The following is a 72,089-nucleotide window of genomic DNA, read 5'->3' on the forward strand; positions in this document are numbered from 1 at the left end:
CTTAAGATGTCAAAGGAAATACTCATTGCTGATACTCATATAATCAAACTGAAAACACAAGAAACAAGAGACAAGAGACACCAGATTTAATGTGGAAACCCAATATGGGAAAAACCACCAATGTAACTAGTTACTGTTTTTCACTCTTCTGAAGTGAGCCTTGTTAGGAGCCAACCTTGTTAAAGGTTACAAAACACACTGTTAGGTGCGACCTTGTTAGAGGATTTAATCACCCTGCTAGGAGTGGCCTTGCTAGAGGTCTTTAGATCAATTCAACTGAATTGCCACCTTGTTAGAGGATTTTACAAAAGGTTGTTAAACCCACTCTGTTAAGAGATTTGAAAACACTGTTACAATTGTTAGAAAGTAACAATGAGTGATCTGAAATAAACACAACTTATCTTTGCTGATACAGATCTCTGTTCTGTTCCTCTAGATCCTCTCTGATCAAATGCAACTCTGCATCTCTGATCCTTCAAAAATTTGCTCTGACCTTCCTTATAATTCGCATATTAGATATTCAATCATATCTGCTAGCTTTTTCACATTCATACTTCCATACTTGAATTCGCAACTTGATCCTTCATATATACCTTTCAGATTATCAAGTCGGCTCAAATACAAGTTACAATTATAAATAATTGTGCTATAAGTCGGCTTCATACATTACATAAAGTAATTAACTTTAATTACTTAACCTTCGAGAAATCCTTCGCTGGCCGACTTAACTCGGTAAATACTGCACAGAAAATAATTCTTGTGGTAACCGACTGAGCTCGGTTAATACAGAGAATTTCGTGAAATCCTTCAGTCGCCGAGTGAACTCGATAAACACCGATTTCTCCGACTTTCCTTTGATGACCGAGTGAGCTCGGTTAACACTGTCTGCTACTTTTCTTCGATGACCGAGTGAGCTCGGTTAACACTGTCTGCTACTTTTCTTCGATGACCGAGTGAGCTCGGTTAACACTGTCTGCTACTTTTCTTCGATGACCGAGTGAGCTCGGTTAACACTGTTTGCTACTTTTCTTCGATGACCGAGTGAGCTCGGTTAACACTGTCTGCTACTTTTCTTCGATGACCGAGTGAGCTCGGTTAACACTGTCTGATGACTGATATGACATTTGTGTAACATCAAAGACAATCATGCAATTATCAATTGTATCCAACAATCTCCCTCTTTGGCATTGATGGCAACACAACATGTCATAGCAGAATGAAATTTGAAAAAAAGTCCTTATCAGCACAATGTGTCATCAAAACAATTCTCCCTCTAAGATGATAGACTCTCCCTCTTTCAGTAATCTCCCTCTGTGAAGGAATTACATAAGAACTTTCTTTTTCACACAAATTTCAGAAAGATATGACAGTAAAGTAAATCTCTCCCTCTTTGACAACAAATGCCAAAGACAATAGAACTTAAATGAATTGTAATGTACCTTTAGTACTGATTCATATGCAAAGCTTCCAGATTTGACTGCATCAACAGATAGATTTTTATTTTGGTATGCGTTGATGCATCACTAAAACTTATTTTTAGTGAATTTCGGATAGGGGTGTAACCCCTAACTTACCTCTGAGATACAAGAATGCATCCTTAGGTAGTGGCTTTGTGAATATGTCAGCAATTTGTTCCTTTGAATTGACATATTCCAATCTGATCTCCTTGTCTTGTACCAATTCTCTAACAAAATGATATTTGATTGCAATATGCTTGGTCTTAGAATGCATCATTGGATTCTTTGATATATTGATTGCACTAGTATTGTCACAGAACATAACAACTGGTTCTTTGATTTCCATCCTCATTCCTTGCAATAACTGCTTAAACCAAACAATATTTGAACAATTTACTGCTGCAGCAACATACTCTGCCTCTGCTGTAGATTGGGATGTACAATTCTGCTTTTTGCTTGTCCAAGAAACCAATCTCTTTCCAAGAAAGAATGCTCCTCCACTTGTGCTTTTCCTGTCATCAAGGTTTCCTGCCCAATCAGCATCAGTAAATACTTTCAAATCCAAATTACCTCCAAATTTATACCATAGCCCATAATCTTCAGTTCCTTTCAAATATCTCATTATTCTTTTGATTGCCATTATATGAGTTTCTCTTGGTTTTGCTGAAAATCTTGCTACAATACCAACTGCAAGGGCAATATCTGGCCTAGTATGTACTACATATTGCAACTTTCCAATCATAGATCTATACAGTGTTTGATCCACTTCTTTGGATTCATCTTCCTTGGTAAGTTTCAATCCAGTACACATAGGGGTTCCAACTGGTTTACAATCCTCCATACCAAATTTTTTTAATATCTCCTTGATGTATTTTGACTGTGTGATGAAGATGCCATTCTTACTTTGTTGGATTTGAAGACCTACAAAGAATTTAATCTCACCAAACATAGACATCTCAAACTCCTTGTTCATTTGTTCTGAAAATTCTTTGCATAGATCATCATTGCCTGTGAAAACAGTGTCATCTACAAATATTTCTGCCAAAACAATCTTATTATCTGGACCTTCTTTTATATACAAGCTACTGTTATCATTAGTCCTTTGAAAACCAATCTGAATAAGATAGTTATGCAATCTTTCATACCATGCTCTAAGAGCTTGTTTTAGACCATACAGCGCCTTGTGTAATTTGCAGACCATGTTCTTCTTATCTGGATCAACAAAACCTTCAGGTTGTTCAATGTAAACTTCTTCATTCAGTATTCCATTGAGAAATGCTGACTTGACATCCATTTGATAAACTTTGAATCCTTTGTGAGCAGCATATGCAAGTAAGGTTCTTACACCTTCCAATCTTGCAACAGGAGCAAAGGTTTCTCCATAGTCTATACCTTCTTCTTGAGCATATCCTTTGCATACTAGTCTAGCTTTGTTTCTTGATACCTTGCCATCTTCATTTAGTTTATTTCTGAATACCCATTTTGTTCCAATCACATTCTTATCTTTGGGTCTAGATACAAGAGTCCATGTTTTGTTTTTCTCTATCTGTTCTATTTCTTCATTCATAGCCTCAATCCAACTATCATTTGCCAATGCATCTTTGATATTTCTGGGTTCAAAATCAGCAAGTAAACAAGTGCCTTTTAACTTACTTCTTGTCAGAGTTCCTTCAGATTTGTCTCCAATGATCTGATCTGGAGCATGATGCCTTCTGACATATTTAGCTAACACAGGTTCTTTACTTCTTGAATGAGTTTCATTGTTGTCCCTTTGTACTTCAGATTCTTGCTGTTCTGGCTCGGTAGATTCAGACTCGGTAGATACTTGCTTGGTAGAGTCTAAAAGTGACTCGGATTCTTTTAGCTCGGTAAAACTTCCTGTGTCTCGGTTTGAATTTCCTGCAACTCGGTCATTGATGACTCAGGAGTTGAGGATTCCTGATTAACTGGAGTACTTGGTATAGTATCAGGTTCAATGTAAATAAATCTTCTGTAGTCTTCAGGAACCTTCTTGCTTTCTTCTTCTGATTTCTCTGCAAACTCATCAACTTTCACATGTGCACTTTCTATGACCTTGTGAGTAGATAGATTTAAACATCTATATGCTTTGCTTTTACAAGAGTAACCTAGAAATATTCCTTCATCTCCTTTTACATCAAATTTACCTTTTCTAGATTCTTTCAGAATATAACATTTGCTTCCAAATACTTTCAGATAACTTACATTGGGTTTGTAGCCATACCATAATTCATAGGGAGTTTTGAATGAGTCCTTTTTCAGTTGTACTCGGTTCAAGATATGAACTGCAGTGCTGATAGCTTCCTTCTAGTATTTGATAGCAATGTTCTTTTCAATCATTAGGGTCCTTGCACAATCCATAATGGATCTATTTCTTCTTTCAGCTATCCCATTTTGTTCTGGAGTTCATGGTGCTGAAACTTGTCTTTTAATTCCTCTTTCAATGCAGAAGTTATTGAACTCATGTGAAATGAATTCACCACCTCTGTCTGACCTTAAGCATTTCAATCTTTTCCCTGTTTCTTTTTCTACTCTTGCCAAGTACCATTTGAATTTCTCAAAAGCTTCTGATTTATTCCTTAGATACATAACAGTCATCATTCTTGAGTAATCATCAACAAAAAGAATGAAGAACTTTTCTCCAGTATAACTTTCAATTCCAATGGGTCCACATAAATCAGTATGCACAATTTCTAATATATCTTCAGACTGATAGCTTTTACTTTTAAAACTAGTTTTTCCCATTTTTCCAATCTGACAATTCTTGCATAAACTGACCTCAGGTTTCTTTATATTAGGAATGCCTCTTACCTTTTTGAATTTTCTTATCTTCACCAGATTATCAAAATTGACATGACACAACCTCTTATGCCATAACCAAATTTCTTCAATTTGAGCAATAAAACATGAGCATTCACCAAGTTCTAGGTAGAACAAGTTACCTTTAGTTTGTGTGCCAGATCCTATCAGATTTTTTTGCTCATTCAACAGTCTTGCCTTTCCATGCATGAATTCCACCTTAAATCCAGTATTGAGTAACTGTGCCACACTTAGCAAGTTATGTTTAAGACCTTCAACCCAATAGGCATTGTTGCATATAAGTTCTTTGGTTAGAGAGATTCTTCCTCTTCCTTTTATGAAATGAGGTTCATTATTACCAAACCTTACACTGCCACCATCATAATCTTCAAACTGATCAAACTTAGTTTTATCACCAGTCATATGATGAGAGCAACCACTGTCTATAATCCATGTATCATTCATACTTATATGAGAGATAAGAGCCATTTTATCTTCATCATCACTATCAGAATCATCTTTCACAGCAATATAAACAATTTCATCTTCACTATTATCAGAATCCTTAGAATTTTCAGCCATGAAACATGATTTCTTACCTTTGTTCTTGAATGATTTGTAATCTTTCTTTCTATTCCATTTATGACCCTTCTTTTCATCATTGTTCTACTTGTTTGGGCACCTAGTTGCAATATGACCAATTTCTTCACATGAAAAACAGATTAGAGGAACTTTACCTTTATATTTTCCTCTGCCTCTGGAGTATTTCTTTGCCAGTAGAGCTTCAATTACTTCAAGATCACTGTCTGAACTTTGGTCTGATTCATCATCACTTTCTGACTCTGATTTCTTTTTGCCTTTATCTTTGAGTGAAAGTTTGGCCTCAAATGCTGATTCAGTGTTTTTGGAAGCTGGAACATAGTTGTCAAAATTGTCTAGTTCAAATGCGGTTAGTCTTCCAACTATAGCCTCCAAATTGATATTATGATTTGCTTCACACCTTCTTTCTTGAATTGCATAAACTCTGATTGCATAGATGGGAAGCAAGGTTCTGAGAACTTTGCTTATAACCGTCTCTTCTTTGATATCACCTCCAGATGCCCTGATTGCACTGACACATGCTTTGATTCTATCAACATATTTTGCAATGTTTTCATCCTCTCTCATTCTCATTTGGTCAAATTGTCCTCTTAGACTTTCTGCTTTTGCTCTTTTCACATTGTCATCTCCTCCATAGATTTCTTTCAGCTTGTTCCACATGTCAAAAGCGGTTTGGCAATCCTTGATATCATCAAATTCTTCATAGCTTAGTGCAGATGCAATGTCTATCATCATATTGTTATGAGTCTTCTTTTCAGCAATATCATTGACAGATAATGTGCCAGAAGGTTCTTTGTATTTTTCATCAAGATATTTCAGTCCTGTATCACCAATAGTAGCCAAATGAAGTTTCATCAATCCTTGCCATGTAGAGAAGTTATTTTTGTTGAGTCTTGAAATTTCTCTCTTGTAAGACATCTTGATCTTTGGCTTAGATCCTTGAAATCTTTTCCTGCAAGCACCAATAAGCTCTGATACCAATTGTTGGAAATGAGAATGGAGTAACTGAGAGGGGAGGGGTGAATCAGTTACTACAAAAACTTTTCCCACAAGTCCCTTAAGATGTCAAAGGAAATACTCATTGCTTATACTCATATAATCAAACTGAAAACACAAGAAACAAGAGACAAGAGACACCAGATTTAACGTGGAAACCCAATATGGGAAAAACCACCAATGTAACTAGTTACTGTTTTTCACTCTTCTGAAGTGAGCCCTGTTAGGAGCCAACCTTGTTAAAGGTTACAAAACACACTGTTAGGTGCGACCTTGTTAGAGGATTTAATCACCCTGCTAGGAGTGGCCTTGCTAGAGGTCTTTAGATCAATTCAACTGAATTGCCACCTTGTTAGAGGATTTTACAAAAGGCTATTAAACCCACTCTGTTAAGAGATTTGAAAACACTGTTACAATTGTTAGAAAGTAACAATGAGTGATCTGAAATAAACACAACTTATCTTTTCTGATACAGATCTCTGTTCTGTTCCTCTAGATCCTCTCTGATCAAATGCAACTCTGCATCTCTGATCCTTCAAAAATTTGCTCTGACCTTCCTTATAATTCGCATATTAGATATTCAATCATATCTGCTAGCTTTTTCACATTCATACTTCCATACTTGAATTCGCAACTTGATCCTTCATATATACCTTTCAGATTATCAAGTCGGCTCAAATACAAGTTACAATTATAAATAATTGTGCTATAAGTCGGCTTCATACATTACATAAAGTAATTAACTTTAATTACTTAACCTTCGAGAAATCCTTCGCTGGCCAACTTAACTCGGTAAATACTGCACAGAAAATAATTCTTGTGGTAACCGACTGAGCTCGGTTAATACAGAGAATTTCGTGAAATCCTTCAGTCGCCGAGTGAACTCGGTAAACACCGATTTCTCCGACTTTCCTTTGATGACCGAGTGAGCTCGGTTAACACTGTCTGCTACTTTTCTTCAATGACCGAGTGAGCTCGGTTAACACTGTCTGCTACTTTTCTTCGATGACCGAGTGAGCTCGGTTAACACTGTCTGCTACTTTTCTTCGATGACCGAGTGAGCTCGGTTAACACTGTCTGCTACTTTTCTTCGATGACCGAGTGAGCTCGGTTAACACTATCTGATGACTGATATGACATTTGTGTAACATCAAAGACAATCATGCAATTATCAATTGTATCCAACATAATGCATATTATATACTTCATCTTTTATTTCAAATGGATGAAGAGGGTAACATTAATGGGCATTTATTGTCATTTGATACCATTTGAGTATATGGTGTTACACACATGATGAACAAAATGTCATGAATCCAACTTTAGCATTCCACCATCGATAGAAGGCTATGATCCATGCCAAGGAGATTAGAAATCAGAGTATGAAAAGAAAAATTGAATAAAGGAGAAGCTATCCAAAGTAAAAGGAGAAACCAAGAGTCTAAGCCAAAGCAATTTAGAGGAAATGTACCAAGAAATTTGCTTGGTGTTAGATTGATTGTATTGGACATGGGAGCCACGTACAAAGGTGGGTTTGAAGTGCGACTCAAAATATTTCTTGAAGTAGATGGAGAAGTCGCCAGTGCCACAAACTAGCAGCTTCCACACCATCTAATAAACTTACTTTTATCTTCTATCATGTGATGTGAGCATCCACTGTCTATGATCCACTTGTCATTCTTGTTCACATAGGTTACCAGTGTTGTTGGTTCATCTTCATCTAATTCATCCTTCATGGCTACATAGACTACTTCATCACTATTCTCATCAAAATCCTCTTCAACAATGTAGCATCTTTTGCCTTTGTCCTTGTAATCTTTACTATCATCTTCTCTTTTGTTCTTCTACTTGTTTCCTTCTTTATAGTTCTTCTTCTGTGTACGCTTTGTAGCAATATGACCTAATTCATTACAATTAAAACAAATGATAGGAAGCCTACCTTTGAATTTTACCTTTGTGTCTGTGAAATCTTCTAGCCAATAGTGCTTCCAATTGTTCTACATCTTCCTCATCCGTGCTGCAGTCACTGGGTGCATGTTTTCCTTTTCTATTCTTCTTCTTTGATTTCAACTTCTTGAGTGTCTTTCAATGATATATTAGCCTTCAAAGTAGATTCAAGGTTCTCAAGTCTGTAGTTATCAAATTTGGACAATTCAAATTCACGAAGTCTTCCCACTATACCTTCAAAAGTTAGTTAATTTCATGGGACACACCTTAGCTCTTGGATGGCTAAAACTCTAATAACATAGATAGGGAGTAGGGTTCTTAAGTATTTTCCATTTACACTATCATCTTCTAATTGACCGCCTAGACTTCTTATTGCACTTACCAGTTCTTTCATTCTAGAGGCATATTGAGTAGCATTCTCACCTTCATCCATCTTCATGTCATCAAAATTTCCTCTGAGGCTTTCTCTTTTTTCTCTTTCAAAATTTTGATCTCCTCCATAAATATCTGACAAGGCTTTCCAAATCTTGAATACAGAATCACATTGTTTGATGTCATCAAATTTAGCATAGTTGAGGGCAAAGGCAATCTCTAGCATTGCCTAATTGTGCTCCTTCCTTTTGTTCAAATCATCTACAATAAGGGGTCCAACTAGGTCTACATGTTCTACTCCAATTGAAGTTTTTATATAATCACCTATTGATCCAAGGTGCAGTTTCATTAGGCTTTTCCATGCAGTGAAGTTATCTCTATTAAGCTTGGGAACTTCTCTCTTGGACATCTTGATCTTCCTACTTCTAGTACTCTTAAACTAAATCAGTAGATGGCTCTAATACCAATTGTTAAAAATTCTATAGAATAATTGAGAGGGGGGCTGAATCAATTATTCAAGGTCCAAATGTCCTATTAAAACTTTTTCTTGAAGTAAAGTGATCCCATCAAATTGTTCATTCATACAAGCTTAAACTTTCTCTACTTAGCAAGTTACTGTAAATCAACATGCAAGCATTACACATGAAGAATCAACACATAACACAGTGATTGATGTGAAAATATAATTTGGAAAAAACCACCAGTAACATGCTACTCAATTCTCACTCTTCTAAAGTGATGCCCTATTAAAGGCTATAACACATTGTTAAATGTGATCTAGTTAAAGGATTTAACCACCCTATTAGAAGTGTGTCTGGTTAGAGGACTTTAGAACATTCACTTGGAATGCCACCCTATTAAAGGATTTACAAATGGTTTTTAAACCAAACTAAGTCTATAGGATTTTACCCTAACTAATACAATTGCTAGAGAGTAACAATAAGGGGTTTTGACGTGATTTCAATTCAAAACTTACCTTGCATATTTTAGATCTATGTTCAGATCTTCACAATTTTTCTTGCTTTAAGTCTCTGTAGCTCTAACAACTTGTCCTCCTTTCAAGCTTTGTCTCCTTGATTCTTCATGCTCAATATACCAGTGCAATCTTCTTTATATGACCACTTATCAAAGTAGAGTCTCTATTCTCTATTCTTCCTCCTTCTTGATGTCTTCTCCATGACACCCTTCAACCATTTCACAATTTGGCACACCAACAACTCTAGCTTCTTGGCCTGTGACTCCTTAAATAGAAGTCTAAAATTTCTTTTTCCATTCGATTCTTCCCTTCTTTAATTTTAGTTCAAATGGATTAGGTAGGATTCATTGAATCTAACCCACATCTTGTTCCTTCTAGAAATATCTTGAAGAATCCTCTTGAATTAACTAAAAAATAATTTATCTAAAATGTTGTGCCTCTAGCTCATCATCCTTATCCTTCAACTGGTTCACAAAATTCAAGGTAACAAATTTGTTAGCTCAAATATGGTGAATCTTTGACTTTTCCAATAATGCAGCAGCTCAACACTATTCAAATTTTGGTGCTCAACACATACTGTGTTACTCGACGTCAACTACATTTTACTGATGCTTGGCACTTACTATGGATTCACTCAGCATCCACTAAGTTTTTCTGATGCTCGACACCTGTTACTTTGCTTGGCACCTGAACACACTCAGCTCCTTCTGTATCACTTGGTATGCACTAGATTTTGTTTTTGCTCAACACTAACTAAAAATCTACTTGGCACTCACTAATAAACTTAGTTAAGCTTTGCAGTCAACCTTGTTACAACTTATCCTTCCAATGTTTCTAAGTGTGGCCAACATCTATATCTTCAAGTATACTATCAATACATTATTTTATCATTGTCTTAACTGATCCTTGTGCTTCATTACAAAACCATAACTCAACCTTTCCCTTAGGTGCTTTTTTTATATCTTGTTGATTAAATCCTCTTCATCAATTAACTAAGTGATAGTACTTGGATCTTATAAGAAATTGTCATTCCAGTAGATAGCAAGTTTGACATCAATGACAAAACAATGATTGAAAACAATCTTTATCAATAATCTTCCTTTTTGCAACAATCTTCTTCATTCTTCAACAATGATCTTTTCAATCAGATTTCCAACAGTATGGACTATACTTGACATTTGTAGCAACACTAGCATAGTTAAAAATAATGTAAGAAAATGGTGAGATTCTCAAGAGAGCAATAGATCGAAACTAATGGAACCAGTTTTCTTCTCCTACTAGCCTAATCAATGTAGATTTCTGAGGCCACCTTTCAAGCCATTTTTGTGTTAGAAAAGAGATATTGACCATTATAAGATATCTTACAAATTCAATCAACTGAATTTTATCAACATGGAACCACAAGATGATGGGCAAAAAATTACATGTATTTGGTTGTGAAAGGTAGACCCAATGAAGTAAGGCAAGGACATGCCAATACTGGTTCCTACCATTATTATTAGGAATTCAATGTTGTATCCAAATGTCATTCTAGCTAACCACATTGAAGGTGTAGAAAGTAGCAGACAAATAGGAAACAAACCCATTGACCCAATAAGCACAAATACAAGTGCTTTCACACTAAAAGTTGTTGCTTCCCAATCCAAGATTGGTATAATCACCTACCACAAGGAACAACATAAGTCTTTTATGAGAAGAATTTTTCTTTTTTAGAGCAAAGAAAGGCAACATCCATGTAATTTGTCTTCCAATACTAATGCAAGGAAAAAAAATTCCAATCTGGCTAGTCACAAACAAATGATAATAAACTCTAGCAAAGATGTGGAGCATTCTAAACTATAGATATCTTGCTCCTCCATCTACTTCTCCAACACTTTCAAATATCTATAGACCACCTAGAAAATGATAGTGACTCACAATCATTTTTAGCCAAATAAGCATAAACAACTACAAGCATACATGAATGTGCATTCACATTAACACACACAGAGAAATTTCAATGCTTCCCTCCCTCTAGCTTATTCTCATATTATTTTCCATATAAAACTAAATTATGTCAAGAAAAATCATCAATTTCAGTGGATAAGTCAAAAAACTATCATAACACGTACTAAAAAAAAATGCCATATCAATTAAGCTGGATGGTATACCAAATTTATCAATGATGAAAAGAAAATGAAAAGTTAATTTTATAGATCTCCAAAGAAAAGCACAAGGAGTTAAAACATTTCAAAACTTGGTCAACTAGAATTGGCATTCTCTAGATGATGAAAGCAGCTACAAGTGCCAACAAAGAAAAGCATAATAAAACCACCTTAATCCACCAACATATGCAATACTTGTCTGCTTTTTTCAGAACTTGCAACCTCCCAAATTCCTGGGGCTCTGGTTCATCTAAAAAACCTAATCTAACATAATCAATTTTTTCCTGACATGTCACCTGCCTAACATTCTGAATGACTTCCCTCATTGATTCAATGAAAGAAATGGACAACTTCTTATTCTTGCCTTTATTATGAACAAGCCAATCTAGTTACGTGTATCTATACACATAGATCACAAAAGGAAAGATTAATGAGAATGATTTATATGACCATTATTATATGTAAAAAAACTCATTTTAACTTATTTCAATAGATTAAAACATTATAAAAATAGCACATCGTGATCCTACAAGAGAATTTATAATAATTACAGTTAAAGTGAATGCTTGCTAATGTATAGATTGCTTTTTCTAGTTACCATTGTATATCACTAGTCTAACACCCTCCAAGAAGTTCATGTGTGAAATGATGGGGTCTTGATCTGGATATTTTGACCGAAAAAACCAAAATATTCAAGTTAATACAATTCAAAGATCTTTGCCACCTTATCATAGCTTACAATTAACAACTTGCTAAAAGAAAAGTCAAGCCAGATGGAATGTTCATATCAAGAAGAACCATAGAAGTCTAAAAGACGTTGTGAATTTTTTAATCAAGTAATGTTTCTTACTTGTAAGAAAATCTCATAAACACAAAAGTCAATAATCTGAAAAGTTCTCCACAATTGCACATTAAATAAATAGCAATAGGTATGCAAAATAATAAAAAGGAAACTCGACACCAACTTGTATCGAGAATAATTGGTAACAAGTTTAACAACTCCTTTTAGTTGTTGAAACTTGGCATACATTATTGTCTGCTTTATAGATCTTATCTCAATGTGTTTTAATAATCCAAAAAGCCATCTTCTATTTAAACTAAGCTGAAATTTCAAATAATAGTAAATATCATGTGGCTCTCTTAGAAATGATACTACTGAGAGGCCTTAGAGAACACAAAAAGTGTTTCTGCACCATGATAATAACTTCAAGATTGGATACACAAAACACAACATAGCTATTTGTCTAAAAAAATACATTTCAAATGCCTTAGGAAATTTTAAAGGTGTCTTTGCAACATGAAATTTGAAAATAATTTACTTAGGTTGGATACCTTAGATAAAATCTCTACAAATTCCTTCATATGATTTTAAATTGGCTTTGGTGCCATCATGTGAAGTTAGGAATTTAACCTGAATCTGTCTTCAATAAACATGAAAGATATAAATCTTGGTACATAGCAATTCCTCAACTAAGTTGTATAAATAGAAATTGAAATCTTGTGAGCTGTGATTAATCTCAAGAACATCAAACCTAGAGTCGCTCTTGTGGATGCACATTCATCATCAAATAAGTGTATCAAAGACTTATAAATTAGATAGTGATCTTAAGATATCCATTACACTAATGAGAGTCTAATGCTCTCTAAGACCGAGAAAACTTATCTTTTCTAGTTATCTTTGAAACTAAAACAACACCAAATTCAAAAAAAGAAAAAAAGTAGTGCTTGATAAACAAGGTGATTATTGAGCTTATAGTAATCTTTTATTCCTTTCAAAAGATTGAACAAAACATCTCTCACTTCTACTATCAACCATTTCTACAAGATTCTTGCATGAGAAAATCTGAAAGAGTCAAAACAAGCAGATAAGAAACTACTTAACTAGTAAAACACACAACTTTGAAGTTGATGAATTCTGAAAAAAATCAAAACTCCATTATTAGCAATTTAGAGAAAAGCAATTACCAGTCTCTTCTTAGTACAACAACTTGCACCTGAGCAACAACCCTTTTGCATCTATCATTTTTGTTGTATTAAAAAATGAGCACAATTTGAGAACAATTAAACATTTCCATGACAAAACCCAAGGTCAAGTTTGTTGTTTTTTTGCATTTAATGCACACTAAATACTTTAGTTCAACTTACCTAATAGAGAAAAATCCATCAAAACTACACAAAAGAAATGACAAACTTGGGATCTCAACAAAAAGGAAAGAAGGTTCAAACACTGAATTTTTTAGGAGTTGCAAACACATTGCCCAATTTCCTTGCCAATTCATTTCCCAAAAAAAAAATGTTGTGAAAAACTAAACCATCAACTATGTGAGTGATGCAGATGCAACCAAAGTTTTTGGGGTCAAAGCCAACAATTAATATAAGGTTTCAAATATCCACGAGGTCCACGAGGAATAACACACACACACACACACACACACACACACACACACACACACACACACACACACACACACACACACACACACACACACACACACAACTATAATTTCAATGCCATAATGGAATAGAATGAATCTAACAAGGTTGTGACTGCAATGGACCCTAGTTTGAATAATTATATGTGACTATCTTTGACTTAGCAATTATGGAATATGCACGTACCTTGCGAATTGTCTTTGATAGGTATAGCAATGCATCTATTTGCTGCAAAAAAAAAGGTATCCTAATAGAACCAAAACATTTACAACACCTTAGAGTCACAAGGAAAAACAAATGCCAATATGAGAATCAATAACAATGATCAATGCATTTAGCATTGAGATTAAATATATTTAAAATCAACAAAATGAATTTCAACTTACTTGAATAAATTTTTGAACTGCCTCATGCTAGTTGTTTGCTACACTCTCCTCAATCAAGTCAAATTTTTTCTATAGAATAATAATATGCTAAAGATGCATTATTTCTATAGCAACAAGGTGCTATGAATTTTCGGGCTAAGGACAACTCTCATTACTTGCAATCAAAAGAAATGCACCATCCATAATAGCAGCACCATTTAGCATGGTAGCCATAAGAATATCACGATCCTACTATAATGTAATTCAAAAGATGTAAATCAATTCATTATTGAAAAACCATCATTTATTATCTAAGTTGAAAAACTATAATCAACTAAAAATAATGACATATCGTAAAAGCTTCATGCGCGCATTTTCAAATCTAGGGACATCATACAAAGGACTAACTTCCTTTCCACTACCATATGCCTTGCAATGTGAATTGAATGACATTAGTTACTTACCATGCTCCAAAACAAAGAGAAAAGCATCATTCCACTTTTGTAAACCTTTTAATCATCCATTATAAATAAGAAATAGTACTTATCCAAACCATCCTTGTTCGCAATGTCCTCTATACATATGCATGAGAGCCTAAAGATTTAGCAAATTTTAGATAGAACCCAAGAAAGAAACAATAACTTATTGGAACAAAAAGATGTGTCAATTTTAGCATACAGTTGACTTACATCAAACAAGCTTCACCCTTAGAGCCAATTGAAGATGAAGATGATAATTTTTATTTCATACAAAATTAAGAAAACTTGTATACTCACAATGTTGCATTACATAGAAATTAAAGTTGTATACTACATGGAAAAAAGCTTCACTATAGCAGAGGGAGCAACATATTACTACATGGAAAAAAGCTTCAATATAGCAGAGGGAGCAACATATTTACATAAAAAGTTTAGAATGAAGAGTATAGATACAAAGATAATGCACCAGAGAAATGACACAAGAAATTCAGTCTCATGTAGCATAATGGGAGAAAATGGGAGATTTTGAACAGATTTCAAACATCCGTTCAAAGATGACAAATTTTGTTACATTTTTTTATGTACATCTACCTTATGAGACTTATATGCAAGATGTCAAACAAAGGAGCAAGCACGATGGGGAAGGAAAAAATTAGTTCAAAGGAAATGTATTGCATGGGACGAGGGAAAAATTAGAGAAAGAGCATATTAGAGTAGAAAGTAATTAAAATGGAATTAAAAAAAAATCTAAAATAATTGAAAAATAGTTATTTAGAAATAAATTTTCAGGCATTTGGTTAACAAATTTTTGACCAAAATTTGTAAAATTGGAAAGCAAAGCTCCCACATAAGCTATATATAGGCGTATCTAACTAACAACCAATTTTTTCTATAGAGCGACGAGATTGAAGATCAATGCAGGGAACATTTTCTTTGTTTCAACCCAGCAATGCCTTGTTCTCATATCAATGAACTCTCCATGATCCCAAAAACACATACAATGAATCTCTGCTCAGAAAGATTTTATCAAATGTTGGTTTAAAGAATAATTTTGACAGCTGAGTGTCAATACACTTAACCATTTTCACTATACATGCCGAGCAAAGAGTAGGTGCCGAGTAACATGAGGTGCCGAGTAATAACAAGTGCCGAGTAACATGAGGTGTCGAGTAATAACAAGTGCCGAGTAATATAAGGTGCTGAGTAATAACAAGTGCCGAGTAACATAAGGTGTCAAGTAATGACAAGTGTCGAGCAACATAAGGTGTCAAGTGTTAATAAGTGCCGAGTAGCATAAAGTGTCGAGTGATACAGTTTTGTTAAGGTGCCGAGCTATCCAGGAAACAACATGTGCTGAGTATCAGTAATGCTTCAGGAGCTGAGTAACTCAGGATATCAGCATAAGAGTTTGTGATTGCGCAAACTATGATGTAAACCATTTTTGTCGCTAACATAAGATAAATATCAAAAGATATAGAGATAAGAACGAATCTTTTACATTTTCTATGCAATCTGCATGCAGCCAATTGGAAAATTGGAAAGGCATGCAATCAATCAGCAAAAGGCAAGTATTGAGCTAGAAATTAAGAATCAATGTGGATCATAGATTCATATCAAACCTAAGTCTTCGAAGTCTTTTTAAGGAAGATGAAAGTTTCATTGAAAGAGAGATGAGAGAAGGAGAATAGTGTTAAGGGAAAAACATAATGGAATTCAGTGAAAGAAGACATAGAGAGTAAGAGTAGCAATTCAATATTCAGTTGATCAGAACAAAGCAAAGGAGATGAACAGATATCAAATCTCAGAGGATCAAAATCAGAGAAAGAGCCAAAACAAGTACCTGCATTTAGAAGACAAGGATTGCAAACAATCAGGTTTATAATACCTAATACTTTCTTACCATTGTATTAGAAAGGAAATTCTATGTAAATAGGCTGTCTTAACAGCTATCTGTAGATCCTTATCAAAAGGTGAATAAATCCTTTAACAGGGTGAGACTTCATGTTGAGTGTTTGAAATCCTTTAACCAGGTCACTATTGACACAGTGTAAAGCCTTTAACAGGGCAGGCCTTTAACAAGGCAGACCATTAGAAGTGGTTGAACAATATTGCTGCAGTAATTTTTGTGGGTATCATCCCCACCCCAGTTTTACCTTCTTATTCTTGGAGGGTTTCTGGGTTACCAAATCCCAGTGTTATGTGTTGTGTATGCATGTTTTAGTTTCATATTTTCTTGATGTATTTATATGCATGCAATTTAATTTTAGTTAAAAGGTTTTATTGGTTAAAGTACAATACTTCTGATTCACCCCCCCCTCTCATAAGTATTCTTTCCATATTTGAATATTCCAACATCAAATTATTCAATTTCATCAAAATACTAGCCCCCGTTTGGTAATACAGAGTGGCAGATAAAAGTGTTCATGTTTCAAGTCACCACTACATTATGAAGGAAATCATTCTAAACTTTAAAGAACCAATGAAAATCGACCCTGTAAGCTCTTTTTTATGTTTCATTTGATTGAGTTGACAAAAAGGAGAAATGGGCCACTTCAATACTGCACAAGAAAAACTGATAACCAACATTTTATTAACTGAAAAATGTATGAAAAATAAAAAACATTGAAATTTCTTCATGTTTACATAATATCGTCCTTTTAAAGAAAATGTTTATCTTTGTACTAAGAGTTGACTCCCAAAATTTTTATAATATGTGGGTATAAAAGGATTAGACAGAACTTAAAAAATGTTCAATCATCGAGTAAACTGATAATATGTGGATATAACATGATTGATCAGTTTAGACTACTTCTAAAGGAAAATCAAATGCTGAGTTAATCATTCACCCAACTGAAATCAACTACAATGTGTACATACTTTCTTAAATGATTAACAAGGTAATTTCTAAGTCAAATCTATATATGGATTCCATGGAAGTTTTTCTTTTGGTAATTTCTAAGTCAGCTCAAATCTTGTGTTGACTCTACTAAGATATTCCAATCATAAGAACCATTTCTTTCTATTTGAAAGTCCATCTCCTTCATAGAATTAGTAGAACAATCTTCAATATTATTCTCAATGTAAGATGTTTCTTTTTCTCTAATCTATAAAGAAATTGATGAATTATTGGATGTATGATTGTTCTGATCAATGCCCATTTGAATTTGTTTCTTCTTCACACAAGAATTCCAAATCATTTTTCCAATCGTACTGTTTGTTTTGCTAGGAAGTAGCTTGGATTTCATGGACCACCTATTTAGTTAATATATAAAATGTATTATATTTCACATGAACTTGAATACATGTATGGAATTGAGATTTCAAAAACACTTAAAAAACCTACCTATTTTTAACTGTTGAGGGTGCTTTAAAGATCATGTGGTTTTGCTAAGGAAGGGAGGAGGCACCTCATTTCAGAAATGGTTTTAGGTAGTTCCTACATTTTTCTTCACATTTCTAAAGCTCTGAATAAGAAGCAAACTCTTAAGTTCACACAAGGTTTTCAAAATTTTTTTTTTATGTCTGTTAACTAATCAAGGTCAATAAGACTAGAATAGAACAGTTGAGAGAAACCTCTCCAATTATAAAAGGAAAAAACATTGGTAGTATGAAATTCTATAATATTATTATGCTAATATTTCTAGATTCTAATTTTGTAATATTTATAGATATCAATATTTTGTTAGCTTTTTTCCAATTTGATTTTATTCTTATAATACAGTAGGAAACTTCATCTGAGGTATTGATTATTGAGATAATAAATGTTTTATAATGTCTCTCACAAAACTGATTAACATAAAACTTTAGAATTTTATTATAAATTTGTCAAGAAGAATTATGTTTAGGATCAATTATTTTCTTTAGCTCAATCTCAATTAGATGATACATTATAAAATTTGATTCTTTACTCAAAATCAAACTCATGTGATAACAGATTATGAAGTATGAGTTGATATTTTGCAAATTTAAGAGTCTTAACATTATAAGAACTAAAAATTAAGTAAAATTTTTGAGACCATTGTGTTTTCTAACTCAATATCATTCTGATGATAGATTATGGAATTTGAACCTCTTCTCTGATAAATGTTAATAAATGTTAAATCCAAGAATCTTAACATACAAAGAGCTAGAAACTAAGTGAAATATTTACCACATAAGTGAAATAGCATAACAGAAGAAATATGAAAACCATAACTATTAATAACCTTATATAGAGACCATACAAAATGGGTGAAATTTATGTCTAACAAAAGATAGTTTTACTTACAAACCAAGTTAAGATGAGGGATTTCTCTCCAACATACATAGCGACAGCACCAAAGATCCTTCCTATGGTAGAAACTTGACCTAAAACCCATTACAAGGTCCTAAGCACAACTATTCTAATGCTTTCAGAGAAACTATGCTTTAACAACCCATTCAAACTTATTTAAAGTGAAACAAATGATATTCTTACTTATATAGCCAGAAGAAGATATGAAGTGGGCATCAAAGCATTGTTGGACCAAAGATAAAAACTTGTGTTAAAAAAGCTGGATGTTTATGGTGGGGTCTTTCTCCTCACATTTAACATGAGTCATAGTAGACATGCATGCAAAATTAATAATATCAGATTTCCACAATCCATTTGTAATGCAAGTTTGTTTTGGATTTGAAAGAAAACTTCAAAGATAAGCAGTTTACAAAACTAAGAAAACTTGTATATGTTAGAGTAAATAATTAATTTACTAATTATTTATTCTATTTACTTAAGCTTCCTTAGGTAAATGCATTTTATTAATTAGTTGTAGCTTAGGTGTTCGTTATAAGTTGTTGAAAATACGAGAGTTTGTTCTCTCCTAAGTCATACTTATCCTCTCACATTGTTCAAGGACTTTCCACCTAATGTGGATGTATGCTTAGTTGTCACACTTATCTCCTAGCATCTTCTAGCTTGTTCTAGAAGATTCTTGGAGCTCTTTCTATTCGGGCTCCCTCTTTGTATTTTCATATCAAGGCATATTGTAAATACATATTCATCTTGTGTTTGCATATTTTCTCTCTCATGTCCATTTAGGGTTTTTCCCTTGCTCCATGCTCTTCCTTCCTTGGCTTCTCTTTGATAGGTTTTCGCATGCAGGTGATCTTGGGCATCTTCAGAGTTGGATTTCATCAACTCCAACTGTATACTCTGATTGCATTACATAGTATTGCTGATGGGAATACTAGAGAATTAATTCATGCCATTTCAATGATTCTCAGGGAAAGAAAATCAAAATAGTACCTAAGGGGCATATTCTAATAGAGATCACTTTGGATGATTTTTAGAATAATATGTTGAATTTTTAATTTTCTAAAATCACAAAATAGTAATTACATGTATACATAATCTATATAAGTTTCATTGACATTACTATAGGATTTGATTATGAAGACAAACCTGTAGATTAGAAGCCAAAAAGCCAAAATAGTTATGATTTGACAGTTTTGTGATTTGAGAGACAAAGAAGCCAAATATTCAGAAAATGACAAGAAAAAATGGAAAAATCTCTACAATTTTAAGACTAGAAGATCTTCACAAATGGGGAGAAATTTTTTTGTCATTTAGGGTGTGGTAAATGTAGGGAAAAATTAGACTCGTACCATGCTAGGATTCAAATTAAAAAAATTGAAATAAAATGTGAAGGGGCTTACCTCAAAAGTCTTCAGAGATTGTATGCATTAGGGAAAAAGGTAGAGCTCATGGGTGTCAAAGGAATTTTTTTGACATGTATCACTTCAAAAAGAATAGATGGCACTTGTTTGTAGATCTCATTCACCACCATGAGTGCAACTATAGATGTAGGAAAACCCATGTCGTTTGAACTCCTTCACAGAGTTAGGGATTGCGCCTCTAATTCAAAATGTATTATAGTGAGATTACACATCTGTAAAACAAAAATAATAAACCTTCAATTTAAAACTTCTAATAAACACATGAACCCACGTATTGACTTTGCATGTATGGATGAAAACTCACAATTTTTTTTATAACAAGTTGTTTAGATCATGCATGTAAAGTTGTTCAGATTGGATAAGTCTGCACTTACCTAGACAGTAGAAAATACATCTGCAGCAACAATCTCCATTCTCTCAATGCCCACTATGATCAAAACCAATAAAACACAAATGAACCCGCACGCATGGAAATGTTTTTTTTTTTTACACCTAAGCCCCGTGTTGGTCAACATTTTGACCAGCCCAAGCCTTAGATGTAAAAAGAAGAAATTTTTTCCTTATACATTTCGACCAACCTAAATTTTTTTAGTTGATGGTCCAAAATTTTGGTAGAAAAATGAGGTCAAATGTAGTAGTGCATTGGAAATCCTTCTTTTGCTTCCAGCAATGAGTGTAGTATTTAGCTAGTTGTAATTCATCTTTTGCATGCTTCGTCTTGGCATTCATTGTGTCAAAATGTGTAGCAACATAATTTATAATATCCTACTTGAAATCTGACAATAGGTTAGATATCTCAAGCTTTGAAAAACCTTGACCGATTCCTTTAGTGACTGTGGAACAAGGTCCATGGCCTTTCTTCATAGTTGACCTTGAATAGTTTTGACAAATCTTCTTGAGGTCATCCCAAGAAGCTTGATATACATCACCACTAGCCATCAGGTCCAATGCTTCTAAACAGTTATCATTCACACCTCTCAGAAAGACTAGCTTTTGTGAATCCTCAGACAACACATGCTGAGGGTTCTTCTGTAGTGTATACAAGAAATGTGAAACATAGTCTTCCAATGTTTCTTCCTCCTTTTGTGATATCCTAAAGACATCATCTCCTCTTTAACCAAATGCTTTGCAATACTCCTTATATTTATCCAAAAATAGAGTTTGCATTTCATCCCAAGTTCCTACTACATTAGCTCCTAAGCCCATGAACCATCGTAAAGATGACTCTTTTAATTTTTCTAGAAATAATTTGAACTTATGGTCATTGGTTTTGTAGTCAAAACTATGACAAAGTATGTCAAAATCAAACAAGAATGTATCAGGGTCTTTAGTTTGAAGGCCATAGAACTTTGGGAGAGCAGTTGAAGGTATGTTTTTGAGATTAGCATTGGTTACAAGACTTGGAAGAGGGAATGGAAAAGTAGATTGTGTCATTACTTGAGGTACTATATTTTGAGGTTGCTTCTGAAAAGGAACATTTGGTATTGGTTTATTAACAATTGGTGGATTTAGAGGAGTGTTATCAAGGAAACAGGCCCAAATTTTAGCAAAAGTTTGAAGACCACTTATATTTATAGGTTCTTCTCTTAAGGATGATTATGTAGGGAAAATGAGGCTTGTATCTTCAAAAGGCTACTCAACTTCTTCTTCTTCAATTTCTTCATTCAAATTAATAGACTCCTGTGGAAGAAATATTTCATATTCATCGCATTGTCTTCCTCTTCGATGCATGCACTTGAATTCTTCAAACTGGTGAAGAAAGTTTGAGGACTACAAAATTCTAAAAAAAATTTAACTAAGAACTATGCCTCAAAAATTATCCTAGCTTGACACCATCCCCGACAGCAGTGCCAAAAATGGTCCACCTCACAATAGGTGTATAATAATCATTCTCAAGGCCATGCTTAGGAATAATGTATTCAATCTAAGGGTTATTTTTCCCCACCATGAGGTGCATTTAATCTGGTCAACCCAAAGATGTATACTTGAAATGGTTGGCACAATATGTGCACTAGGTCTCTTAATGAGTCATTATGCTTATGTTGCAAGAAAGTAAAATGCAAGGAAAGAGCCTACACTAGTGCTATAGGAAACTAACACACTTAACTCTTTACTGAAAAAAATACTAGAAATGTACTAAAATTTTAACATCTATTCCAACTCAGTTCATCTACTATAATTGTTCTTACAGATGTTGTATGAACATTCACAAAGTATGATGCTATAGGAAGGAACTTACAACTTCTACTTTGCAAAACTAAGGATGCTAGAGAAAAAAAATCTACACTATTCTAATCTAATCCACCTCCCAAGTGGCTCCCCTTGGTTGGTTTCTACTAATCTACTAGCACATAATATAAACCAAAAACTATTCCATTACGTTTTAAAAATTCAATACATGGAACAATACATAGAACTATAAAAACAACTCACTACAAAAGTCAACAATTTCTTAACATAAAATTTATCCTTCTAACTAATCTGACACACTTGGTTTGATCCCTATAAATAGAAGATCAACATTTATTCCAAAATAGAAAAGAAAAAAACCTAGCTATAAATTTGTAGGAGAGGAAGCAGGAAAGATAACAACTCAAGGTAGGAATAATAAAGTCTAGATAACTGCTTTGACATAGCAATAAACATAGAGAATATAGCAAGTCTTCATAGCTCCTTCATACTCACAGTCATGTCCTTTGGTATCATTATGACTTTTCCACTGTGGCTAAACCTCAATGTCTTTCTCCTTGAATGCTATTGACTGTCTTCAACATTCATCTCAAATTCTTCCAATCATCTTCAACTTCATTACTAATAGGTTAGTTATAATGTAGAGATATTTGCAAATAATCACTATCAAATTAAATTCAAATATTTGGACACACATTCTGATGATTATATGAAATACTACATTATATATATGATATTGGAAAAAGATGACATACTATCTACTCATAGGTTAATCATTGCTTTAGGTAACCATAAGTTCACAAATGTCTTTGATGAAAATAAAATAGAGTGTTAACAAAGTGTTTAAAACTATCATAAAATAGAGGCAATAACTAGCCTCATCAAGGTCCACCTTGTGAAAGGATTTACAACATACAATGAAGTATGCACTCAATTAGGATATTTAAAAGGGACTATTAAGTCCACCTTTTTAAAGTATTTGATTGATGCACTTGTTAGGATGAATCAATGGTTGATCTTTGATCTACAACTCAATTTGCTAAATGAGATTCCTTTGAAATACAATGATCACCTTGTTATGATAGATAAGACTCTACTTTTCCTTATACTACTTGTAGCCTTCTTCTAATTCACACTCATACTTCTTCTTGCTTGTTATATTTTGATATCTTGGATATGATAAGATGTATTTCATAGATACCAATCCAATAAATTACCTTCTAGAGTTGGTTACAATACCAAATTCAATAATCTTCCCTAAATCAGCTCATTGTTGGAACTCAGGTTCCAACGACACTTGGGTGATCTTCTAACACTCAGAAACACTATCAATTCAAAAAACTTTGGGATTCATTAGGAACTAGTAATTGGTCCAAATTGATCACTCTAGAGTAGTTCAAACTTAGTTTAGCACTTGGTGACTCAGTGAATAATGAAGAACTTGGTAGACACTAAAAGCCTCAATTGAAACTATAGCTTGGCCAACACTACCTTCATTATGCTTCATTAACACTGCCAGTTTGGTAGACACTAATAATCTCAGTTAACCCTACAAAGCTTGGTTAACACTACTTTCTCCATGGTTTGCACTGATGAGCTCGATAGACTTTGTGAAGGTCGGTAGATTCTATGAAGCTCGACAGACTCTACAAAGCTCAACAAACACTACTAGCTATATGAGAAGCTCATTAGCAACTGTAAAGCTCAGTAGAAATGCAACCAATAAAATTGATTAACTGTTTAGTCACTAATTGATAAATTATTTGACCACTAGGTCAAAAATTTCCCCCTTTGGCATTAGTGACAAAAACACTTATGATAACAAAATTTTGAATACTAAAAAATATAAGTCAAAACTCCCCCTATCAACATGTTTGGGTTTGTAACTTAGTTTTGACTATTGTCTTCTGCTTAGTAAACTCTGACTCTATTTTTTTCATTTTTCAAAAAAAAATTGTATACACATTTTCTTCTTTGTATATACATCTTTCTTTCTATACATCTATTTCCTCCTTGTGTGTGTGTGTGTGTGTCTCTATATATATATCTTTTGTATAACATAACCTCTCCTTTTATATATATCTTTTGTATGATATAACAAGTACTTTCCCCCTTTTTTGACACAAATGCCAAAAATGCATAATGACAAGGTAATTCCAAAATGTGAAAGAAAATCACTATGTACCCTCAAAATTATGGACATGGATTTGTCCCAATTCTCTTGTAAAACTTTTGAAGTGTGCAATATTATCTACACTTCAACTGATAGTTCCATTATGTGATCAAAAATTAAGAAATTGTTGTCATGGATTAATGTTCTGGTATGCATAATATATTTTTGCATTAAATCCATGTTGGAAACTAACATACTCTGAATATCTACAAGTGTAGCCCTTATCCTAGATTCTTCCCTCAATAATTCTAATTGCAAATTTGTCAGATATTTGATCTTTATTGAATGTGTAGAGCTAGTGCTGGGGTCAATTGACAAGTGGTGTACACTTACCTTCAAATCAGTATCTATCTATGACAAGTTATCCTTTATCTCCTTGGTGAAGTTAGATGCATCACTCAACTCAAAAAATAGAGAAACACCATTATTTACAAAATTCTCAAATTTAGGAAGAATAGTGGACAATTCCACTTGATCAATAGCAATTTTCTGAGCCACCTTCTCCAAAAATTTGTCTTCAAATTTCTTCTCTTCTCTCTATAGTAGTTTGTCATGTCCACTTAATTCCTCATTAAACTTGTGAACAATTTTAAAAAGTTGATCCAAAATTGATTTCTTTTCATCAACCTCTATACTCAATGCATCAACAAATATTCCCTTAATGTCTTCAAGCACTTGATTTTTCTTTTTCTTTTCTTCTTTGAGCTTTTTTTGTCTTTCCCTTTTCTTCCATAGCTCACCAAGGGTATCCATTTGATCAGGAGTTAGATTAGACAAATCCCAATTTGGTATGACAAGGTCTTCCTCTAGATCAACACATTAGAGGCTTCTACCTCTTTACCCATTTCTTTATGTACAAAAGAAGGAATAATTTCCTTTCCTTTTCTCAAGCCTTAAGTGCTCAATTAAGGCTCAAACTCAATTGTCATTGCACTTGCAATTGTAAAAACAATAGTAGAAATAGTGCAAATTACAGGACAAACAACACTAATAGTAGAACATTTGAAATAGCCTATGGTTGAAACAACTGGAGCTTGTTGCTCAGTAGATGAAGTGATGGAAACAACACTCATCATTGCACTTGGTATAATTTCTCCAACAATCAATTTGATGTTTGGTAAGATAGTGTTCACCTCAACTGACTCAGTAGTAGTCTTCTCTGAGCTAGGTGCCACTAAGGTTTTGCTTGGAGAGAGTGGGAGAGAGGCCATTACCTCTGCTACTATCTTCTCAATATTTATGTCTTGAATACTTTGAATCTCAGCAAGATCTTCATTTGTTTCTTGATCCTCTTCATCATCTCCTTCTACACTATCTATCTCCTCATCTTCTTTCTCAACATCTTCTTTTTCCTCATCATCCTTATCATCTATTTGAACAAGCTCTTTAGTAGGTTTTTGTAATTCATAGATTTTCTTTCATGTAATTGTGTTTGACTTCAAAACTAATTCAATATCTTTTGGTAGAATCGGGAATGAATTGAACTTGTGGGTTAGCTTTTGTTCATCATTCTTCAATGATTCCTTCACTTCCTTGCTAGAAAAATTTGGTATAAGTTGTGTGAAGGTTTGTTCTCTAATGTCGCTAAAAAAATTTAATGCATTATCTCAATGATGTGTAACAACCTTCAATAGGATATCAAGAAATTTCTTTGGTAGTTCCTCAAGAGAGTATTTCCACTTAGCCATCTTAGCCACTAAGGCTTCTTCAACTTGTTTTTGCTCTTCCTTAGTTCTTGTTTCATACTTTAAAAACTTGAAATTAACATAACTCCACCATCTTGTAGTCTTTTCATTCTTTTTTCAAAGGTGAGGGTTGACCTTTTGAATGTCACTTGCCAATCTTCTTCTTCATCTTCATCATCATCATCATCATGCAAATTGAGCTTCTTCCTAGATTGTGTAGCTCTTCTTGTGAATACTACAGGGGAGGACTTTATAGCCCTTTTGATTATAACCTTCCCCTTTTTCTTAGTAGGCTCTTCATCTTTGGGTTCTTCTTCTTTTGTAGGTTCCTATTCTCCTTCCTCTTCTTCAACATAATCTTCCTTGCCTTTTTTTAGTAGAAGAGGGTAACTAGATTTCTTTCTCTCCTTCAGAATCTTCTCCACCTTTTTTCTTTCTCTCTTCATGGCTTAAGGAAGCTTGAGTTACAAAGACATCCTAGCCTTAGCTTCTTCATACCTATACCAAAGTATGGTGCCTTGGGGTCTACTAGATTATTGACATGAGCCTTAATTATGTCTCTTGTATCATTAATTTTCACCTCATATCCAAGAGGTTTTACCCATGCCACCCTTGGCCTTACTCCCTGCAGATGCACATTGTCACAATCCACAAGAAAATATATATCTTGCTCATAGTCATCCACTAGTTGTTTGGGAATTCTGAAGCTGCTCTGCATTCTCTCCTTGAGTGTCTCGAAGTATGCATCCATGATGCTTTCATAATGGTCTCTCATATAAGCTATAAACTCATTTATTTGATATACAGTAAGTACATCCTTCTTCCATGCCACAATGCCTTTGGAAGGGAAAACATTATGAACATAAAAGAATTGATAGGCTAAGAGTAATCCAAACTTACATGGATTTTTCTTTGATGATTGGATGCTCTCCATGTTTTTACTAAGTTGATTGAGATGCAATTTGGCAAGGTTGAAAGACAAGTTACTCTTGATCACTTTGTATGCTAGGTCAACAACTTTGCAAGGGACATAGTGTAATCTATTAGAGTGGGGTTGTCATTGCACCAAAATATTAATTTTTCAATGCCCAATACAACCACTCAACTTATAGTACATAAGAGGTAGTTAAGCCCTTATCATGAATCTAGAGGGGAGAAAGAATAAATTTTTAACAATCTCCCCCTTAGCATTACCTCAGGGTTTGAGGATTCTATGAATCATCTTCTTCATGATCTGAATGGGTTGATCAAGCCATAGGTGCATGTCATGGAATCAACTAAGAATAACCCTAAACCATTTTCCTTGAAAGTCCCTCGGCATGTGCAGGATATGGGTCAAACCCTTTGCTTCCAAATGTTTGTGCTCTAGTTTTAAAATTTCCTCCACACACAGCTCTTCATATGCTTAGTTTAACTCTAGGGTTCCTAATTCTTGGATTGAACAATGATAAAATGATTGAATATCATGAATTAGGAGTGATTTGAGATTAAGCTTCAACTGGGTCAAATTATTCTATAGCTGCGCTACTGGAAGATGCCATTACATTTGGTGATACTTCAAAGTAGAAATAAACTTTGAAAAATCTTCTCTGAATCGCTCGAGGGCTCAAAAATAATCTTCACTCTTTTCTCTAAAAATTCACGATGAAACAATAGCCTTTGATTTCTTCCTTTCAACCAAATTCTATCTTTAAGTTGCCATCAATGTGTCATACAATAGTTATCTCAGTCATAGGTTGTTCAACTCAGCTAAGTCTTCAACACTCAGAAGATACCTTCGATCAATAAAGTCTTCAACTCGATTGAGTCTCCAACTCGCCATCTACATCAAAAATTAGTTAGGTCTTGCAACTTGACCATGCTCAGTAAGGTCTTAAGACATAACTTCAACTATCATCTTAACTTGGTGATCCTAGTGCATCTGAAATGTTGATATGGATCTTCTTTCTTGCTAGTTGGGTTGATATGAGATATCTCCTTAGAATCATTGCTCCAATAATCTCCATTTCTAACTGGTTTGAAATTTTTGAGTTACCCAACTCATTGACTTGGGTTTCAATATTTTCAAGACTTTGATTTGAATTCTCTAGAGAATTATTTATCCATTGCTACCTCATTTGACTTTTGATTTTTTCAGCCTTTTCTTTCTTTTCATCTTCAACTTTACCTTAGTTCATATAGTTTTTAGCTAGATGTCCAATTTCTTTACATATAAAACATCTCTTTGTAGGGTCTCTATTCCTCGTGATATTTTATGCACTTTTCTCCAATGTGTACATACTCACCACAATAGTGACATCTACACCATGTGTTATAATCCCAACCAAAAATAACTTTCACAATTTGTTCTACTGGGTTCCATTTCTTGGACTTGCATTCTAAAGATTTTTTTCCTTGTTTGTTGCAATTAAAACACTTTCCTTCAAACGTAGGTTTGTCTTTTAGAATGAATCAGTGGTTGATCTCTGATCTACATTAAGTTAGTTTGTTGAATGAGATTCCTTTGAAATACAATGATCACCTTGCTATAATAGATAAGACTTGGTTTTCCTTATATTGCTTGTATCCTTCTTCTAATCCACACTCATGCTACTTCTTTCTTGTTATATTTCAATATCTTGGATATGATAAGATGTATTACATATATACCAATTTAATAAATTACTTTCTAGAGTTGGCTACAATACCAAATTCAATAATCTTCACTAAGTCGACTCACTACTAGAACTTGAGTTCTAAAGACCACTCGAGTGATATTCTAACACTTGACAAAACTATCAACTTGAAAAACTTTGGCATTGATTTGACACTCTAGTGCTTGGTCCACATTGATGACTCTAGAGTAGTTTGAACTTAGTTTAGCACTTGATAACTTAGTGAATACTAAAGAACTTAGTAGACACTAAAAGGCTCAGTTGACACTAGCTCGGTCAACACTACCTTCATTTTTCTTTGTTAACACTATGAGCTTAGTAGACACTGATAAGATTGGTTAACACTATAGAGATTTGTTAATAACACTTTCTCCATGGTTTTCACTAATGAGCTCGGTAGACTCTGCGAAGCTCAATAGACTCTATGAAGCTTGGCAGACTATGTGAACCTCGATAGACACTACTAGCTGTATGAGAAGCTCATTAGCAACTATAGAGCTTGGTAGCAATGTAACCAATCATACTGATTAAGTTTTTAGTCACTAACTAATGAATGATTTGACCATCAGGTCAACAAAGATTTATTATGAAGGAAAGATAGTCAAGAATATGGATAGTATGTAAATTATATGGAAAGTCAAAAGTAATAAATGAATAAAAATAAAGCCACTAAGGCATTGGAGAAAGATATTAGGACAAATTTCAAACTAGTAGTCAAATAATGGACCTCCTACAATATAGTATGAATGATAATGGTAGCAACTTAAAAATGTGGATCCAATTTAGTAACTGATAATTCAAAATACTTATTAGGAAAAATTTCAAAATGGTAGTCAAATAATGTTTATTATGAAATAGTATGAATGATAATGGTAACTACATTAAAATGTGGATCCAATGTGGAATACATTTATTGTGAAGCATTATGAATGATAATGCATTGGAGAAAGGTATCCTGACAAGATTTACTATGAAGGATAACAATGTGAATAGTTTCAATATGCAGGATAAGATTTATTGTGAAGGAAAGATAGTCAAGAATGTGAATTACAATAAGAACCACCACTAAACCACTCAATGGAACTAGGAAAATATTTACTATGAAGGATAGTTACAATGTAGGATTTAATATGAAGGATAATTACAATAGAGTTTTAATGTTTAGGATACTATTTATTGAATAGGACAAGATTTTATATGAAGGATAATTACAATGCAGTTTTAATGTGTAGGATAAGATTTATTTCAAAGAAAGATAGTCAAGAATTTGAATTACACTAAGAGCCACCCACCACCACCACTCAATGGTAGTAGGACAAGATCTACTATGAAAGATAGTTATGATGTATTTTCAATGTGTACAATAATTACAATGTAGTTTTAATGTGTAAGATAATATTTATTGTGAAGGAAAGATAGTCAACAATTTGAATTACAATAAGAGCCACCACTAGCACTCAATGGTAGTAGAAAAATATTTACTATGAAATATATTTGCAATGTAATTTCAATGTGTAGGATAAGTTTTATTGTGAAGGAAAGGTAGTCAAGAACTTGAATACAATATGAGAATCACATTGATATCCGAAAGACTAGTCAATGGTACTAGGACAAGATTTACTATGAAAGATAGTTACAATGTAGTTTAAATGTGTAGGATAAGATTTATTGTAAAGGAAAGAGGGTCAAGAATTTGAATTGCAATCAACACTATTATAAAGAGCTATTTGAATTACAATCAATGCTATTGTAATGAACTATTTGATTATAAAGAACTATGAATTATGATGGAAGATACAAAAGAATTTTAAATTGTGTGAGATTAAGGAGGAGAAAATTCACTATAAAAGATTGAAAATGATGATTAATATAATTAATGATAACATTCTTTAGGCAAGAGCCTACAACACAATGGTAAATTGTGAGCCTCTTATCTAAGAGGTCTTGGGTTTGAATCTACCCGTGCTTAATTAATAATAATACATAATAATTAATCTTGGCTTTTGCCTCTTACCAATCAAAATAATAATAATTAATGATAACATGAATTCCACTCAAGATTGCAATGTAGTTTCAATGTGTAAGATAAGATTTGTAAAGGAATGATGGCCATAAATTATGTGAGAAGTAGGAGGACATTTACTATAAAAGATTGTAGATGATAATTAATTATAACATGAATTCCACTCAAGATTACAATGTAGTTTCAATGTATAGGATTTAAGTTTAAGTGTAAATGAAAGATGGTCAAGAATTTGAATTACAAAAACACTATTGTAAAGAATTGTGAATTATGTTGGAAGGTGAAATACAATAAGATAGAATAAGAGTCATTACAATATTGGGACAACATTTACATACAATGAGAGTTGCAACAATTAAGGGATACTCAAGAATGTGAAATTCAAATACAATAAGAATCATGAAAATTAAGGTATACTTAAGAATATTAGATACAAATGAGAGTCACTATAATATTGGAATAACAAAATTTACATACAATACAAGCCATGGACAAGATTTACTTAAAAAATTAATGAATGATAATGCATTGTAACCTAAAGCATTTTCAAGAATCCTTTTAAATAATTTTACAACATTTTTATTTGAATAATTAAGAATGACGATAGAAATCAACATTTTTATTTAACATTTAAAATGATGATAGAAATTTCTCCAAATTATAAAAAATATAGAAATTGAAAATTATAGAATTAGTAAGAACCATGAAGTATACTGCAAAATGGAAAAATGGAATTTCCACTCAACAATATGGATAATTACAATGTGGAGAAGCATTGGCTGCCGGCTGGGCTAGGGTTTTTTCCCTAGCCTGTTCTTGGTGTTTGATCTTTACTATTTTTTTTTTGTTCTGTTTGGATTGCTAGCTACTGGACATAATTTGTGTTGATGTTTTTGGAAATCTTCTGCAGTCAATTTTGGATTGGGGTTTTATTGTTTGCATGGCAGGGCCTGGGATTTCTTCTCTGTTGGTGAGAACATATGGTTCTTCTCCAACTATGCATGCAATGCGATCTGAATCATTTTATTCAAGGGAGAGCTCTAAGCTGAAAAAATTTAATGGTTGTTTTCTGTGTAGCCATGATCGCCCTATTCTAGTTATTCCTCCAATGGCTGTAATGGAGGACATTGATTATTGGACCAAGCATGCTTTGATATGCAAATTTCTTGGAATCCAGATTTCCCTATCCGCTCTTGAGGCATGGATCCGCCGCTCATGGCAGTGGAAGGTGATATGGAGATTATGTTGGCGGGGAATAGTTATTTTTTTGTTGTATTCTCTTGCATGTCTGATCAGGATCATTTTTTTGAAGGAGGCCCTTATTTCTACAACCATGTGGGGTTATTTGTCAAACCTTGGCATTCAGGTTTTAATTCTGCTGAGGATCTCCCTTCAATAGTGCCAGTTTGGGTTCGCTTGCCTCATCTTCCCTTGGAATTTTGGCGTGAAGACATCCTTCAAAAAATTGCTGCTTTGTTGGGGAAGCTGGCTGCGATCGCACATCAATCCCTCGATAAAAAGGTTATTTCTTATGCTAGAATTTGTGTTGAAATTAATTTGAATAACCCATTACCAGATTCTTTGGAAATTTGTATGGGGGATTTTTCTTGGGTGCAGCAGTTAGATTATGAATCTCTCCCTTTCCGTTGTCAGATTTGTCATGAGTATGGTCATTTACTGCGTCAGTGCCTCGTAACTCAAGTTTCAAAAGAGTGGATGGTTCTACAGCTGGCAATACTACTGGTTTGGCAGATACTACAAGGAAAGGACAATCTCAAATGGCTAATACTACCAAAGGGATGAATCCGCAAGATGCTACAGGTAAGGGTAAGGCTCAAATGCAGGATAAGAATGGATTTACCCCTGTTCGCCCTCGTGCTAAGGGATGTGGTCAAAAGAGGCCTTTGAAAGAAAGATTATCTGATTCAGGTTTTAACCGCTTTGAGGTGCTAGATAGTATGGTTCTAGAGGAGGGTATTCCTCCTCCTATCTCTTCTGATCTAGTTTGCCCAGATGAGAGATCTGTTCCTAATGATGCTTGTGGGGCATCCCAAGTTGTAGTATATCAGAACTGTGAGGTCCCTGTAGCTCCTGTGACAGAGGCTCTAGTGACTCCTGCAGTGTTGGAGGATAATGATGTTGTTTTAGCTGACTTGGTTAAGGAGGTGCTACCATCAGGTAAGGGAAAGGGTTCTCCTCTCCCCTTGGGGTTGATGTCTCGACCCTTTAAGCGGGCTTCTTCTACTCCTCCTCTAAGGAGTGGGCGCAAAACAAACCAAGAGAAGATTAAACTCACAGGAGATATATTGATTGAGTTTGGTTCAGTGAAACCTTTGGATTCTCATTTTCCCAATTCTACCCAATGATGATTATTCTCTCATGGAATGTAAGGGGGTTGAATAGCATCCCTAGACAAAAGGCTATTCATAACTTGGTGGTTGATCATAGCCCTGATGTTTTTTGTATCCAAGAGACTAAACTCTCTGTGGAGTCTATGGTCTAACATGCCTCTAGTATTTGGTCTCGTGGCCAATGCCAGTGTGTTGGGGCAACAGGCAGTGCGGGTGGTTTAGCTATATTTTGGGATCCTCAAAATTTTTTTCCTCTTGGCGGGATGTCTTCTCGCTCAGCTCTCTCTATGGTAGCTTATGCTCTAGACTCAGGAGAGGTAATCATGGTTACTAATGTGTATGCACCTGTTGATCTTGTGGGAAAGGAGGAACTTTGGGAACATATTCAATATGTTAGAAATTGTCATCCTTATCATCCTTGGGTGTTAGCAGGGGACTTCAATTCAGTTTTAAGTCTGGAGGAGAAGCATGGTGGTTTGGCTAGATTGGGGCCTTCTTTTGCTCTTCTTTGGCAACATATATCTCTTTTGCATCTCTCTAATGTTAAGCCTTCTAATGGTCTCTATACCTGGAATAATCGCAGGACTGGTGTTGCTGCTATCTCAGAACGTCTAGATAAATTTCTTGTTTCTTGCTTCTGGGTTAGTGGCACCCTTACTATCTCTTCAAAAATCCTTGATTGGAGGGGTTCAGATCATTGGCCAATCAAATTTTCCGCTATAGGGGCTTATGTTCCAAAGCATCCTCCTTTTAAGTTCCAGTTGATGTGGCTTCAGAACTCCTCTCTTCATGATTGTGTTTTCTGTTGGTGGAAAGATGGTGCTCCTGCATATGGTACTGCAATGTTCTCATTTTCTAAAAGGCTTCAATATGTTAAAAGGCAGCTCAAGATATGGAATAGGGAATGCTTTGGGAACCTTCACTTTATGAAGAGGCTTGCTCAAGAAGATCTTGATGTCATCACAAGGGAGATTAGAGATCAAGGTTTCTCAGAGGATCTTGGCAAGGTTGAATCCCTGGCGTCTAGAGCTCTAGAAGAATGGGAGCTTCAAGAGGAAATTTTTTGGAAGCAAAAGGCTAGAGTTGATTGGCTCCAGGAAGGTGATCGTAACACTGCCTTTTTCCATAAAACAGTGCAATCTCACCGAAATCAGAGCACTATCTCTTCTTTGGTTAATTCTCAAGGTATCCAACTGAATTCCTTGCCAGCTTTGTTCCAAGAGGCTATTTGGTACTTCTCTACCCTCTTCTCTGAGGACTCTCCTCCTGCTGATAATGAAGAAAATCTTATTTTGTCATGTATTCCTTCCCTTATCACTCAGGAAATGAATGATTATCTCATGCATCCTATTTCTTTGGAAGAGTTGGAGGAGGTGGTCTTTGGCATGCCTAAGGGGAAGGCTCCTGGTCTTGATGGCTTTCCAGTTGAATTCTTTCAGGAATTTTGGGACATCATTAATCATGATTTGTTGGAGGTGGTTAAAGAATCCTATGCTAGCAAGTAGATGCTTCGAGCTTTGAACTCTACATTCTTGACTCTTATTCCTAAGAGAGAGGGTGCTAATCAATTGGAGTTTTTTAGACCAATTGCCTTATGTAATGTGGTTTACAAAGTTATTACTAAGTTGATTGCTGAGAGATTGAAAAGGTGGCTTCCCATTATTATCTCAGAAGAACAAGGTGGTTTTGTTGCTGGCAGACAAATTTTGGATGGGGTGGTTATTGCTACTGAGGCTATTCACTCTATGGCTACTTCAAGGGAGAAAGCCATGTTTGTTAAGCTGGATATGGCTAAGGCCTATGATAGAGTTAAATGGAGCTTCCTAAGGAGTATTCTTCTTTCTTTTGGATTTAGCTCTGACTGGGTGAGTTGGATTATGAGTTGTGTTACTTCTGCCTCTTTTTCTGTTCTTATTAATGGTCAACCTTCTCAATTATTTGGTGCTTCTAGAGGCCTCCGCCAGGGTGATATTCTCTCCCATATCTATTCATCATCATGGCTGAAGGCTTGGGCAGATTCATTAAGCATCAGGTGTCCCAAAATTCTATTCAAGGCTGGCGGTGGGGTAATGGCTTACCTTCTCTTTCCCATCTTCAATTTGTTGATGATTCTTCTCTTGTTGGTCTTGCTAGGATCAAGGAAGCCGAAGCCTTTCGACATGCTTTGGACGTTTATTTGGCAGCTTCAGGCCAAAAAGTTAATGAGCATAAATCTTCCATTTACTTTTTTAACACTCCTGATTCTATTCAACACAAGATTGTTTGTATCCTACGGTTTCAGATAAGATCACTTCCTTTGACTTATCTTGGCATCCCTATTGCTGTTTCCAAGAAGCCACGTCTCTTCTGGCAAAATTTGATTACCAAGCTTCAGGATAAGGTAAATCATTGGACTCATAGATGGCTTTCTACTGCTGCCCGGGTTACTCTTCTTCAAGCTGTTATCCAAGCTCTTCCTACTTATCGATGCCTGGTTCACGCTGCACCTATTTACTTTCTCAAGGAGTTTGATGCTCTTTCTCGACAATTCCTTTGGAGTGGTAATTTGCGTAGTACTAAATGGAGCTTGGTTAATTGGGCAACTATTTGTAGGCCTAAAAAGGAGGGTGGTCTTGGTCCTCGATCTGCTCTATTGAGTAGTCAAGCTTTGGCTGCTAAACTTTATTGGCGATGGTGCTCTGGACAACATCAACTTTGGGCTCGTATTATCACTCATAAATATTTTCATGGTGCTGATCCTTGCTCTGTTTCTGCACTTCCTCTTGAAGGTCGTGGCTCAATGGTTTGGCATACTTTGAAGACAGGTGCGATGTTGGTAAAGAGGGTTCTGTTTTGGATATGTAAAGGAGGTTCTCAAACTTTGTTTTGGTCTGATGCTTGGGATGGATTCTCTTCCATTTTATCCATATACCCTCATCTTCAGCCTCTTTGTGACTCTTTTCTTGCCGCTAGATGGGATAAAGTGACTCATTACAAGACTCCTTATCAATTGGGACCTTTTGTTGGTTATAGATGGAAGCATTCTTCTGATTGGCCTCCTAGAGGTATAGACATGGATCGTCAAGAGCTTTCTCAAATTTTGGCCTCTAGAGAGTGGTCTTCTTTGCTTGGTCCAGATGTTTTGGCTTGGGCCGGTACCTTATCTGGTAAATATCATGTCTCTACTGGGTATTAGGAGATAACTAGGCAATTATTTGGGGATGCTGAGGTCCCTTGGTGGAAGCAAGTTTAGAATGAAGTTTCTTGGTCCAAGTGCAATTTTTTCATGTGGCTAGTGGCTCACAACCGTTGTCTTACCTGGGATAATCTTTGTAAACGTGGATTTCAAAGCCCCTCTTATTGTGTTTTGTGTGGTAATGGAGAAGAGTCTGTCTCCCATCTGTTCTTCCATTGCTCCTATTCTACTCAGATATGACACCTTTGGTGGAGCGCTTGGGGTTGCTCTTGTCGGCATGCTTCCTCTTTGCCTGAGTTTTGGGCTTGCTTGGGTACTGCTCCCTCTAAGTCTTCTTTTCTCCATGCTGCTTGGATTGCTAGCCCATCTTTCATGCTTTGGCATATCTGGTTGGAGAGGAATCGTCGCATATTCCAAGATGTTCAGCTTGGTGTTTTGCATCTTTGGTGAAAAATATCACATTCTCTTCAGGAAACTATTCTTGTGAAGTGTGAGCTTGATGGGGGTATGGATCTAGTTGATCTTGCTATCTGTAATCGCCTTAATTTTCATCTGCAGGATGGGGCTGCAGCTCATAGGTTTCCTTCTATGTCCACACAGCTTCACCATCAGAGGAAGGATCGGGTTAACCAGGATGGGCACTGGACTCCTCCTCCCTATGGAGTTCTGAAAATTAACACTGATGGTTCTTCCCGTAGGAATCCTGGTCCGGCTGGTATTGGTGGAGTGGCTCGTTGTAGTTCTGGGGATGTTAAATTTTTCTTCTCAGTTCATAAGGGTGATTATACTAACAATCTCATGGAAGCTCAAGCTATTTTATATGCTGTGGAACAGTGTTGCTTGCGGGGATGGAGTAAGATTCTCTGTGAGTCTGATTCTCAGGTGGTGGTGAACATGCTTTCTTCGCAAGAGCTTGAGGATGTTAGTTGGCAGCTGGCCACTGTTGTTAAGCAGATTCTTTTCTTCTCTTCCTCTTTTCAGTTCATTAGGTTCACGTATATTCCTCTTGAATGAAATAGGACTATTGATTGTTTAACCAAATGGGCATCTAGTCATGATCTGGGTTGGAATATTAGGAATAGGAGGCAACTGTCCTTTGAGATGGTGCAAGAATTTGATGATCTTGTTGCTCAGGATCGAGCTCCTTGTTGAGCTCTCCTTGTTGTATTCCTTTCTGTCTTAATAAATTTTTACCCCTCTTTTGGCATATACTATACAAACTTAAAAAATAGAAAATAAATAAATAAATAAATAATTTTGAAAGATTCAGATAGGAAATAGAAAATCGAAAATGCTTAAAGCGTTAGTAAATTACTATATGCTTGTTTATGAAAAGAATTGAATCTTAGAGTTGTGAAAGAAGTCAAGAGTTTACCTACAAGATAAATAATCATTCACAAATGAAACACAATATGATTAGATCGATGATCCCTTAAATGGAAGCCTTTCGATATTTTGGTGTATTTGAGAGACCAATGCATTCCATTGTGTTTGTGTTAGCATTACAAATTCAGATCACCTGAAAAAATACACAACCTTAAACATCACACACTAAGGAAGAAATTAAACCTGGAAAAGTAAGTCAAACTTTGACTATTTAACGCTTTTGCACTAAAAATCAAGCCTTAGTGTGAAATGTTTACGCCGTTCGATTACAGAATAACCCTTCAAACATTTTTAAAATTGCCATTATTATTTTGGAAGCATCTTGCCCACTGTAGAATATAATTTACAGTGTAATGTACAGCTGATAGACTATATGATGTACTAGACTAACATCCACATCACAAGAAGAGTGGTGGTATACAAAGTAGTAAGAAATACTAGTAGCCAACATAGACTGCAGCGTTTACAATATAACAGTCATCACCTCTCTCTCCTACATTTTCTCCTGTTGGGCACACTAGCCCTCCTTCCACCGCCTCTATTTCCATCACCTCTCCACTGCAACATTACATTCTGTTAGATAAGATTTTTCCATTCCAACAATAAAGATTCAATTATAAGATAATTTTTTCAATTCGCTGCTTTTAAGGTTATACATTATATTAATAAAGTTTTTTGAATCAAACCTTTCAAATTACATTCGGAGATCTTATCATAAAAGTTGATTTGAATGCGAGAGCTTAAACACAATTTAATGTGAAAATAGCATTATCTAATAATAAGACTTCAAAAAGTCACTTAGAACTCTAGATGAAATGTTAGAAATAAGCTTTTAGTTATTATTCTAAGTAGTAAATAAAAAACACAAGTGGTAAATCATAAATCTAAGTAGAAGAAAAACAGCTCCAAAAACATACGAGATCTGTTATCATTCTGATGATAGAGGGAGGGAGGGCAAGACGTTTAATAAATCATATACCTAAATAGAGAAGAAAATCTACAAAACGTATGAGATGTATCATGAGGATGATAGAGAGGCAAAACAATTGTGATAAATCAATGAATAGGAACTTAAAAATATATATTGATGAAATCTTTGATGAAGAAAGTTTGAAAACAATTTAATGTAGAATCAACATGACTTAAAAATTCACTAAAAACGTTCTTTAAAAATTCACTAAAACTTAAAAGATTGGTGAAAAGTTATTGATAATCAATTAATAAATCATAAATCTTAAGTGAGCAAAGAAATGTCTCACGAAACATTGAAGATCTATCCAATAATCACAAACACAGTATATCTAAATAGTGAAAAAGAAACATCTTACTAAACATTGATATCATACATCGATATAGTAATGAAAAACATAGCGACAACATTGACATTGATAAGTTGAGACGATGGGCTAAAACATTGATAGAATGAGATGATAAAGAGTTAAAACATTGCTGAGAACACTGAATTAATGTTATATCCAACTCTTAAAATAAAAGGTGAATTAATGATATATCCAACTCTTAAAATAGAAGGTAAGACTGCGATGATCTAACTATGTTATACACAAACATATCATATATCTAAATAGCGAAAAACACATCTACTAAATTTTAATATCATAAATCCAAATAGAATCATATTCTAACTGGTGAAATAAAAAGTAAGATTGTGTTGATGGGACTGCGTTATAAACATAAACACATCATAAATCTAAATAGTGAAAATAAACTTATTACTAAATATTGATATCATATTAATGATAATAGATTGATAATAGATCTAACTAGAGAAATAACTAGTGAAATGAAATGTAAAATGTAATGTAAAATGTAAGATTGTGAATATCTAAATAGTGTAATGAACTGTAAAATGTATGATTGTGAAGATCTAAATCTAATTAGTGAAAAAAATATATTACTAAAGATCGATATCAGATTGATATTATATTGATGACAATAGATCTAACTAGAGAAATTACTAATGCAATGAAATGTAAGACTGTGAAGATCTAACTATGTTAATAAAAGTAAAGATTGATATCATATTGATGATAGATCTAACTAGAGTGAAATAAAATGTAAGATTGTGAAGATCTAACTATGTTAATAAAAGTAAGATTGTAATGATAAAGAGCTGAAAAAGTAATGCGCTAAAAATAAAAATATCTAAAGAAAAATATATAATTAATGAAAAAAAATTCTAACTAATGAAAAAAAGTAAGATAATGGTAATGGGGAGCTCAAAGCTTTATAAGAAAGATGGGCTAAAATGTTGATGATAGTTCAAACGATGAACTAAAATGTTGATAATGGTTCAAACGATGAAACCAGTAAATCATAAGATCAGGATGCTAAAGAATTAAAATATTAATGTGGTAAAATTAAAAATATCAGACTTTAATAATAATAAAAAGATCAACTATCAAGACTTACTATCTAAATAGTTACTAAACATTGATGATGGATCAAAATGATAGAGAGCTAACATCATTCAGAGCAAAGAAACAAAAACCAAAACCAAAATATTGATCTGCAAAGCTTAAAACACAATATATGCAGAAATAACCTTATCTAAATAAGGCTTTTTAAAGCAAGAGTTTATTATAATTCTTCAAATTATTTCTCCAAGCAGTAAACCAGAAATCTTAGCAGTGAAAAGAAACATCTCTTTTGTTAAAAAAGGATAAAACTTACTATGGGAAAACAGCTTTAACTTGCTCAAGATCAAGAGAATTCTTAGTGAAACGAGGAACTCCGAGCTTCACCTTTAGCTTCATATTTTCCTGGTTTATCCCTTGAAGGGTACCTGCCAAAACATTCATATTTCATGTATTGGTATTCTCCTCTTGAAATTAACTCGTGTAGTTTTGAAATTTTCTTACTTTCATGTTAATGAAAACAAAGAGATGAAAAAGCATACATGTTTGGGTTTCAAAATTCATAATTTTTCATGTGAAACTAAGCAAAGAGAAGAAAAACTATGGAGAGTTAAACCTGATCGAAAAGCAGGAATACAATTCTTGCAAATGGCATCTCTGCAAGCTCTCATGGCTGCCATGGTTATATCCTGCCTGTAAAATATATATTAAGGCAATGGAAGATTATAAAGAATTGAACTATGGTTAGAATTGGGAGAATAGTATTGTTACAAAGAAGAGAAGAGAAATTTCACCCACCCGTGTTGATCATAGCCAGTGCCCATCTGAACAAATAACAATTTCATGGGCTGAGGAACAACGTCCATTATATTTTGTATTTGCAGATCTGATGTACAAATTTCCTATTGTGGGGAGAATGAACAAGATTATGATGGGAGAGATGGATTTACATGGATATAAGAAGATAAATAAATGATGTCACCACTTTGGATTGGGGGAATAGATGTCATGAGAGGGAAGAGAGTGGAAGACAAGTGTTAGTCCAAACTTCAAGGTGTAAACAAACATATTGAAGTTGCTCTGGAACTCAGGATTCCTCCAACACCTGGAAAGAAGTCAGATTGCTTTCTTTTTTCTCCTAAGTTGTTTCTTTGAAAAAAATATGAATTCATTTATTTGGGTTATCCTAAACTTTGTTTTTTTATTTTCATAACAATGACTTTATAGTTTCTTTATTGAGCTTTCGAGCAAGGAGAACTTTTTAACAAAAAAATCTTAGGCCAAAGGACTTGGCAGTAGTATATTCTAATATTTTAGAGTTGACATAGAATTTGCATGTGTCGTGGTGTTTTCTTTTACATGCATGCATATATGGAATTGAATAATTCAAAGTAAGAACATGAATAAATTGTTTTGAGTGGTGTGAGATCTATAATATCATATATGTGCATGAGATTGAAAATAGATATTTATATTTTTCCTTTAAAATTATTTCGGTGTATGTAGATTTCAAGTATCATCAATTTATTAGATATAATTATTGATTTATGGTTGTCTTGTATCAAATATTAACAAACTTAGTTGACATGAGTCTAGATTTATCTTATATGCTTCTATATATAGTGTTTGAAAAGGAAGTAAATAGAAATCATTTATAGTAATGTCAAGATAGATAGGTACATTTGCATCTACATTGGAGCTTCTTTTGTTTTTATTCTTTATGATCTACAGTGGGAGAAAGGGAATCATCCATGTGATATTGTAAAGACTAAGATTGTTGCAATGAAACCATATAAGCAATTCACTAAACATTCACTAAGCCGACATAATAGTGTCAAAGTTGGTCCATTAATAAGACTAATCAACTAGATTTTTTCTATTAAATTCAAAAGGATAAATACAACTATTCAACTCAATTATTGAAAGATAAATTAATAACCAATTTTAAAACTTTGTTAAGAAAAGTTGGCCATACACATGTATATCCATATACAATGAGTATCAAATACAAAATTGATGTTGACCACCTTGTTGTGAATCAATAAATCATGAAAGTACATAAGTGAACAAAGATGGGGGACCAAAAATATGCCAAAAAAATTTTTGCACCCCCAAAAGCAATAGTGCGTACACTATGGCTTCAAGGATTGTTTGAGCCTTCAGTTTGGGCAATTCAAAACACAAGAGATATGCACTATGTGAAAAATGTAAAAATGTTAAATGACCCAAAATCTCCCATTTTCACATGTGTTGCATGATTTTCTCTTAATCCCTTGAGCTAAAGATTGCATACACAAAACATTCTCAATGTTTGGTTCATTGTATCACCAAAAATGGCTACATAACATCAACAAGATCAAACTAGGAGTAGAAGAAATTGTTTGTATAGCATATGCCTCTTATTTGTATTGAATAAGTTTAATTTCAATTTTCAATAAGCATTTATTGTCAAAGTTTCTTCTATTAAACTTTTAGATTAAATAGACTTTTAAAATATATTTTGTTTTAATTTCCAAGAAGGAATGTGATCCCTCTACTAAAACCTTAGTATCATCCTTGTGATCAAATTAATGAAGAAAACCCTCAACCAAGCCCTCTTGAGGCACAAATGAATGAAGAAAATGAACCTCAACCACTGCAATGGCCTCTACCTATTAAGACTAGACCTCCTCCTAAAAAATAACAAGATTTTATAAATCAAATTGAAAATGGGAAAAAATAAAAATAAGTTCTTTAATTAGGAGGTTAAAAGTTTCAAATGATACAAAATTGGGTAGGGAAACACTTGCAACATCATTAGAATCTATTTTGATCAATAGGGCCTTAGTTATTGGGCAACTTGATTTATGTAACTATAGAAGAGGAGAACAAAAAAGATATTATGTAGACAATTTATCATATGCATACGTAAAATATAAATAAATCACAAAAGGTACATTTGCAAGCTCTTCAAAAAGCCATGGAAAAATGAAACTCTTACAGGAAAAAAAAGATGTTTCCAATTCATTGGTGCTTAAATGAAGACCAAAAAAAAAATTTTTGGGATAGATGGTGGATGGTCTTAGAAACCCCTCATAAAAATTATGAGGTTCCTATATTTTTTGAGGAAACTCTATTGTGAGTTTATCCTCAAGTTGGAGAAAAATTATTTTGACTTCCTAGATTCTCAGGATAGAGATATGGGGCCATCCAATGATATATCGAGGACACATCATGGCCCTAAATCACCTAGGGTTCCCGCTACAAAGTTGCAAGTGAATCATATTACTATTCCTCTAGTTGTGTAGGAACATGTTGATGTAGACACACTGAGAATGTTTAGTGCTTTGATATAGACTCTTTTAGAGTATGACTCCTTTAGTCCAAGATGATCACAGTTGGTCTTGAAGGGTCTATGTTTGTCAATCATGCAGATCCCTGTTTACAATTTGTACTGTCAATAAAGAGGAAAATGATGCTGAAATTGTTAGATTGTTTAGAATAACAAAGAGGGGCGTGAATTGGTTATCTAAGGTCTAGATGTATCAATTGAACAAACAAACACTTAAAAAAAATTAGATCTTAACATTTGTTAGCTCGGCCTTTGTAGTAAAATTTTAGTCAACATAAACTAGAAGCTCACTATCCTAAACATAACTAACTTGCAAAATATAAACATTAATAGTAAATCACCACCAATAACATTCACACAAGTTTGACACTATGATTTAATGTGGAAACCCAATTTGGAGAAAACCACTAGTAACATGTCACCAATATTTCACTTTTCTAAAGTGAGCTCTATTGGGAGCCAACCCTATTAAAGGTTACAAAACACACTATTAAATGTGACCTTGTTAAAGGATTTAGTCACCCTATTAGGAGTGGCCTTGTTAGAGGACTTTAGAAAATTACATGAGAATACCACCTTGATTAAAGGATTTACATATGACTATTAGGTCAACCTTGATTAAAGGATTTCAAACTAATAGAATGGTTAGAAAGTAACAACATGTTCTGATCTGAAAATACAACTCATTCTGAAAATAAAGATCTCAGTTCAGCTCAAACGTTGATTCACTGACAAACCTTTATTGTCATCTCATTCTTTGATTCATTTGGAAACCCTTCAAGAAATCACATTTCTTCTCAGCATTTTACTTAAGTTTGTCAATCAGTAGCATCAATAACTGCTCCAAACCTCAACAACTCTTTTAAAGGTTAGCCCTTGTACCTCTTTAAAGAGGAAATTCTAATCTTTTTCCACTTAAAGACCAATATAGATCTTGTGGTTGGGTCAAATTTGTCGAATCCTTCCAACATTTCTTCTCTTCCTTTCTATTCTAGAAACTTCTCTAAACTTTTCACGAATCCTTGCATAGAAATGCAAAAACACGATTTCCATTGACTTAAATATTCCAAGTCATACATCATTATCTTCAACATGTTTTTCATATTCCAAGAAATCAACCCTATTGGCTAGAAATTATGATTTCTCATAACCTATAAAAATGTTGTCCCTCGATCAACATTGTGTTCTGATACTCAATCATCATTGGGTTACTTAGTCACTACTAAATTTTTTGTTCAGCACATATATTGATGCTCGATTAATACTAATTTTTGGTCAACACTATTTTTTCTCAGCTTAAACTATGGCTTGGTCGACACTAGCATCACTCAACACAAACTTCAAGTTCCTTAATCTTCAGCTCTATTTCTCGATCAAGCTTATGCATTTGGTTAGTCTTTGATCACTTCTTCAAGGCGTTAGTACAATTGTCCACCTGTAACATGATTTAAACCATCACTTTATCTTCTCAAAGTGAAACCAATCAAGTGTCCATTGTAGTTTCTTCTCATAACTATATCTTTCCTCTATGAGATTTTTCTATGAGCAACTTCTCAAATACTCTTCATCAATCATATAGATATGACACTCAGATCAGATATAAACCTATGTCACCAATAAGGTTTAACATCAATGATAATTATAATAATTGTTCCAATTTTACTTTTTGACAATCTCCCTATTTGGAATTGATGACAAAACCTCTAGTTACCATGTAATCCAAAACATGTACTGAATCGAGAAAAATCCCTCTATACATATTGGAAATAACAATGGGAAAGTAAGTTTTGAGAGGCAAGGTGGGGGTGAATCAACACTTAAAACTTTTGCCTCTAAAACATATCACCAACATCCATCTCATAACTTAACATATAGATTAAAATAACTTAACATGCATCACATCCATACCATAAAGTAAATAACACATAACACAATAAATTTGGTTACCCAGAAACCCTCCAATGAGAAGGTAAAACTAGGGTGGGGATGACACTCACAAATTTTCACTACTGCATTTGTAAAATGTGGCCAATTATGGCTACAATATGTTTGATCATAATCTATGATCTACAATGTGAAAGGTATTCCCTATTAAAGGCTTACAAAGACTATTTGGTCTCACCTTGTTAGAGGATTTAAACTTACAATAAGTAAGCACTTGGTTAAGAGATTTATAATAGCCTGTTAGAACTACTCGATTAAGAGATTTTCTATGTATCACCTATTAGAATGATTTAGCACTGTGACCCTTCAGTTAGCTGCTACTTGATGTCATATTTCCTCCTTACTATTTAAACTTTGATCCTCCTAATCAGATATGTCTCCTCTATCCTTTCACTTCTTTACTCTGTTCTTCTCAAATTGATTATGCAATGTATAACTCTATCATAGCCATCTAAACCACCACGAATACCCTCTGAACTCTTAGCATTCATCTCCTCACACACTCTTTACTTCTTAGGGGTTAACCTTCTTAAATAAACATTGGTGGTGATGGATTAGGTAAGAATCAATGGTTGTGATTGATCCTTATTGCTGTCTAATGCTTCCATCAATTTGATTTTTTTCATGTATTGCATAGGGATTCATAATATGACTCCATACTTATCTCTTATTATTGAAATTATGATTATGTCAGACTAAAAATGGTTTACATAGAATTTTGTGCCAAATTACAAACATCTATGACATAAATTGTTCACTTGGCATACAAAGGCTCTAATGCTCAGCCTTCACTATGCTCCTAATGTTGTAACTCAACTTTTGAATAGCTTGGCACACTCTATTTGCTCAACACCAAAATCACTTGGCACATACTATTTACTTGGCTCCCTTTTTTGGATTGGCACCTAAATTACTTGGCATGCACTAACTACTTGGCACCTACTAGTGATCCACACTATCATATTACTTGGCATGTATTATCTGAACAATTATGTTGAATAATGACTGAGTGTTTTGTCACTACTTTGTCAAAACCAATCTGAGATTAACAATCTCCCCCTTTGACATGAGTGGAAAAAATACTTTGTCATGGCATATTCATTCTTATCTAATGCATGAGTTAGATAATATTTCTTCATTGCTCAGCTTCAATACAAAACTTCAAAATTTCAAAATTGTTGTTTATCTTTCATGCCTTATTATTCCCCCTGAGTAAATACTTTGTTTATGTTTCTTCATTCATTACTCCTACTAAGTAGATATGTTTCCTTGATAAATTACTTCAAAATTTCACAAAAATACTTATCCCAAAAATTTTATATCCCTCTTTTTTGACACTTATGTCAATTGGGTCGTACACTTATAGTGTGTTTGTCAAGGAATGATTTGTGTAGCTTCATGATAGTCTTCAATGTTGCATCTCAGTTATCACATGGTACATCTAATGAATGAATCTATATTTAGAGATTAGCAACTAGGTCAACTAAGCCTTCATGAGCAAAAAGTTGAGAATCTTTCCTAATCAAATTATCTACAAAGGCTAGTTAACATGGACTAGATACTGGTCAAAGTAGATCTTATATTGGCATTATTTTCTTGCAGCTTGGCAAGCCTACTCTGAATCGTTAGTAACCTCTGAAAGTGTTTTTGACTATTACCAGGAGATAGTTTTAATGTACCACCTATTAGTTGCAAATATTCTTGCAATACATTGGTCAATAGCCTATTTATTTTCCTTAGTGAATAGATCAACATTGTGTAGCTTTGTGTAGAGAGATAAAATATTCTCTAACACCTTATTCACATCTTTCATTTTGGTTTCAAGATCAACCTATCTTAATGCAATAGCACTAGATATCTTCTCTAAGACCTTTGTATGAAATTTCATTTCTAACCATTCTAATAATTTAATATTAGAATCCAGGTCTTCATCCTTTATCTTGTCCACAATAGTGACAATTTTCTCTATAATGGGCTTATCTTCATTCATTTCTAGGAGACTAAAAGCATCAAAAAATATGTCTTTAATTTCATGCAAAAGTTTCTTTTTCTTATGCTCCCTCCTTAAGATTTCTTGCCTCTTCTTCCTTTGTAGAGCATCTTGAAGAATTCTCATTTCTTTAATTGTGATTGTATTCAAATCAAACTTTGGTAGTTCAATCACCTCATGTAAATTTACATCCTCAAATGATGTAACTTCAGCACTCTTGGGTGTGCTAGAAATTGGCCTTGATATTTTTAATGGTGTGGTAGGTGTACTCAACCTCTAAAGAGTGTGATGGCTAGGAGGAGATGTAGAAACTGGCAATGTAACCAAAGTCTGTATTGTAATTTGTTCCTAAAGTTTAGTAGTTACCTTCAACTCTTCAATCTTGTCTCTTACCTTCTAGACTTCACTCTGTGATGGTGGAATAGGTATAGGACTTAATTCCTAACCCTTATGCACTTTTGTTCCATCCTTCTCAACAATCACTACAACTTGTAAAATTGAACTATTTAGGCATGGCATTGATGTTTCTATAGATTGTGCTTCTACCTCTTTCATCTGTATGACAACAATTGGCATAACATATGGTGTCTCAATTGTAAGATCCTTTTGTTCCAAGCTTACAATCTGATCTCTTTGTAGATCTTGTGATTCCTCTTCTTTTATCTATGTAGTAAGTGGGGGCATATTTGATGTGTCTTGTTGTATCTCCCCTGCAGATGCAACTTCCTCCTATTGAATCTCATCCACTCTTTCCATATTGGATTATTGTGTAAAAATGTTGCAATGGTAGAGTCTTGCATAATTTTCTTCAAATCATCTTTAGGTAAAGGATTGACATTCTGTGATTTTTTATCAAGAACATCCTTGATGCTTGTTGAGTTCTATGACTCTCTTAGTTGCTATGTGGGGGACTGGCACTCGGTGCCTTTGTACCCAATACATCCGGCTACTCTTCTTCAGTTGTTGGATCCTTTTTTTATTCTTTAGTTCCCTCCATATTACCTTCCTTGATTGGGTTCACCTCTTTATCTTTCTCTTCCTTACTCTTATTAGGTTCTTTCTCTTCTTGTTCACCTTTCTTAGTTATTTCTTGAGTGGATAGTTCACATAAATAGATCTCCAAATTGATGTACTTTTAGTTACCACATCTTCTATGTTCTTCTTTAGAATATGAAATTCTCTATATTTGGGAGCAAATTCCCTTTATGCTTCTTGATTTTTTCAGAAATCATCTTTTTATCCAATTTAGGTGTAACTTGGGCTAGTGTAATTTCCCTTATTTGTCTCTCAATGGTCAAACTAAATTGCCACTTTTTCTTAACTCTATCATAAATACTTTTAGGTAAAGAGTTGGCAATCTCTAGAGAATTAGTTTTGAAAGTAATCATGATATCATATATGGCCTCTTCAACCTTATTTTTATCAACACTCCCTAGCTTATCAAAATCAACATGTGTAAAACTTGGCAAATTTGCATTGGTTTCATTGTTTTCACACATGTTATCAATGTCAAATGAGGGATTGTGACTTACCACTTTGAATTTCCTCAAGTCATCAAACTCTTTCTTCTCCTCATCTGAATTCTTTTATGGCTAGTACTTCTTCCTTAATCTCTTGAAGGTCTTCTGAGTAGGTTGGCTCGACTCTACTATGTCACTTGCTCTTTTTCCTTTAGGTTTTGTAATTTCTTTAGCCTTTTCAGTGGCTGCCCTAGAGCTTGACCTTGTTAAAGGTACATCAATATTTTGTTATGACTAATTCTTTGTCTTCTTAACTTTTTCTCCATTGCATGTTCCTTTGCTTTCCTCTTTTTCTTAGCAACCTTAGGTGCTTTCTTGGCTTCTTCTCCCTCAACACCTTTTGCATTAACATCTTTATCTTCTCCTAGGCCTTGTGTAAGTTCCATTGGTGCTTTTCCTTTTGCTTCTTCTTCTTGTTCATCATCATCATCTTCTTCTACTTCTATTGCTTCCTCATAACCTTCACCAAACTTCTCTTTTAGTTTCTTCACTAGTTTGTTCTTCTTTCTTGTAAAAGAGGCAATCTATAAATTTATTGTTATCCTATATTTTTCCTCATCATAGTTTCCAAGGGTGTTGCATCCTTGTCAATTTCTTCAACTAATAAATTTGTGATGGCTACAAAGGCTTCATCCACATTGATCTCATATGGAAAGGGTTTTAACCATCTAACCTTGGGTATTGCTGCTTGCACATATGTATAATCTACATCAACTAGGAAACACACATCATTGTAATGTTGTTCCACTAATGATACATGAATCTTCAATCTTATTTCATGGATTTCTTAAAATCCTCAAAATTACTAGTCATGACTGACTCAAAATTGTGTCCAAGTTGCTCATTGAATTGTGTAATCTATTGTGTAACTAACCTATTGGTCTTACAAGTAACTTTTCCAAATGTGGGGAATGCATTTTGCACATAGAAAAATATTCAAACAATCAAAGAACCAAACTTGCAAGATGCACTTTTTGCCTTCCTAATGGCTTCTAAGTTTTCTAATAACTGATGTAGTTGTAACTCAGAAAGGTCATAGGAATGATCTATCTTCATAATTGTGTAACCTAAGTTGACTTCCATACATGAAACATTGTTTAGTTGGCTTTATTTTATGGGAAAAGACTCTGATTGCAAAGGCAACGATGGGATCTGAAATAGTGTCAATTGACATCCCTCTCTTGTTCCATACAACACCTATATTTTTCTCAATAACCTCCTTTGCATCACTCTACATGCTCTTTGATCAGTCGAGGATAGGACACCATGATACTCTATGCACAATTCTCTTAGAAATCATGACTGGTCCACCCTCTAACCAAATCTAGTTGTCATGTATATCGCTTAGAACAATCTGAATCCATTCAGTTTTAAACATCTGAGGAAAATCTAGGGCACACAACCCTTTTTTCCCAACAATCTTATTCTCTTCCCTAAAAACTCCATTCTCACATAGGTTATTGTAGATGTCTCTTATTTCCATGTCTCCTACCTCTTCAATCTTTCCAGTATAGCAACATCTCACATCCTAAATCATGAGAACCTTTGGTGGTATCATGGATAGTGCACTAGACAAATCTTCCTTGTATGCAATCTTAGGAATTTCTCAGAATGGGGATTGCCTAACATCATTGCTAATCAACTAAACATTGAAAACTTCCTTCCCCTCTTTACTAATAGTAGACAAAGAACTAGCTGTCATTTTAATTTCCTAGGGTTTGTTAAAAATAGAACACCATAACTCGACACAAGCTAAATACCAATTGAATCTAAAATGGTTTCAAGTAGCAATTTGATCTAGTTTGCAAACACTAGAATCTCCTTTTGTCAATCACCTTCATGTTCTTCATGCTCTTCAAACTCTGGTGAATGCAAATAAGTCAAAATTAACTATATGACCCTTCAAATTCAACATTAAATGCTTAGTGCTTATACATTTGTAAGCTCGACTATCATAGGATTTTCAACATGCAAGACTAACATAGTGAGCTTAGCTCATACAAGCGTTGACTCCATCACTCAACAATAATTAAAATTTCTTCCATGCTCAACAAAAACATAGAAAATAATATATCTATAGAGTAAATCTTACCCCTAACTTCTTCATTACATCTTGATTCATGCAAATTTATTCTTTTTAGATCTTAGATATTTGGAACTAATGCATAGTATAAATTTTCAAATGTAAATTCCACACATAGCTTTTATTTCCTAATTGGGGGTAATGTGATCACTTGATCCATTGGATGAAGTGACCTCATTTGAACTTGATTTACTGCAATCGTCCTTCTTTCTCCATGTCTTGTTCATATACATCTTCACTTTCTTAATATTGACCTTTTCTTTACTTGACTTATTGCTCAACATTGGTCACCTAGTTGGACAGTTTTTGTTGACATGACTAGTCTTGAGACAACTAAAGTATGTAATCTATTAGAATTATTTAGAATAACTAAGAGGGGGGTGAATCAATTATCCAAGGTCCAGATGTACAAATAAAATTGTTCACAGCTTAGTGAACCCATATCTATAAAACCTTATTATGCATGCATCCATTAGATCATACAACTCTTAAACTTTGTAGGTTACTGGCCTAGGTCAAAATAACATTGTAGAAATGTAAACATAAAACATAACATATTTAATAACACATTTGACATAGGGATTTTACATGGAAACCCAATTTGGAAAAAACCACCAGTAACATGCTACTAATTCTCTCTCTTTTGAAGTGATTTCCTATGAAAGAACAACCCTATTAAAGGTTACAAATACACATTAAACTAAATGTGACTTGGTTAGAGGATTTCAATCACCATGTTAGGAGTGAGCCTTATCAGAGTAATTTAGACCATTCCCTTAGAATGTCACCTAGTTATAGGATTTACAAATGATTGTTAGGTCAACCTTAATCCAAAGGATTTACCATAGACTGATATAATGATGAGAAAGTAATAGTAGGGCTTGATTTGATAAAAATTTTTAACTCACTTGTAGATTATAGATCTCTATTTTAGTCATCCATTATGCTTGGCTTTCACATGGTTTAGCTCTGATAACTTATTCACCCTTCAAGTATTCATACTCTTAAGCCTTCTTGCTTTGCATGCCAATTGTAGTCACTTTAGTTTAGCCATTGAATGAAGCAATACTCTATAGTCCTTATCTTCCTTAAGTTCTTGCAAATGAAAAGCTTTTCTTTTGATTAGCTCTCTCTATAAATAGAGATTAAAGATTTTTTTTGTTTCACAACAATCATCCATTTTAGAGTTAGGTAGGATACAATGAATCTACCCACTTTTCCATTTGGTTCCTTTAGAAACTTCTTCTTCAATCCTCTTTGAATTCACCAAAAAATGGTTTACCTTGAATTATGTGCTACCAACTCATCATAGTTATCTTCTACATGCTACACATAATTCAAGAAAACAAAATAGTAAGTTTAGATTCATCAAATCTATGATTTAACATGAATACTAGTAGTCGACATCAATATGATGTCACTAAGCTTCCATATTATTCTTCCACTAGTCTTCCACTAGTCTTCCACTAGTTTACTCGGAGAACAGTAAAGTTTACTGATGCTTTACACATAATTCAAGAAAAAAAAATAGTTAGCTCAGATTCATCAAATCTATGATTTAAGATGAATACTGACACTCAACATCAATATGTTGTCACTTGACTTTCATACTATTCTTCCACTCGTCTTCCACTATTTTACTCGGTAAACACTAATGTTTACTAATGCTTGAAACCAACTAAACTTTACTCAACTTACACTATATTCACTTGGCATACACTGAATCTTCACTTTTTTTGGCTCCAACTAATTTTCTACTCGGCTTGCACTAACCTTTTTTGGCACCTAATATCCACTTGGTAAAGCTTGTCAGACACAATTCTTCTTATGTATTCTTCTAGACTTAATTAGTGTATCCATCCTTTGCCACCTTAAGTAGATAAACAATACACTATATCATCACCATCATAACTGACCTTCATACTCCTTTTTCATATCATAACTCAACCTTTCCTCTAGGTTCTCTTGGTATCTCATTTGATCAAATCCACTCCATCAATCATACAAATGATAGTACTCACATCAAATAAGCAGTTGTCTTACCAACAAGTACCAGATTTGACATTAGTGACAAAACATTCAGATTTTTGTTACCATTAGTCTTGTCAAATGCAATCATCACAAGATAATTTTGAAGCCTTTCATACCATGCTCTTGGGGATTTCTTTAAACCATATAAAAATTTGTGTAGTCTACATACCATGCCCTTGTTGTTAGCATTGAAAAATCCTTCCGGTTGTTCTATATAGACCTTTTATTCTAATATGTCATTCAAAAGTGTTGACTTCACATCCATTTGATAAAATTTGAAACCTTTGTATGCAGAGTAAGCAAGCAAAGTTCTTACTCCTTCCGATCTTGCAATAATGGATCCATAGTCTATACCTTCTTCTTATGCATACTTCTTGCAAATTAATCTTGCCTTATTTCTTGCGACTTCACCATTTTAATCTAATTTATTTTTATACACCCTCTTGGTTCTAATTACATTCTTATCTTCTCATCTAGGAACTAGAGTCCATGTCTTGTTCTTCCCAATATGTTCAATCTCTTCTTTCATGGCTTTGCTCCAGTCCACATTTTCTAAAGCAACTTTCACTAAATTAGGTTCATGCATGCTCAATAAGCATGTATCACTTCTCATCCTATTCCTTGTCATTGGTCTAGCATCTTTGTCTACAATAATTTGTTTAGCAGGGTGATGTCTCTTGACATACTTTGATAATCTTGGTTCTACTCTACTTTCCTCATTAGGTTTGTCAACTTATGAATCAATATGTACTTCTCTATCAAGTAATTCAATATCTCTTTCATGCACACTAACCTCAGAATCACAATTTGTCTTAGCTTCAGTCTTCAACTTGGCACCTGACTGTAGCTCGATTCTTGAATACAGCTCGACATTCATTATATGCAACTCAATAGTCACTGAAACTTGTTGTTGATTTGCAATGCATACCTTCATAAAAGTATACAAAATATGTGTATTCTTCTAGTTCTTTCATAGGATCATCCTCATGTACCTCTGTATATTCATCAAACTTCACATTTTCACTTTCCACAACTATGTTAGTGTCAGTATTAAAACACTTGTAAACTTATTGTCGAATAGCCAAGGAATATACCTTCTTCACTTTTAGCATCTAATTTACCATTCCTAAAATCTTTAAGAATATAGCACTTTCTTCCAAATACCTTAAAATATTTTATATTGGGTGAAAATCCATACCATAATTCAAAAGGTGTTGAATAAGTATCTTTCTTGACTTACACATAGTTTAAGGTATAGACAATTGTACATATAGCCTCTTTCCAGTATTTCAAAGAAACATTCTTCTCCATCACAAGTATCCTAGCATATTTCATTACAAATATGTTCCTCCTTTCAGCAATTCCATTTTGTGGAGGGGTCCTAGGTGCAGATGTATGTCTTCTTGAAATCATCAAAATAGATAGACATTTGATCACCAAGGCTATCTCTCATTTATGCAATGAAATCATTTACTTGAACAACAATTATTTTGTTCAGACTCCAATTGACTTTGCCTAATGAAGGGAATTCCTTCATCACATAGAAGAACATAAAAACTAGTACTAACCTAAATTTACATTGTGCACCTTTAGACTTTCTAATAGCTACAAGACTTTCATTAATCCGTTCCAACATGAGCTCTGCAAGGTCATACATGTGGTCTTTATTTATAAGCTTATATGCCACATCCACTGCTATGCAAGGTACACTGTTCAACCTTCTATATTGATAAAACTTATGTGATATGATCCTGAAAAAAAAGTCTAGAAGGGGATCAGTTATGGTGTTTATGGTCATGCCTCTATTATTCCACTTTGCTCCTGTGTTCTTCTCAATTGTTTCCTTTTTGTCACTTCTCAATGTCTTTGGCCGATCTAGGATTGGAAAACATGTGACCCTATGAACCATTTTCGTGGCAATCTTGACTGGTCCTTGATCTATCTAGAATGATCCATCATGGATTCTGCTAAGAATTATGTGTATCCGCTTAGTTTTGAATGCGATTGGAAAAACTAGGGCTTTGGTTAAACCCTTCTTTTCTATGATTGAAAATTCATCCTTCAATATACCATTGTCACAAAGTTTTTCAAAGGCATTAAAGATTTCCAAATCTCCTATGGCTCCTATTTTGTATTTATAACACCTTTGCACATCCTGAACCATAACAACCTTTTTAGGAATGGAAAATAGGGCACCAACGGGATCATTTTTATATGCAACTTTTGGGATTGGCCTGAATTTAGGTTGCTTAACCTCATTGCTAACAAGTTGAATCTCATGGCTCTCTTTCCCTTTGGTGGACTTTGAACTAGACACCGTCTTTAACTATATCAGCCCCATAGGCTCATCTTGTGATTAGTTGGATGAGATATGATCACTTGACCTCTTGGGTGAAGTGACCCTTCCATTGGATGTACCTTGTCCATCCTTTTTATGCCATGACTTCTTTACATTTTTTCTGATGTGTGCATCCTCATCAAATTTTTCTTTGCCCTTATTTACTATAGTCTTGGGTGCCTTGGCCTTTGTTGGAAAATTCTTGCTGACATGTCCAATTTTCAAGCAACAGAAGCAAGTAGTTTGGTTCAACCATCTTTTATAGTTCCCCTTGAAGTGTGTTCTTATGCACTTCTGGGGTATATATCCATACTGTTGACAATAGTGACAGCTTTGCCTTGTATTATAGTCCCAATTGTAGTGGTGTACATAGTTGTCCCTCCTTACATGCTGATTTGGAGTCCACATAGGCTTTGATCTGTATTCAAAGGCTCTATGTCCATCAAATCTTTGTGTCCTTGTGACTTTAGACCTGCAGTCTTGTGTCATGTGTCCTTGCTTATTACACTTGTGATAGTAACCCTTGCTTTTGGGTGTGTTTGGCTGATTGATCCTTCTACTCCTGCAAACATTAGTAGTATGCCCCTTTTTATTATAGTAATGTCAAGTGGGTTTAGAATCCTTACCTTTGTCACTTCTTTTCTCATCACTCTTTGATGATTCCCCAACTTCAGTACCGATGTATCCAAGTCCTTATGTATCATGGGCTAATCTTGGGGATTTCTGTAACTGTTTAAAGTACTTGATAACTTCACTTGAGTTGTGGAGATTCTCAGCTAATTCTTTTTCTCTCTTTAATTCATTTTGTAGTTGTTCATTCTACATCCTCAAAGTAGAGATCTCAATATCTTTCATATTGAGTTCATGAAGAAGATTCATTAGTTGGGCAAGTCTATCCATTTGCATGTTTGAGATCCTTGTTAATTTAGTACATTTTTCTTCAAGTTTGTTTGCAAGATTTATTTTGTCATCTTCCATCATGACTCTATCCTCAACTACTCTTTTCTTTTTTTCAGTGATTCCACATAGCATCATGGCTCGTGATTCATGCTCTATCTTAAGAGTTCTTATCTGCTCTGCTTGAACTCTTTTTTTCTCCATCAGTTATGCTATTGTTGCATCAAATTCTTTGGAATCTCCTTTGGCAACTACTTGTGTCGTATCAATCTCCTTGTAGTGAATATCATTTTTGGCTATAGCTATTTCCTTCCTTCTTTTTAAGGATTTTCTTAATTCCTCTCTAGCTTCCTCTACCTTGTGTAAAGCAAGATGCACATCTATCACCTAGTTCTCAATGATCTTCCTAAGTTTGAAGACTTCCATCTTCATATCTTTTCCTTAAGTTGTATGGCTTCTTCTTGAGAGAACGTGGCTCTGATACCAATTTTTGGAATGTCTTAATGGAAAGAGTGCTTTTGAGGGGGGGGTGAATCAAAAGTACTAGCCTTTTAACCACTTTTATAACCTTAATAAAATATAACTGAAATTAACATGCATGCATATAAACATTAAACAATCATAAGAAATAAACATGCATCACCACATAACACTTGAGATTTTGGTGACCCATAAACCCTCTAGGAATAAGAAGGTAAAACTGGGGTGGGGATGATACCCACAAAATTACTCCAGCAATTGATTTCAACCACTTCTAATAGTTTGCCTTGTTAAAGGCCTGCCCTATTAAAGGCTACAACACACTATTAAATGTGACCCTATTAAAGGATTTCTACACCCTGTTAGGAGTGTGCCTTGTTAGAGCACTTAAAAACATTAAACTCAGAATGTCAGTTTGTTAAAGGATTTGCATAAGGTTGTTAAACCTACCTAACTCAATAGGATTTCCAAGTTCCTAATACAATTGGGAGAGAGTATTAAGATAATTTTCCTAATCTAATGCACTCTCTAATGTGTAAATGTCATCCTTTCCACTAAATCTTTGACACCAATGTTCTGCAATAATAGGCTCTGCTTTTCCTTCTTCTTTTTGCACTTCTCACTTCTTTGTTAAATGGTGTCCATACTCCCTTATAAAGATTAGTGATTCATTATGCATCGTTGGATAAAATTTTCTTGCTCAAACCATTGAAATTCACCCATTGGTTGCATGCAATCTCCAATTTTTTGATTGGCTACATGAGGATCGCATAGGTGGATGAGAGGATTTGATCTTATCTTCTTATCCTACTATGAGTCATGCATAACCATTTTACATCTTTGTTTGTGATTGCACAAACTTTTATGTTGATCTTGCATTTCTTGGCACATGAAGTAATACTGATGCCCAACACCATCTATTTTGGATTGCTCGGCATCCACTATGTTTTTTGCGTTACTCAGCTCCTATAGAATTACATCGTTACTCAGCACCTATTAGTTTTCTGCATTGCTCAGCTCCTACTGATTCCTAAATCACTCAGCTCCTATTAACTCCATAATGCTCGGCTCCTATTGGATCTCGAGTTACTCAGCACATATTGGTCTCATCTACTTAACACCTACTGTAACTTGCTCGGCACATACTATCTTCTGGTCTACTCAACACTATCTTATGACTCGGCATGTGTTAGAGTTTTGGCTTAGTTTCCATTGTATATTCGGCATGTATAGTGAAAATGGTTAAGTGTGTTGACACTCATTTGTCAATCTTATTTATTTGATCAACAATCTCCCCCTTTGACATGAGTGTCAAAAACACTTAACTAATTATTCATGATCCAACCATTATATGTACATTCTTTTCTTGAAAATTTTCAAAAAAGATATTGTGAAAAACAATATACCTTATGACTCCCCCTGAGTTGATTATGTCATAAATTCTAATGTCTTGTGCCATTTATTCTTTGACCTATTTCTGACCTATTCTTTCCTTCTAATCTTGTTATCTCCTTATTTTACTATATGCATTTCTCCTTCTTTAATATATCTTGCCCTATCTTTAATATATCTCCCCCTTAGAATATTATCTCCCCCTTTTTGAAACTTATGTCAAAGGGTCCTAAATGGTAATGCCATGCTTGGCCAAAAATGTTTTATTTACCTCAAGGAGTATTTTGAGAGCTACATCCCAGTTATTCAATGTAATATCTAATGACTTGTGTTGGATTGCAAGCTCTACTACTAGATCAACAAGTCCTTCATGTGTAGAAATACTTGGATCATTTTTTAGGACTATTTCTGCATACATTTTCTCCTTATGTAATATCTCCAAATGGGGATTGATAAAGGCTTGTATTTGCATCAACTTTTCTTTAATAGTGGCCTCTTTTTTTGATAATGCAGCTAATTCCCTCTGAGTGTGTGGGCCCTTCCCTATTCGAGCATGCTTCTGGCACATGGTGCTATCAATTATATGGTGGTTGGGTGAGAGGGAGATTAAGTTCTCTCGGGTGAGGGTGGCACCCCACCAAACAATCGATCTCAAACAACACTACCACAAAATAGTAGGGGCCCCAGACAATCAATCAAAAAGGATGAACGAAATGCGGCCGGCGAAAAAACTAATAAACTAATTTGGATGGATCGGTTCAGCTGCTTGCCTTCCTTTCTTTCTGAGAGAAAATACCCATAAAATGATAGGGTAGCAAGATGAGAGTGCCCTACTATTTTATGGATGCCCCAATGATGAACTATCCCACTCGAGTGAGGCCTTGCCCTTGCCAAATATTAGGGCCCATAAAATTCTAGGCGTGTTGCCCCATCCCTATCAAGCCACCTATTGCCCAACTTGCTGCATTTGCACCACCTGGGAGAACTGGCACAATAATAGGGCCTAGGGCCAGTTGAGGCCCGACCCCTTAGAATAGTAGGGGAATAATAGAATGAGAGGGCACCCTGCATGTAGGCCTATAGAATGGTAGAGGGGGTGGCCCTACTATGTTTAGGATTTGAGTGTAGTTGCATGCTCGAGAGCTTTAATTTGCTCTCAAGGTTCAAAATTTTTGGATTTATTTCTTGTGTGAACCTGGAAAAATCACACAATTTTATATAAAGGGAAAAGATGTTCCCTAACACAATCTTTACACCATCCAATTTCTTAGCTAGGTCAACCTATCCTAAAATTATGTTATTGGCTATCTTTTAGTCGACCTTGCCTAGAAACTTCTTTTCTGACCATTCCATGAGTTTTACATTTGTATCATGGTCTTCATTATTCACTTGATCAACTATATTAGATAGTTGCTCAAGGATTGGCCTACTTGAATCTGGAGGTTGTAGGCTGAATGCATCCATGAATATATCTTTGATCTCATTCATTGCCTGCTTCTATTTTTAGTCTTTCATCAATGCCTCTTGCCTGCTTCTCTTATCCAATGCACTTTGTATTTCATTAATATTTTCTTTAGTTAAAGTGCTTGAATCATAATAGGGTATTTGGATTTCTTCATCAAGCTCAGGATTACCATAATGAATGGTCCTAGCTACCCTAGTAGAACTTGAGCTTGGTGTACTAACATGTAAGATCATCTTTTTAGTACTCGACTGCTGAACAGGTTTGGTAGGAGTTCCTATTTTTGGCAATAAAACCAAAGTTTGTATTGTAGACTCCTCCTTATCCTATGTTCCTTCTTTATCCTCTTCTTCTTGTATCATTGTGGTTGAGGGTCTACCCCTATTGTTGCACTCGGCTCCTGATGAGCTTACATGGAAATTCTTGTTGGTGATGGAGGTGGTATAAATGGAAGTTCAGTAGTTTGAATTATCTAAGGTGGTTCTTGTGGTGACACCTTGGCTTCTTTGAGTTTATCTATGAACTTTTGGAGATCGTCTACACTGACCAATATGGGACTTGTACACAACTATGCTTGAAGAGTTGTTTGGCCAAGGATCTTAGTGAGATCCTCTATAGTTAGTGGATTGATGTTTTGACATGAGGTGTCAACAACATCCTTAATCTTTATGATTTCCGTAGGTGTGATAGTAGAGTGAGGAAGGCTAGGAGGTGGAAGTTGTGTCTCTTGCACACTTTGCTTCTTATCAGTACCCCTATCTTCATCTTTTCCTTCGTTCTCTTCAATATTTTTCTCTACTTCTATTTTCTATCCTCTCCTCTTTCTTCTCTCTTTACGTTTAGCAGTAGCTTCTTCTTTGTATTCCTCTTCAAGGACATCTTCAATTTTCTTATATAAATTCTTCCATGATCTTGTGGTTTTCTATACAACTTCTTCAATTTTTTTTTGGAGAATGGAGAATGCCCTATACTTAGGTGTAAACCTAGTGTTATGCCTTTTGACTGCTTTAGTTATCTATTCCCTTGTGAAATAAGGCATTATTCTTGCTAAGGTTGATTCTCTCATCTCCTGCTCCATTTTCAAACAAAAAATCCATCTATCTTCTACAATTTTAAACAATTCCTTTGGCAATTGTCCATCAAGTTCAAGAGTTGTATAATTGAATTGTCCCATTAATGCATAGACTGATTCTTCTATTGTGTTTTGTTCCTCTTTGGTGAACTTTTTGAAATCAATCTTTTTCATTTCACTTAAGTCTCCATTCCTAATCTTTTCACATAATGTATCAATTGAAGACTTGGGAAGATGACTTACCTTTTCAATCTAATCTTCTTCATCAGTATTAGGTTGAGTCACATATCTTTTCCTTTTCCTTGGCTCTTCCTATGCCTTCTTAGCTTTCTTCTTCTTTGTGGCTTGCTCTTTGGCCTTCTTTATGGAGGCCCTTGTTGTAGCTCTAGTTGTTGGCTTCTTGGATGTTGGCATGGCAGCTTTCTTTGGTTTAGGCTGAGGAGCAGGAGGTGTTTTTGCCTTCCTTTTGATGACTTTGCCTTTGATGGTTGCTTCCTTGGTTCTTCTTCCTTGGTGCTCTCATCTTTGTCTTCACCTTGGCCTTGTGACAATTCAAGTGGCCTTTGTTCTGGCTCATCCTCCTCTTTCTCATCATCACCTTCTTCTTCTCCTTCACTAATCTCCTCTGCTTCACCTGTTGCACTTGTTTCTTCAATACCAAATTTCTTCTTTATCTTCTTCACCAGCTTGTCCTTCTTCTTTACTACTATGGCTTTCTTGAGTTCTATAACAACTCTTGATTTGACAATGTCATAAGTTCCAAATGCCATGGCAATTTTGTTCATTTCTTCTACAAGTGGTGTTGTGATTGCTACTGAAGCTTGGTCAACATCAAGCTCATATCCCAATGGTCTAAGCCATCTTGCTCTTGGAAGGACTGCTTGAATATAAGTAAAATCAATGTCAACAAGAAAGAATATGTCATTTACATTCTTTTCTACCAGTGAAACTAGTATCCTCTTTCTTTTCTTCATTTCATTCTTGAAATCATCAAAATAGATAGACATTTGATCATCAAGGCTATCTCCCATTTGTGCAATGAAATCATTTACTTGATCAACAATTGTTTTGTTTGGACTTCAGTTGACTTTGCCTAATGAAGAAAATTCCTTCATCACGTAGAAGAACATACAAACTAGTACTGACCCAAATTTACATTGTGCACCTTTGGACTTTTTAATAGCTCCAATATTTTCATTAATCTATTGCAACATGAGCTCTACAAGGTCATAGGTGTGGTCTTTCTTTACAAGCTTATAGGCCAGATCCACTGCTATGCAGAGTACACTATTCAACCTACTGGATTAATAAAACTTATGTGATATGATCCTTACGACACAGTCTAGAAGGGGATCTGTTATGGTGACTATGGTCATGCCTCTATTATTCCACTTTGCTCCTGTGTTCTTCTCAATTGTTTCCTTTTTGTCACTTCTCAATGTCTTTTGCCGATCTAGGGTTGGAAAACCTATGACCCTATGAACCATTTTCTTGGTAATCTTGATTGTTCCTTGCTCTATCCAGAATGATCCATCATGGATTTTGCTAAGTATTATGCGTATCCAGCTAGTTTTGAATACGATTGAAAAAACTAGGGCTTTGGTTAAACCCTTCTTTTCGATGATTGAAAATTCATCCTTCAATATACCGTTGTCACAAAGTTTTTCAAAGGCATTAAAGATTTCCAAATCTCCTATGGCTCCTATTTTGCAATTATAACACTTTCGTACATCCTGAACTATAACAACTTTTTCAAGAATTGTGAATAGGGCACTAGCGAGATCATTTTTATATGCAACTTCTAGGATTGACCTGAATTTAGGTTGCTTAACCTCATTGCTAACAAGTTGAATCTCATGGCTCTCTTTCCCTTTGGTGGACTTTGAACTAGATGCCATCTTTAACTGAGCTAGGGTTTTACAATTTAAAATAAATTTCTCAAATTGTACAACTCAACTCTTGAAGGAAAATACATGGTTAAATTCTTAGATTGCTTGGGTAGATGCTAAATTGCTGCAAATCATTGGTTGAATGCTTGAAAATTGCTCAATCGTGCTCTTGGTAATCACTCTTCATTTGAATGGCTCAAAATGAATTTATTTTTTCCTTTAAGCGACTTAAAAACCTTGCATTTAATGCATTTTATACCTTCACCAATCACTTGGCTTCAAAAGGTTTTCAACTTGGCATCCACTCGGCAGCTATTCTCACTTGACATCTACTAATTTTTTCAATAACTCGACAATTGCTACAGTTTTACTCGACTTCCACTAAACTTCTTAACTCACATCCAAAGTAGTTTCACTCAGCTTGACAGTATCATTCAAGTTTTGTCTTAGCATCTTATCTCATGCAAATTTGGACTTTGCAGTGTTTCATCATGGTTTAGGTCTGATTTATGATACTTCCTTATATGTATCAGCCCCATAGGCTCATCTTGTGATTAGTTGGATGAGATATAATCACTTGACCTCTTGGGTGAAGTGACCCTTCCATTAGATGTACCTTGTCCATCCTTTTTCTACCATGTCTTCTTTATATATGTTTTGATGTGTGCCTCCTCATCAACTTTTTCGTTGCCCTTATTTACTTTAGTCTTGGGTTCCTTGGCCTTTGTTAGAAAATTCTTGCTAACATGTCCAATTTTCAAGCAACTGAAGCAAGTAGTTTGGTTCAACCATATTTTATAGTTCCCCTTGAAGTGTGTTCTTATGTAGTTCTGGGGTATATATCCATACTCTTGACAATAGTGACAACTTTTCCGTGTATTGTAGTTCCAATTGTAGTGGTGTACATAGTTGTCCTTTCTTACTTGCTAATTTGGTGTCCACATAGGCTTTGATATGTATTCAAAGGCTCTATGTCCATACTTTTTACAATTGTGGCAATGTCCACCAAATCTTTGTGTCCTTGTGACTTTAGACCTGCAGTCTTGTGTCAAGTGTCCTTGCTTATTACACTTGTGATAGTAACCCTTGCTTTTGGGTGTGTTTGGCTAATTAATCCTTCTACTCCTGCAAACATTAGCAGTATGCACCTTTTTATTATAGTAATGACAAGTGGGTTTAGAATCCTCACCATTGTCACTTCTTTTCTCATCACTCTTTGATGATTCCCCAACTTCAGTGCTGATGTATCCAAGTCCTTATGTATCATGGGCTAATCTTGGGGATTTTAGAAACTATTCAAAGTACTTGATAGCTTCACTTGAGTTGTGGAGATTCTCAGCTACTTCTTTTTCTCTCTTTAATTCATTCTATATTTGTTCATTCTGCATCCTCAAAGTAGAGATCTCAATATCTTTCATATTGAGTTCATGATGAAGATTCATCAGTTGGGCAAGTCTATCCATCTGCATGTTTGAGATCCTTGTTAATTTAGTACATTTTTCTTCAAGTCTGTTTGCAAGATTTATTTTTCCATCTTTCATCATGACTCTATCCTCAACTACTCTTTTCTTTTGTTCAGTGATTTCACATAGCATCATGGCCTGTGATTCATGCTCTATCTTAAGAGTTCTTATCTCCTTTGCTTGAACTCTTTTTTTCTCCATCAGTTATGCTATTGTTGCATCAAATTCTTTGGAATCTCCTTTGGAAAATACTTGTGTGGTGTCAGTCTCCTTGTAGTGAATATCATTTTTGGCTATAGCTATTTCCTTCCTTCTTTTTAAGGATTTTCTTAATTCCTCTCTAGCTTCCTCTACCTTGTGTAAAGCAAGATGAACAACTATCACGATCTTCCCAAGTTTGAAGGCTTCCATCTTCAGATCTTTTCCTCAAGTTGTTAGGCTTCTTCTTGATTGAACGTAGCTCTAATACCAATTGTTGGAATGTCTTTCTGAGAGGGGGGGTGAATCAGAAGTACTGGCCTTTTAACCACTTTTATACCATTAATAAAATATAACTGAAATTAACATGCATGCATATAAACATTAAAAAATCATAAAAAATAAACATGCATCACCACATAACACTTGAGATTTTGGTGACCCATAAACCCTCTAGGAATAAGAAGGTAAAACTGGGGTGGGGATGATACCCACAAAATTACTCCAGCAATTGATTTCAACCACTGTTAAAGGCCTGCCCTGTTAAAGGCTACAACACACTTTTAAATGTGACCCTATTAAAGGATTTCTTGACCCTATTAGGAGTGTGCCTTGTTAGAGGACTTAAGAACATTCAACTCAGAATGTCACCCTGTTAAAGGATTTACATAAGGCTATTAAACCTACCTAACTCAATAGGATTTCCAAGTTCCAAATACAATTGTGAGAGAGTATTAAGATAATACACTTGATCTAATGCACTCTCTAATGTTGATCTTAGGCTCTTTATCTACTCTTCTATCTCTGATCTCTGCCAGATCTGATCTGCTGATTATGTTCCATGTTCTATTCTGATCAACTAGATGTGTAAATGTCATCCTTTCCACTAAATCTTTGACACCAATGTTTTGCAATAATAGGCTCTGCTTTTCCTTCTTCTTTTTGCACTTCTCATTTCTTCATTCAATGGCATCAAGACTCCCTTATAAAGATTAGTGGTTCGTTATGCATCCTTGGATAAAATGTTCCTGCTCAAACCCTTAAAATTCACCCATTGGTTGCATATAATCTCCAATTTTCTGATTGGCTGCATGAGGATTGCATAGGTGGATTAGAGGATTTGATCTTATTTTCTTATCTTGCTATGAGTCATGCGTAACCATTTTACATCTTTGTTTGCGATTTCACAAACTTTCATGTTGATCCTATATTTCTCGGCACATTTTGTGGGATGATACCCACAAAATTACTCCAGCAATTGATTTCAACCACTTCTAATAGTTTTCCCTATTAAAGGCTACAACACACTATTAAATGTGACCCTGTTAAAGGATTTCTACACCCAACTAGGAGTGTGCCTTGTTAGAGGACTTAAGAACATTCAACTCAGAATGTCACCCTATTAAAGGATTTACATAAGGCTGTTAAACCTACCTAACTCAATAGGATTTCCAAGTTCCTAATAAGTTTGTGAGAGAGTATTAAGATAATACACCTGATCTAATGCACTCTCTAATGCTGATCTCAGGCTCTTGATCTGCTCTTCTATCTCTGATCTCTGCTAGATCTGATCTGTTGATTATGTTCCATGTTCTATTTTGATCAACTAGATGTGTAAATGTCATCCTTTCCACTAAATCTTTGACACCAATTTTTTGCAATAACAGGCTCTGCTTTTCCTTCTTCTTTTCACACTTCTCACTTTTTCATTCAATGGTGTCAAGACTCCCTTATAAATATTAGTTGTTTGTTATGCATCCTTAGATAGAATGTTCCTGGTGATACCCTTGAAATTCACCCATTGGTTGCATGCAATCTCCAATTTTATGATTGGTTGCATGAGGATCGCATAGGTGGATGAGAGGATTTGACCTTATCTTCTTATCCTACTATGAGTCATGCATAACTATTTTACATCTTTGTTTATGACTGCACAAACTTTCATGTTGATCCTGCATTGCTCGACACCATCTATTCTGGATTGCTCGACATCCACTATGTTTCCTACATTACTCATCTCCTATAGAATTACTGTGTTACTTGACACCTTTTAGTTTTTTGCATTGATCGGCTCCTATTAACTTTGCAATGCTTGACTCCTATTAGTTTTTTGCATTTCTTAGCTCCTATTAACTTTGCAACACTTGACTCCTGTTGGATCCTAAGTTACTTGCCACATATTGGTCTCATATGCTCGGTACCTACTATAACTTGCTCAGCACATACTGTCTTTTGCTCTACTTGGCACTATCTTATGACTCGACATGTGTTAGAGTTCTGGCTCAGTTTCCATTGTATACTTGACATGTATAGTGAAAATGGTTAAGTGTGTTGACACTCATTTGTCAATCTTATTTATTTGATCAACAATATGGATACTAGTGTTCTCCATACATTACTCAATACAATATCATCATCAATAATACTATTAGCTCCTCTTATAACATTAACATTATCTTTTATTCTAGAGAAATATTGAATAACATTCTCACCAACTTGCATCCTCATATCATCAAACTTACCTCTAAGACTTTCAGATTAGCTCTTACAAAATTTGTGTCTCCTCCATAAATGGTGCCCAGAGTGTCCCACATCTTCTTTTCACTATCACAACCCTTGATATCATCAAACTCAGCATAACTAAGGGCAAATGCAATCTCCAGCATTGCTTGATTGTGTTCTTTCTTCTTCTTCAGATCATCAGTAGTTAGGCCTCCAATAGGATCAACATGCTTAGTGATGATGGTAGGTTGTGCATGGTCTCCAAGACCTCCTAGGTGTAGCTTCATCAGACTTTTACATGCAGGGAAGTTCTCCTTGTTAATCTTGGGTGCCCTCTCTTTTTTACATCTTGATCTTTTGCTTCTACTACCTTCAAACTAGTCCTCTTAAGCAGATGTGGTGCAGGGGCATCTTAGATATTTTAGGAATACAAGGGAAACCAAGGAACTCCAAGAATGAATATGAATCATCCATACCATGGGGGAATCAACTATGTAATCTTGAAGCCTATTATTGCATTAAAAATGTAAAATATGTAAATCCTAGGTCCTAAAATTCCAAAAAGAGGATAAATGGACATATGGATGTAATAGGAATCATATTATGATAGGTTTTTCTTTAGGAATGCTCAATAATACCATTTAATCCATTTGGCAGGGTTGGATTAGTCAAAATGCTCTTCAAAACCAAAATTTGTAATGTTGTAAATTCAAATTTTTGAATTACAATGGTATGTTGGTTTTAGGAGGGAAAAGTGTTTTTAGAGTTCTTTAGTCTTTTAATTGTCCTTATACTGAATAAGGTTGGTTAGGAAGGTTATTGGAAGGTTATATAATGTAGGGAATCCATTTGTATGTATAGAGAAGTGATTTGTATGAAAAACCTCCATTTTTTGCAAGTTTCATGAATTTATTCATTGTTTTGGGTGTTATTTGAAAGATTTTGGAACTTGTATGAATCAAATACATTGCTATATTATTTCATCTCCCATTAGATACTTGGGTTAAAGGTTTTTTAGTGGTTTTACATTTATTTTTGTGTTGATTGTCATAACATAGTTCAATTTTCCTTGACAATTTTGATAATTCCTTGTTGTGGAATGGTCATTCCATGAATGCAAGGCCTCATTCTCATGGAATGAATCTTCTATGCATGTACCATAATCTACTAACAAGTTAATATGTAGTTGTGAAGGAGGAGATGAGTTTCTTGGTGATCACCATGCTAATTTGAGGGTTTTACATTGAAATTGCTAGGTACACTACAATAGTATCAATTTTTCGGCCTTAAGGAGGGTTTATTTTTATGTTGGATTCTATTTATACATATTTAAGAAAATTTTTTCCATCCTTTAGTTGTTTGAGAAAGCATTGAAATATAGATTGAGAAATCCCTAGTTCTTGAGGGTTTGGAGGCACAAATTGGGGTTTTTGTATTTGTAGGGGCTACAAAACTAGATTGGTTGTAGATTTCTCTAATTCAATCCATTTCATGAGATTTTTGAGATTGATGAGGTTTGGAAGTGAGTTTGAAACATTCAAATCCATCAGCTTGAAGGCTTAAATTGTTGATCAAGAGTTGAAACAAGGACTGTTTCCAAACTAACCCTATTTTCCCTTTTAATATGTTAAAGTACTCAATAAAGAGCATCTAAAAAGGTAATTGGTTGGATTAGTGATGTGGGAGTCCTAAGAGTTATGCATTTTAGAAGCCTATTGGAGGCCTCATTAGCAGGACTAATAGGCCTACTTTGTACATTATCTATTTTATGATCACAGAAGGTTAGTGGAAGGGAAAAACTAGTTGAGCTATCTTATAATTGATGTTCCAAGACTATTCAAATGACCTTTGGCCATATTATAAGTCTTGGACAAGCATTTAGGTGTTGGAGGCATTATAAGGTCATTAGATTTCATTGAACCTTGAGGATTTATGCATTTTCCTTACTCTTGTTTATTGGGCCTTTCAACCCACCATATTCCATTGCATAAAGTGGTATTAGAGCTTTAGTTAGTAGGTCTTTGAGTAGGGAGAAGGACTAGTTTTCAAAGATTCCTCCTAATGGACAAATTTCTAGGGAGATGGAAGAGTAGAGACATGAATTGGAAAGGGAAAGAAGAGAGAAAAGGGAACTAGAAGCATCCAAGGAAAGGGAAGAAAGATAGTTAAGAAGGGAAAGATTGCAACTGATTACAAAGACTGAATCCCTAGAGAAGGATAGACAAGAACCTAGAAGGGAAGCAATCCATGAAGAAGAACATGGAGAGAATAATAATGAAGAAGGAAACCATAATGCAAGACAAGAGCAAGAGGATCATGAAGTAGTAGATGATCCTAATAAAATAAGATTTTTGAAGCTCATAAAGGTAGTACAAGGTATTGGATTGAAGACAAGTGTGGATTTAACCATATTTCAAGGAAAGTTGGAGAGAAAAGAAGTGCTTGGATGGATAAAAGCACTTGAAAACTATTTTGATCTAAAAGACATAGAGGAGGACAAGAAGGTGAAAGTGGAAAAGGAAAAGTTAAGGGGGACAACCCTTACTTGGTGGACAAGTTTAAAAATGAGGGATGACTAGAGGTCTAAATAGGATTTCAAATTGGGATAGGATGAAGATAATTGCAAGAAGTCATTTTTTTCTATTAGATTGGTTGTACAAATGAAGATGAGGAGGAATAGTTTAAAGTAGAGAGACATCGATGGCATGTCCTACACTAAGTAGTTTCATACCCTAAGCATAAGGGGAGGAGTAAAAGAAGATGATGAAATATTTGCAAAGTATATGAGTGGACCAAAGTTCAACATTCAATATGAGGTTGGTTTAAACATTCCTAGGACTCTTGGGGAATGTTTCCAATTAGCAATCAGGGTAGAGGAGAAATTGAAAAGAAAGAATGAGAGACAAAACAATAGAGGAGGATCTTCCATGTCAGAAAGGGTTGGAAGAAATTAGGTTGATAATACAACCAATCAAGAAAAAGACAAAGGATCTACATCTGAGACAAGAAGAGGTTATAGAGTAGGAAGATTTGGAGGTGGAAGAGGAAGTGAAGACTTCATGGGGAGATGTTTCAATTTCAATGAAGTGGGTCATCAAACATTTAGGCATCCTAAGTGGGTTGATTTAGATAAGGGAAAAGAAAGGAGCTTAACCCTAATAGAGGAGGAAGAAGAGAGAGAACCTACCATGATGCTACTTGAGGAAGGATAATGTCTTCTTATGAGGAATGGGGGATCAACATTACCATCAACACAAGAAGGTATATTCAGATCTAGATGCTTGGTAAAAGGTAAAGTATGTATTTTCGTCATTGATTTAGGGGCTCATAGTAATTTGGTTTCAATTGATATGGTTTCTAAGTTGGGGTTGGCATTAGTAGGATATCCCAATCCTTACAATGTCACTTGGGTAAACTAAGAGTTGAATGTAAAGGTTAGTCAGAAGTCTCTTGTCAATTTCTCAATTGTTCCATATCAAGATTAGGTTTGGTGTGATGTCATGTCAATGAATTGTGGGCATATGATATTGGGAACACCTTGGAAATTTTCTAGGAGAACATTACATGATGGTTATTATATACATACATTGTGCATAAAGGAATGGAGAAGTATAAGTTACAACCATCCACTTACAAAAGTTAGGAAACCATTATTATTTGTTTTGGTCATAAGGTACCATTGCAAGGTTAGCATAGAGAGAAGAAGGACATAGTTTGGGAAATGAATCAAAATCTTGGGGAAAATTGTCCTAGAAATCATAATACCTTGGGAATGTTGAAGACAAGATTTGAAGGCTAGAAGTACATAAAAGTGGGCACTATCCATTATCTTATCCTTGGGCATAAATATATTGGTAACACACTCCATTGGTCTAGGGGTAAACATAAAACATAAGTATGTTGATTTTTATTCTAATGAGGTGTATGTAGGTCAAAGGAAGGGGACCATAGTTTTCAAAGATTTCATGCAGCCATCAAGAGAACAGTGCCATGGAATTTAGCATAAGTTTAGCAAGTTCCATTCTTGGGGCAAGAATCATCTTAAAGGTGGGGAGTATGGTTTAGGGGAACCTACACTATTTCAGGGATACAAGGGAAACTATAGGACTCCAAGCATGAATATGAATCATCCATACCATGGGGGAATCAACTGTGCAATCTTGAAGCCCATTATGGTATTAAAAATGCAAAATATGTAAATCCTAGGTCCTTAAAATCCAAAAAGAGGCCACATGAACATATGGATGTAATAGGAATCATATTGGGATACATTTCTCTTTAGGAATTCTCAATAAGAACATTTAACCCATTTGGCAGGGCTGGATTAGTCAAAATGCTCTTTAAAACCAAAATTTGTAGTGTTGTAAGTTCAAATTTTTGAATTACAATGATAAGTTGGTTTTAGGAGGGAAAAGTGTTTTAGCCCTTTAATCATCCTTATACCACCCAAGGTTGTTTAGTAAGGTTATTTGGAAGGTTATATAATGTAGGGAATCCATTTGTACAGTTAGAGAAGTGATTTGTATGTACTGCACACAGATTAACAAGTAAAACCTTCATTTTTTACAAGTTTCATGAGTTTGTTCATTGTTTTGGGTGTTATTTGAAATATTTTGGAGCTTGGATGAATAAAATGCATTTCTATATTATTTCATCTTCCATTACATACTTGGGTTGAAGGTTTTTCAATAGTTTTACATTCATTTTGTACTGACTGTCATAACACAGTTTAGTTTTCCTTCACAATTTTGATAATTCCTTATTGTGGAATGGTCATTCCATGAATGCAAGGCCTGTTTCTCATGTAATTAATCTTCTAGGAATGTACCATAGTCTACTAACAATTTAATATGTATTTGTGAAGGAGGATATGAGTTTCTTGGTGATCACCATGTTGATTTGAGGGTTTTACATTGAAATTGCTAGGTATGCTACAACAGTAGCACTTTGGCCTTAAGGAGAGGATATTTTTATGTTGGATTATATTTATACATATTGAATAAAAGGTGTTCAATCCTTTAGTTCTTGGAGAAAGAATTGAAAGGGTATAGATTGAGAAATCCCTAGTTCTTGAGGGTTTGGAGGCACAAGTTTGGGTTTTTGTATTTGCAGGGACTATAAACCCAAATTGGTTGTAGATTTCTCTAATTAAATCCATTTCATGAGGATTTTAATATTCTTGAGGTCTAGAAGTGAGTTTGAAAC

General features: G+C 34.6%; 1 protein-coding gene and 1 pseudogene across 1 annotated transcript; both read right to left on the bottom strand.

Annotated features, from left to right (window-relative positions):
- Positions 1 to 10,305: 10,305 nt before the first annotated feature.
- Positions 10,306 to 27,079, bottom strand: LOC149576391 (uncharacterized; annotated as a pseudogene).
- An 11,275-nt stretch (positions 27,080 to 38,354) lies between these two features.
- LOC149576392 (uncharacterized) lies at positions 38,355 to 41,158 on the bottom strand. The gene is made up of 4 exons (XM_089794343.1): positions 41,091 to 41,158; positions 40,909 to 40,985; positions 40,609 to 40,720; positions 38,355 to 38,475 (listed from the first exon to the last, which is right to left on the bottom strand). Exons 1-4 carry the CDS (start codon positions 41,156 to 41,158, stop codon positions 38,355 to 38,357), a joined length of 378 nt encoding a protein of 125 aa, XP_089650469.1.
- Positions 41,159 to 72,089: the final 30,931 nt, after the last annotated feature.

Source organism: Cupressus sempervirens, chromosome 1 (genome assembly GCF_028749045.1).
Source record: "Cupressus sempervirens isolate cs-2001-9-10 chromosome 1, ASM2874904v1, whole genome shotgun sequence".
Classification (NCBI taxonomy): domain Eukaryota; kingdom Viridiplantae; phylum Streptophyta; class Pinopsida; order Cupressales; family Cupressaceae; genus Cupressus; species Cupressus sempervirens.

What these genes read in the sequence shown, in the direction of transcription:
- LOC149576392 (XM_089794343.1), bottom strand. Translation starts at nt 41,158, where the DNA reads ATGGACGTTGTTCCTCAGCCCATGAAATTGTTATTTGTTCAGATGGGC. An exon ending in ACTGGCTATGATCAACACGG is followed by an intron (nt 40,986 to 41,090) that starts GTGGGTGAAATT and finishes TATATTTTACAG; the next exon opens with GCAGGATATAACCATGGCAG. An exon ending in GTTAAAGCTGTTTTCCCATA is followed by an intron (nt 38,476 to 40,608) that starts GTAAGTTTTATC and finishes GTAATGTTGCAG; the next exon opens with TGGAGAGGTGATGGAAATAG.